The 71,937-nt window shown below is 39.9% G+C and overlaps 4 protein-coding genes, 1 long non-coding RNA gene and 1 pseudogene across 8 annotated transcripts; 3 read left to right on the top strand and 3 right to left on the bottom strand.

Annotated features, from left to right (window-relative positions):
• The first annotated feature begins 5,598 nt into the window (after positions 1 to 5,598).
• On the top strand, positions 5,599 to 8,046 carry LOC125895984 (tripartite motif-containing protein 16-like). Its single transcript, XM_049588255.1, has one exon. It carries the CDS (start codon positions 5,898 to 5,900, stop codon positions 7,605 to 7,607), a length of 1,710 nt encoding a protein of 569 aa, XP_049444212.1. The 5' UTR covers positions 5,599 to 5,897; the 3' UTR covers positions 7,608 to 8,046.
• A 9,482-nt stretch (positions 8,047 to 17,528) lies between these two features.
• LOC125895991 (tripartite motif-containing protein 16-like) lies at positions 17,529 to 20,319 on the top strand (annotated as a pseudogene).
• A 4,744-nt stretch (positions 20,320 to 25,063) lies between these two features.
• On the bottom strand, positions 25,064 to 41,659 carry LOC125895974 (sterile alpha motif domain-containing protein 9-like). 3 transcript variants are annotated; one of them, XM_049588243.1, is made up of 4 exons: positions 41,431 to 41,659; positions 32,162 to 32,900; positions 31,731 to 32,013; positions 25,064 to 26,169 (listed from the first exon to the last, which is right to left on the bottom strand). In XM_049588243.1, exons 2-4 carry the CDS (start codon positions 32,888 to 32,890, stop codon positions 26,117 to 26,119), a joined length of 1,065 nt encoding a protein of 354 aa, XP_049444200.1. In that variant the 5' UTR covers positions 32,891 to 32,900; positions 41,431 to 41,659; the 3' UTR covers positions 25,064 to 26,116. The 3 variants fall into 3 exon arrangements, with proteins under 3 accessions (XP_049444200.1, XP_049444198.1, XP_049444199.1); XM_049588241.1 differs by lacking the exon at positions 25,064 to 26,169 and adding an exon at positions 26,665 to 31,074; XM_049588242.1 differs by lacking the exon at positions 25,064 to 26,169 and adding an exon at positions 26,665 to 31,074 and having other exon boundaries at positions 32,171 to 32,900.
• Positions 41,660 to 44,240: 2,581 nt separating this feature from the next.
• On the bottom strand, positions 44,241 to 54,181 carry LOC125896001 (uncharacterized). Of its 2 annotated transcripts, none has more exons than XM_049588274.1 (4): positions 53,941 to 54,181; positions 47,808 to 48,408; positions 47,418 to 47,676; positions 44,241 to 47,205 (listed from the first exon to the last, which is right to left on the bottom strand). In XM_049588274.1, exons 2-4 carry the CDS (start codon positions 48,396 to 48,398, stop codon positions 47,039 to 47,041), a joined length of 1,017 nt encoding a protein of 338 aa, XP_049444231.1. In that variant the 5' UTR covers positions 48,399 to 48,408; positions 53,941 to 54,181; the 3' UTR covers positions 44,241 to 47,038. The 2 variants fall into 2 exon arrangements, with proteins under 2 accessions (XP_049444231.1, XP_049444232.1); XM_049588275.1 differs by lacking the exon at positions 53,941 to 54,181 and adding an exon at positions 48,669 to 48,755.
• LOC125896015 (uncharacterized) lies at positions 52,259 to 54,052 on the top strand. Its single transcript, XR_007450234.1, has 3 exons — positions 52,259 to 53,364; positions 53,552 to 53,585; positions 53,930 to 54,052. It is a non-coding gene; the product is annotated as an uncharacterized LOC125896015 (long non-coding RNA).
• A 7,169-nt stretch (positions 54,182 to 61,350) lies between the features above and the next one.
• Positions 61,351 to 71,539, bottom strand: LOC125896009 (ras-related protein Rab-11B). The gene is made up of 5 exons (XM_049588297.1): positions 71,380 to 71,539; positions 69,043 to 69,238; positions 68,758 to 68,951; positions 68,572 to 68,652; positions 61,351 to 62,097 (listed from the first exon to the last, which is right to left on the bottom strand). The coding sequence occupies exons 1-5, from the start codon at positions 71,417 to 71,419 to the stop codon at positions 61,952 to 61,954; spliced, it is 657 nt and encodes a 218-aa protein (XP_049444254.1). The 5' UTR covers positions 71,420 to 71,539; the 3' UTR covers positions 61,351 to 61,951.
• Positions 71,540 to 71,937: the final 398 nt, after the last annotated feature.

Below are 71,937 nucleotides of genomic sequence, written 5' to 3'. Positions count from 1 at the left end.
TCTGGTGCACTGCTTTCTTGAGTCTAAATAAGACTCCATCCATGTCAGAGCTTTAGAGGAAAAGTTAAAGTTTGACAACTTGGACAACAGAACATTATGAAAACAGCACCAACAACACCTCCATTATCAAGGCTGGATTTAATTTGCACAATAAAATAGCAGTTTGCTGTCTCTGTTGAGTGATGTTTCCTAAACCCAAATTGCATAGAATGCAATGGAAAATGGCCTTGATTTAAATGGGCTATCAACTGGTCGCACACTATCCTTTCAGTTACTTTGGAGATAACAGGAAGTATATTTATAGGTCTGTAGTTGGTAACATCAGTTACATCACCAGCCTTAAACACAGGAGTTATCACTGCTGACTTCCAGGCCATGGGGGAAAAAAACATGTTTAACAGACAGATTGACCAGATGTGTAATTGGCGTGGAGGGGATGTTTTTATACTTCCTCACAAATGCACAGTCACAATCAAAAACATCTTTAGCCTTAGAGTTCTTAAACTGGCTTATGGTTTTAACTACAGATGGTTCTGTCACTTCAGATATGTTAAAAAGTGGGAGATTATCATTTGGTGGTGTAGTGTTCTTCTCTCTGGGGCCAAAGTTTTTCGCTAAGTCTCGAACAGAATCAATAAAATAAGTATTAAACACAGAAGAGATTTTGGCTTTATCTTGAGTTAAGGTGCTCTGCACTTGTAGTTCAAACCCTTTGTCTCTATTGTTATTATCCTTTTTTAAGACCATGTTAATGTTTTTCCAAGTTTGTCTGCTGTTTCCTTTGGAATCATAAGTGATAAAGAAATTTGCTTTAGACTTTCTCAATTCCTTTACAACTTTATTACGTAACTGTTGAAAAGTTCTCCTATCGTGGGCTAACCCAGACTTAACTGCAGTTTTTAATGCATAATCCATTTGCTTCATTAAAGCCCACACTTGTTCATTTAGCCAGGGCAAGTTTTGCTTTTTTCTGGAGTAAGTAATATTTTTACTGAATTCACTTTTAACTTTGTCAATCATGGTCATTAAGCTCTTAGAAGCATCATCAAGGTTATCTGTGGAAAGGAACTCACTCCAGGAGAGTTGTTGGAGTTGGCTTTCAAATCATTGATAAGCCTCTTTGGTATGATGTTAAAAACATTTTTACTTTCCTGTCGATACATAAACCTTTGTTTTGTTAGCTTCCTTGATATCAGTGTCAGATTGTGATCTGATAGCCCGGTCAGAAAATTAAATGTTTTAGTTATTCTCTCTGGCTTGTTACTAAATATTAGATCGAGCTGTGTTTGAGATGATGGGGTGATTCTGGTGGAGCCTTGGATTAATTGTGTAAGATCAAATTGGTTTGTAATGTCTTTGAATTTTTTCCTTTTCAATTTCTCAGTCCAGTTTATATTGAAATCTCCAAGCAGAATTAGTTATTTTTTCTTGTCAAATTCTTTCAAAGTGTTGCTCAAGTATTCATAAAACATACTATTTGATGAAGGTGGTCTGTATATACAAATAACAGTATATGACATGTTGGTAGATAAGATCATTTGTACTGCCATACATTCCATATCCATACAGTTCAGTTCAATTTCCTTACAATTAATGTAGTTTTTGATATACATCGATAGCCCACCTCCTTTGCCAGACTTTCTATCTTTTCTAAAAATATTATACCCTGGTACAATATATGCTGTGTCAGGTGATGAGTCCGTCAGCCATGATTCTGATAAACAAAGGAAATCTAGATTTGAGTCCATGAGCTGTTTTTCGAGTTGATCCATTTTTGAAGCGACACTTCGTATGTTTAAATGTCCCCCGAGTAGCCCCTTAGGCTTTGCGTGTGGGTCCCATAGAACTTTCGCATGGTTGGTTGTTTGAAAAAGCACAAAGTTACGCTGTTTGTGAACGGGGAATTTACTACACACGTTGGAGATAGCCGGGAGCACTCCAGTCACATTTGTCAGTGTGACAGACAGTTTAGAAGACGGTGGATTATTGTCACTTCGCTGGGGCAACTCAGAGTTACCTGTAGGATCAACAGTACCTTGTCTGATGGACGCAATAGCGCACCGTGGGTCACCATTGCAGCTGAAGTTAGGTCCAGGGTTTTGGTGGACATCGCCAGCAAGCAGGAGTGTGATAACAAGGTAGCTGACTGATCTCCTTAGCTGTTTAGATGGCTTTTCTCTCTCCATGGATCGTAGCCGCTTTATAGGAGCAGTCGCTTTTCCATCGTTCAGTATCGTGGAGTAGGAGATGAACTGACTCCATGGATCATTCCGTGATGCAGAGGAAGTCTAGGTTGTTGTCAGTAATGAATTCATTTAAGATGAGTGCTTTGTTGTTGAGTGAACGGATGTTTAGCAGTGCCAGTTTGAGGAAATGCTGCTGTGCGATTGGCTGTGAGGAATGGGCGAGTTGGCGGAGGTTGGGGTTGGACCGTTTGACGTGTTTGAGGTTACATTTGTTCACAGAGTTGGACCTGTTATAGGGACGGAGTGGTCTGACTGAGATGATAGACTGAATGAGGAGAGCAGCAGCAGGAGGGGACAGTGACAGCTCGGGCCTGTAGGAGGAGCTGTAGCAGGAGGAGGTTCCCAGAGATGACACCAGAGAGCAAGACGGTGTGTGGGTAAACATCAGTCAGTCACGTGGGTAGCTTTGCACAGCGTGCTGTAAATTGGCAGCTAACATTTGGCTGCCCAGCCTATTGGGATGAAAACCGTCACTTTTTAGAAAGGACTGTCGACCCCAGAATAAATTAAAATTGTCAATGAAGCCCACACTGCATGTCCTGCAGGCAGATAGGAGCCATGTGTGGAGGGAAAGGATTCTGCTGAAGATTTCCACACTGCAGCCGAGAAGAGAGAGCGGCCCGCTGATGAATACTGATTTTCCACAGGTGTTGAGATACTGAAAAAGTTCGCTGAACTCAGCCTTGGTGATTTCTGACTGTCGGCGGGATGCATTCATGCAACCAACATGGATCATAATTCTGTGGACAGACGGTGGTAGTGAGTGTAGCAGGTCGGGGAGTTTTGCCAAGATAACAGAGACCATGGCTCCAGGGAAACAGTGTGTTACCGCGTTGAAGAATCGGATGTTTCTGGTGATGGAGTCACCAACTATCAGGGTGGTCGGAGGAAAAAGGGGGCGCGGAGATGCTGACAGTGGACTCACTGGGCTGGGTGATGGGAGAGTGGATTTTGAGGAAGACTTAACGGTCGATGGTGAGGTGGAAAGTAATGGACGGGCAGAGAGGCGGACAGGAGCACAATGCGGTGCCGGTGTAAACTGTGGTAAGGAGAGACGGTGAGACCCGCGGGAAGAGGAGCGCTCAGGGTTTACTGGAGGGGGGATCCGAGTTGGCGATTTGTTTTTGTTTTTGGACTGCTGGGTGGATGGTGGTGAAGTTGGGGCTTCTCCAGCTAAGAGAGGGAAGCCATGCAGATTGAGGATATTATATCTGTTCTCCAGCTGGATGCTATGATGAGATGCTCACATGGAGTGGAGCTGGGCAGGAACTTGGGTTTGGCCCCCTGCTGTATCCAGGTGTCGTCCGGGTTGGTGTTCGGAGAAGGCACAGCAGCAGCCGGACCAGGAGCGGTGACGTCAAACGTTGGGGGAGAGGCAGCATCAGCGACAGGACAGGTGGCAGATGGAGACTCAGATTGTGCAGGACCGAAGATGATGGTATCCATTTGCAGCTCAGCTTCACAGATTTGATGTAGCGAGGATATACGTTGTTCCAGCTCAGTGATCCTGTTGGCGAGGCGGGTGCAGCTGACACAGCCGGGTGGAGAGGTGAGTGGAGCCATAGGTTGAATGTAGTAACTGAGGATAGAGAGAAAAGGGGAGGCCAGTACAAGTGCTAAAAGTACTTAGTTCAGGCTTGGTGATGTGGGTAGCAGGTAAGGGGTAGAGAAGCAGGGAGGGCACGGGGACTTACACGCAGGGGCTCCAACTGGAGCCCACAGTGACGAAGCTGCTTAGCAGAAGTGACTCACAGAAAGCACAGCACAGGGCAGGATATCAGAGGCGGGACTTACCAGCAGGGGCCCTACACTTGGGCCCGGTGCAGAGATCAGGCTTCAGGCTGTGGAACAGGTGTTAAGAAGCATCTTGACACCCGGAGAGTCCTCGGCTGGGTATGCTCCAGCTGGTGGTGGCTAGCAGCCTGGCTAAAAACAAGGCTAGCACTTGTTGGTGCGGCTATGTTGCACAGCTCAGGCGGTCTGGTTAAAATCTTACGTTTTGTCAGGCCGATGTTTAAAATCCACGGACCGGATAAAACATACACTATTTAAAAAGTAATGTCTAAAACAAGAGCCGTAAGAGGATTGTAGAAATTGTTAAAAAATCAGTTTTTAAGAGTCATACAGATGGAGGACTGAGAAACGCATGCATTATCCTTGACCTCCTCTGTTCAGGGATGTAGCACCACATATTGGATCCTTTGCATCAGCAGTCTGTGTGGGCCCCGCACCTTTCCCCTCTTGATCCATCTCTCTCTCACACACCTTTTGAATACTTTTCTTATGAAGTCAGTTTGCTTTCTTTCCCTTTCCTTTCTTCCTTTCTTCCTCACTTCCTTTCTCTTGCTTGGGGAAAGACCATAGACTGTCTATAATAATGGATGGAGCTACTGTGATGTCACCTTTGGGTTTTGTGGACTCAAGTTGGGCATTTCAGCCGTGGCCATCTTGGTTTTTGGAGCCAGAAGTGACCATATTTGGAGGAGAGGGTGGAGCTGTGGACTGTAGCGATGCCTTGCAGACAATCTGTCACTCAAAGCGGCCCCGCCCATAACCCTCTGAAACCTGAGCAAACTGGCTTTATTTCTTTTAACAACGCGTGAAAAAGGCGACTAAAGAAGAAATGACCCAAAAATTTATTGAACGTTAAAAACAAGAAAATATGAAAAATACAACAACCTGGAAAGAGCGCTTAAAAAGTATAATAATTCTGTAACATCATTTTAAAATGTAATAATCATAACAATAATTATAACTGTAGATTTTCTGGAGCTTTAAAAAAAAAAACTAAATATTTTTTACTTTTTTTTGTCATTGAAAAATCTTCTCACCAAGTTTCTCATTGTCTTTTTTTCATGTTTCCTCACCACTGAGCTCAGGGTTCAGAGGGTTAAATATGTGTAACTTTGGGCCTTAAAAAATGTTACGTTCAAATTCACCCCGTGTACAGTTGTCACAAGTGTAGAAATTAGCTATAGAGACCAAAACTGTTTTTGTAGCAGGCTGTAAACATGTTTACTAAACATTATTACTTGGGGCAAATTAAAAAACAAAAAACAACTATATCATTACGTCTAAACATATACATGAATGAAAATATCCATTATAAAAATAATGATAAATGTTGCAATTAGCCTGTAGATGTTTTTCCAATTGTACATATTTAAATGTTGTTGCTCATCGTCCTCCTTTTTATTTTGAAATCCCTGACCGGAACCTGTATTGTTTCCTGTTTTCAGTTTAACAGCTGATGGTGAAGATGAAAAAGAAACCTTTTTATATTTACCTGTACAAACATGTCACAAACTAAAAGATGAAGTGATCAGTGTTTTTAAATGAGAAATGAGCTCTGTTGTAAACAAGTGTTAAACACACAGTATCTCTGTCAAACTGCTCCTCTTCCTGGAATGACTCAGCGCTTGATGAGCCCTCCCTCCTCTTCCTGCTCTCACACACACAGCCAGCTCCACTCTGTCCACACATTTCCTTGTTCCCTCCCCTTCAGATCTACAGTGTGGAACCAACACGGTGGTGACGTGAGAGAGCTGACAGGCTCCATTCACTGCAGGAACACATGATGTTTAGATCAGAGCTCAAACTACTTTCACTTCTCAGAGAGTGAAACTCACACAGTCACTGCCACGAGGTGAAATGGCGCAGCGAGGAGTTGAGCTGGACCGAGAAACCTTGTCTTGTTCCATCTGTCTGGATCTACTGAAGGATCCGGGGACTCTTCCCTGTGGACACAGCTACTGCATCAACTGTATTCAAAGCTTCTGGGATGGAGAGGATGAGAAGAGAATCTACAGCTGCCCTCAGTGTAGGCAGAGCTTCACACCGAGGCCTGTCCTGATGAAAAGCACCATGTTAGCAGATTTAGTGGAGAAACTGAAGAAGACTGGACTCCAAGCTGCTCCTGCTGATCACTGCTATGCTGGAGCTGAAGATGTGGCCTGTGATGTCTGCACTGGGAGGAAACTGAAAGCCTTCAAGTCCTGTCTGCAGTGTGTGGCCTCTTACTGTGAGAAACACCTCCAGCCTCATCGTGACTCGGCTCCATTACAGAAACACAAGCTGGTGGAGCCCTCCAAGAAGCTGCAGGAGAACATCTGCTCTCGTCATGATGAGGTGATGAAGATGTTCTGCCGCACTGATCAGCAGTGTATCTGTTATCTCTGCTCTGTGGATGAACATAAAGGCCACGACACAGTGTCAGCTGCAGCAGAAAGGACTGAGAGGCAGAGAGAGCTGGAGGTGAGTCGACAAAACATCCAGCAGAGAATCCAGGACACAGAGAAAGATGTGAAGCTGCTCCAACAGGAGGTGGAGGCTATCAGTCGCTCTGCTGATAAAGCAGTGGAGCACAGTGAGAAGATCTTCACTGAGCTGATCCGTCTCATGGAGAAAAGACGCTCTGATGTGAAGCAGCAGCTCAGATGGCAGCAGGAAACTGAAGTGAGTCGAGTCAAAGAGCTTCAGGAGAAGCTGGAGCAGGAGATCACTGAGCTGAAGAGGAAAGACGCTGAGCTGGAGCAGCTCTCACACACACAGGATCACACCCAGTTTCTACACAACTACCCCTCACTGTCAGCACTCAGTGAAGCCACACACTCATCCAGCATCAACATCCGTCCTCGCCGCTACTTTGAGGACGTGACAGCGGCTGTGTCAGGAGTCAGAGATAAACTACAGGACGCTCTGAGGGACACATGGACAAACGTCTCACTGACAGTGGCTGAAGTGGATGTTTTACTGCCACAACCAGAGCCCAAGACCAGAGCTGAGTTCTTCAGATATTCACGTCACATCACACTGGATCCAAACACAGCACACACACTGCTGTTATTATCTGAGGGGAACAGGAAAGTGACATTAATGAGTGAACACCAGTCTTATTCTAAACACCCAGACAGATTCACTGACTATTATCAGGTCCTGAGTAGAGAGAGTCTGACTGGACGTTGTTACTGGGAGGTGGAGTGGAGAGGATTAGGAGGAGTTGATGTAGCAGTCGTATACAAGAATATCAGCAGAGCAGGGAGGGGTGAATGTAGATTTGGACGAAATGACAAATCTTGGTCGTTACATTGTGACAATAACAGTTATAACTTTTATCACAACAAAGTCCAAACTCCCGTCTCAGGTCCTCGGTCCTCCAGAGTAGGAGTGTACCTGGATCACAGAGCAGGTATTCTGTCCTTCTACAGCGTCTCTGAAACCATGACTCTCCTCCACAGAGTCCAGACCACATTCACTCAGCCTCTCTACGCTGGACTACGTCTTTATTTTTCTCAATTATTCCTTTTTTTTCATGTAGCCACTGCAGAGTTGTGTGAACTGAAACAGTCTGAAGTCATTTAAGGGTTAAACTCTGTCTTTAGTCTCCATGTTTGTTGCTGACAGCTGATTGTTGTGGTGTTTCTTCACTGCACTGAGATCAGCTGTCAGTCAAACATTGTGGGCGGGACTTTGACATCTTCTCCTGAGTTGTTGTGTAAATGTTTGAGTGTGTGTAGGTGGCGCTCCTTCCTGTCTGTGTCATTTCCTTTATCCTCCACACTTTGTTCTCTTTGTGTTCATCTGTAAAGAAATCTATAATCACATTTAATTGTTTGGCAGACCAAATGTTGTTGTTGTTATGAGGTTTAATAGAAGTGTAATGATCCTGATCATAATCAATAAGGACATCATTCATTATTGTCTTGTACACAGCTGAGATTCTTGTGCGGATGAAGTGAATCTGAACATGAAATCACTGAACAAGAGTCATTTAATAGTGTTTGCTTTCTGTTTTTGTGTCCGTGAGCATCAAATAAATTTGGATGCAGATCATAATTTGTGTCGTCACAAGTCATTCAAGTGAAATTTGTTGTTTAAATCTTTGTTTTGATCAGATGTGGCCAGCACAAACATGATTTGTTCCTGAGCTTGTAGAATACAGACCAAAGACTGTTGTGGTTGGAGAACTGTGTCACAAAGTCCTCCTCAGTCCTGCTTCTCCCATTCTGCCTCTCTGTCCCTCCCTCCAGCCCCCTGCATCACCTCCATCCATCCACCAGATGTCCTCACACTTTCCCTCCTGTCCCAGTCCCCTGACTCTCTCATTCACCTGCTCACCTGTTTCCACTTTCCCTCATCAGCCCTGCAGTATAGAAGCTCCACGTTTCCACTCATTCCCTGACAGATTGTCAGTGTTGCTTTCTGCCTGAAGCTGCTGTCTTCAGACCTGCTCCTGTGTCTGCACCTGTTTCCTCTTCCTGCTCTCTTCTTCTCTTCTTGGATTTCTTTGACTGTTGGGACTGCCACCCTGTTTCCAACCTGTCAGCCTGTTCCTGACTGTTGTCTTCACAGTTTGAGTCGTCCTCTCTGTGTTGTCTCAATTCATGATTGTGACAAATGTCCTCAAAGACCATAAGGACTCCATTTAATCCATATGTTCTCCTATAAAGTCACATGTTTTCAGGAACATTGACACCATTGTGTCAAACAGATGAGTTGGCAATACGTCACCTGTCAGCAGGAGCACTGATTGGTCCGGTGCGACGCTGTACATTCAGGTCGTTACAAGTTTTCTACCTCGTGGAGAAAAGTGAATCCCACAGTCCTATTTTCTGTTTCCTCTGCTCATGTAGCACCAATTTCAAAAGTATTTCACCACCTTAGAATTATAAGGTTCTGTATTCAAACTAATGCAGCGTCTCTTCTCAACTTGTCTGGAGATCATTTTCTTCTGAGGCCTCCAAAAGCGGTGCGTTATCTTTCATTTATTTCCACATTTCTAAGACCCATCACTCACATATCTGAGGTCTATTTGGGAGATCAAATTTTGGGGGTGGCTGTGACAGTTGAGCAGTGGGGGAAGAGCCCTCCAGGGGGTCGGCATGGCCTCATTCAATTTAAGGTGCTGCATCGCCTTCATTTCTCAAAAGTCCAACTCTCTCAAATGTTCCCAGATGTTAATTCCACATGTGACCGGTGACTTTCTCCTGCATCCTTAGCACACTCTCATTCTCGCTGTGTCCTCATGTGTCCACTTATTGAAGTCCAATCTTCAAAGCACTGTAAGATATATTTACAATCAACATTCACCCAGATCCCTTGACAGCTATTTTTGGCACAGCAGGAGAGGAAAACAAGAATCTTTCAGTATCTAAACTTGAAATAACAAAATTTGTAGTTTGAGATACAACATCTCAAACTTGAGAAAATAAGATTCACTTTGCTCGTCTGATCAATTTATGAGAATTTGGAGTCAATTTATGGAATATATAAAAGCTAGACTCCAAACCCCCACGCTATTGATAACTGCACGTGAAGTAGAGTAGCTGATCGTAATAGGTTAGACCCTGATTGGACCTTTATCCCGTGCAACTGTCTGTCCCTTTAAAGTTTCTGTATGTTTGTAGGTATCTGTCTGTGTGTGTGTGTGTACCTGTGCCTGTACATACATGTGTGTGTGTGTGTGTGTGTGTGTGTGTGTGTGTGTGTGTGTGTGTGTGTGTGTGTTTTCACTGTTTTTCTTTTGCAAAGCTGTATAGCAGTTTGTATGTTGTTAAAGAAACATTAAAAATGTCTGAAAACAAAACCCAACAAACAAAGAATTACAAGGTTCTATCTGTGGTCTGAGCGGTTTTGAGACATTGAGCTTCAAAGTTTAGCACTCCAAATAACATCAATGATATGAACCTTTTTGTTTTCAAACTAAAAAGTCCACATTTTGACAGAAAGGTCAGATAGAAGCGTATAATTCCAAGGTGACGATCAGCATCTTTCGTCTGCACTGACAGCCCAGTGTTATGAAAAGACCACATTTCCATTGATGAAACGTTTCTTTAAATGTGGAGACAGAATGAAACTGGAAGATGGCACCACAAGAAAGGAACTTGCTTTAATTCCCGGCTTATGCCATGGAGCTAACTTCCTTTTTGTTGTCTGTCTTCTTCAGAGAGTTGAGTGTCTCATGCAGTGAGCCTGCAGCACTATCAGCAAGATCATTTTGGGAGGAATTAAAGTTGGCATGGGGCTCTTCTGTTATATCCTCCTGAGACCCAAGCTTTTGTTTGCTGTGCATTTTCAACTTCTCCTGGCTTTTTGGGATCAGTTGCACCTGATAAGTATAAAAAACTAAACACTGTCAACTATAATAAGTCTCAGTGTCCTCAAACGAGTACTTCCTAATTAACAGCATCTTGTTACTGCTGTCAAATTTGTTGCCATATCAAACTACAAACATTATTAATCATAAATAAACAAGTTTCAACCATAACATGTGATCAGGTTTTAGACCTTGTTGACCTTTGTGTCGGGATCAGCTGCAGACTGACTTGGCAGAGATGGCTGCCATCTTGTTTTTACATGGATCAGTGTATTGTGCTCTTACTGCCACTAGATGGCACAAACAGTGTCCACGTATAAGGACAGCAGGTCTGAGTTAAGGAGAATGAAAAATAAGGTCAAGCAAAGCCAAAATGTGACGTCCTCATGTGAGGACACTGGGTCTCGGGAAGATATTGAGAACTGGTATTGAATAAATAAAGTGACTGTGTGGATAAATGAAGTCCCAAATCACTGAACAGACTTTACTGATGGGGTGTGTGAACAAACTGAAGGTTGACATATAAATACACACGTTTGAAAAAAGTCTTTTCTTCTCGTCCTCGTTCCAGGGGATCAGACAAACCTGATGGAGAAAACGTGACACTGATTTGAGATTATAACTGAGGCACTTTTCCTCCTGTAACTTTCCTCACTGAAACAGCGGCACCACAGTCCTGGATGCCACTCATTTATTTCTCAGCTTCATTTCCTATCTATAGTATTTAGTATCATTTTTTGTTTATGCTCATTTTGATGCAGATAATAATTTGTGCCCTCAGAATTCCCTCAAGTTTAATTTGTTGTTGAATCATTTAGTAGTTTTGAGCAAAAATGGCCACTAGATGTCGCCAGCAGACGCATGATTTATTACTGAATTTGAGCTCTTACTTTAAAGTTCTAACTTTAATTGTAAACATTTATAATGTGTATACATGACAGTATTAATAAGAGGAAAATGTCCCCAGCAGACAGCACTTTGCAGAGACACGAGAAATCCAAAACATTAAACCACCACTGGGATATTTGAAATGTGTTACTGGGGATTTTGGGGGAAGTGTCATTTCAGCAGTTGCACAAAGTTCCATCAATCAGAGCAACCTCAAACCAGAAGTTGTGGCATTTCCCTTTCGAAGTAGAACAGGGTGATGAGTGGTAGAAAAATGAATCAAGTCACTTGATAATCAGCTCTTTTTTTCATTTTACATCCACTTGAACCCCTCTATTTTTCACTTCTCACACATTTCATCACTCCCATTACGAATATTTCATAACTTCCAGTTTGTTGAATCACGTTTTGCTCCTTCACACACTTTCCTTAAATGACACTTTTGTGTTGTGAGTGATGATTGATGAATGTAAAAAGAAACTCAAGGTTAAAGGTCAAGAACAAAATAAAAGCAGGTGAAAGTATTTTTTAAATGTTATCCTTGACCTCCTCTGTTCAGGGATGTAGCACCACATATTGGATCCTTTGCATCAGCAGTCTGTGTGGGCCCCGCACCTTTCCCCTCTTGATCCATCTCTCTCTCACACACCTTTTGAATACTTTTCTTATGAAGTCAGTTTGCTTTCTTTCCCTTTCCTTTCTTCCTTTCTTCCTCACTTCCTTTCTCTTGCTTGGGGAAAGACCATAGACTGTCTATAATAATGGATGGAGCTACTGTGATGTCACCTTTGGGTTTTGGACATTTCAGCCGTGGCCATCTTGGTTCTTGGAGCCAGAAGTGACCATATTTGGAGGAGAGGGTGGAGCTGTATGGAGTTAGATTGGTGTCTTTATTACATGCGAGAAAATAAATGATATGAAAGAAGAAAAAAAATGTTTGAGAGAAAAAAAATTTGAGAGAAAAGGTTTTCACACTGATAGCAAAAAATAATAATATTTGAGACTAAAAAAAAGTTTTGAGATTTAAAAAATGATTTCCGAGAAAAAAAAACTTTCTCTCAAAAAACTTTTCTTTACTCTCAAATATCTTTTTTTTTTTTGCTATCAGTGTGAAAACATTTTCTCTCAAAACATTTATCTTTTCTCTCACGTTCCTATTGGCCAGTCTCAGTCAAATTGACAGCTGGGTGAGGATCGTCTTGGGAGACGAATTCAACTGAATCATTCATCCATCATGGTCGATTCACCGGCATAGATGTGTTGCGTTGTTTGGGAGCGGATATGCAAACATTAAGGTTAAGGTTATGCATGGAATGTTGGAAGACAGGTGTGGCATATCAAGATGCTGATTAGACAGCATGATTATTGCACAGGTGTGCCTAAGGCTGGCCACAATAAAAGGCCACTCTGAAATGTTCAGTTTTATCACACCGCACAATGCCACAGATGTCGCAAGTTTAGAGGGAGCGTGCAATTGGCATGCTGACTGCAGGAATGTCCACCAGAGCTGTTGCCCGTGAATTGAATGTTCATTTCTCTACCATAAGCTGTCTCCAAAGGCATTTCAGACAATTTGGCAGTACATCCAACCGGCCTCACAACCACAGACCACGTGTAACCACACCAGCCCAGGACCTCCACATCCAGCATGTTCACCTCCAAGATCGTCTGAGACCAGCCACCCATCGGTTTGCATAACCAAAGAATTTCTGCACAAACTGTCAGAAACCGTCTCAGGGAAGCTCATCTGCATGCTCGTCATCCTCATCGGGGTCTCGACCTGACTGCATTTTGTCGTCGTAACCGACTTGAGTGGGCAAATGCTCACATTCGGTGGCGTCTGGCACGTTGGAGAGGTGTTCTCTTCACGGATGAATCCCGGTTTTCACTGTTCAGGGCAGATGGCAGACAGCGTGTGTGGCGTCGTGTGGGGGGGCGGTTTGCTGATGTCAACGCTGTGGATCGAGTAGCCCATGGTGGCGGTGGGGTTATGGTATGGGCAGGCGTATGTTATGGACAACGAACACAGGTGCATTTTATTGATGGCATTTTGAATGCACAGAGATACCGTGACGAGATCCTGAGGCCCATTGTTGTGCCATTCATCCACGACCATCACCTCATGTTGCAGCATGATAATGCACGGCCCCATGTTGCAAGGATCTGTACACAATTCCTGGAAGCTGAAAATATCCCAGTTCTTGCATGGCCAGCATACTCACCGGACATGTCACCCATTGAGCATGTTTGGGATGCTCTGGATCGGCGTATGTGACAGCGTGTTCCAGTTCCTGCCAATATCCAGCAACTTCGCGCAGCCATTGAAGAGGAGTGGACCAACATTCCACAGGCCACAATCAACAACCTGATCAACTCTATGCGAAGGAGATGTGTTGCACTGCGTGAGGCAAATGGTGGTCACACCAGGTACTGACTGGTTTTCTGACCCCCCCAGAGCCCCCCAATAAAGCAAAACTGCACATTTCAGAGTGGCCTTTTATTATGGCCAGCCTAAGGCACACCTGTGCAATATTCATGCTGTCTAATCAGCATCTTGATATGCCACACCTGTGAGGTGGGATGGATTATCTCGGCAAAGGAGAAGTGCTCACTAACACAGATTTAGACAGATTTGTGAACAATATTTGTGAGAAATGGTCTTTAGTGTATATAGAAAATGTTTTAGATCTTTGAGTTCAGCTCATGAAAAATGTGAGCAAAAACAAAAGTGCTGCGTTTATATTTTTGTTCAGTATAGATGTAAAGTTAACACTAGCTGGCTAGTGCAGTTAATAACCCAATCTCAGTAAAATAACGTTAGGTGAGAAAAGCGATTCATTATAGGAATGATTTTGATAACCAACTTGCTCAGCTAGCTACCCATCGAGCTCTGTGTGCCATCATCTCCATAATAATAATTTATTTGAGGAATTTCAGTCAGGATTTAGAGTGCATCATAGCACTGAGACAGCACTAGTTAAAATTACAAATGACCTTCTGATTGCTTCAGACAAAGGACTTGTCTCTGTACTTGTTTTATTAGATCTTAGTGCAGCGTTTGACACAATTGACCATCAAATTCTACTGCAGAGACTGGATCACTTAATTGGCTTAAAAGGTTCAGCACTAAGCTGGTTTAAATCTTATTTATATGATCGTTTTCAATTTGTTGATGTTCGCAATGAACCATCCTTACGTACTAAAGTTTGTTTTGGAGTTCCGCAAGGTTCTGTGCTCGGACCAATCCTGTTTACTCTATATATGCTTCCTTTAGGTAACATCATTAGAAATCACTCTATAAATTTCCATTGTTATGCGGATGATACTCAGTTGTATTTATCAATGAAGCCAGAAGAAAGTAATCAATTAACTAAACTCCATAACTGCCTTAAAGACATAAAAACTTGGATGAGCACCAATTTCCTGATGTTAAATTCAGACAAAACTGAAGTTATTTTTCTTGGCCCCAAACAACTCAGAGACTCTTTATCTGATGACATAGTTTCTCTAGATGGCATTGCTCTGGCCTCTAGCACTACCGTAAGAAACCTCGGAGTAACATTTGATCAAGATTTGTCTTTTAATTCTCATTTAAAACAAACCTCACGGACTGCATTTTTTCATCTGCGTAATATTGTGAAAATTAGGCCTATCCTGACCCGAGAAGATGCATAAAAATTGGTCCACGCTTTTGTTACCTCAAGGCTGGATTACTGTAACTCTCTATTATCAGGTAGCTCTAGTAAGTCCTTAAAAACTCTCCAGCTAATTCAGAATGCAGCAGCACGTGTACTAACAGGAACTAAGAAACGAGATCATATTTCTCCTGTTTTAGCTTCTCTGCACTGGCTCCCTGTAAAATCCAGAATTGAATTTAAAATCCTACTGTTAACTTATAAAGCTCTAAATGGTCAAGCTCCGTCATATCTTAGAGAGCTCATAGTGCCATATTATCCCACCAGAACACTGCGCTCTGAGAACGCAGGGTTACTCGTGGTCCCTAAAGTCTCCAAAAGTAGATCAGGAGCCAGAGCCTTCAGCTATCAGGCTCCTCTCCTGTGGAATCATCTTCCTGTTACGGTCCGGGAGGCAGACACCGTCTCCACATTTAAGACTAGACTTAAGACTTTCCTCTTTGATAAAGCTTATAGTTAGGGCTGGCTCAGGCTTGTCCTGTACCAGCCCCTAGTTAGGCTGACCTAGGCCTAGTCTGCCGGAGGACCCCTCTATAATACACCGGGCACCTTCTCTCCTTCTCTCTCTCTCTCTCTCTCTCTCTCTCTCTCTCTGTCTCATTGTGTCATACGGATTACTGTTAATTTATCATGCTGATCTGTTCTGTACGACATCTATTGCACGTCTGTCCGTCCTGGAAGAGGGATCCCTCCTCAGTTGCTCTTCCTGAGGTTTCTACTGTTTTTTTTCCCCGTTAAAGGGTTTTTTTGGGGAGTTTTTCCTGATCAGCTGTGAGGGTCATAAGGACAGAGGGATGTTGTATGCTGTAAAGCCCTGTGAGGCAAATTGTGATTTGTGATATTGGGCTTTATAAATAAAACTGAATTGAATTCAACTGAATCATTCATCATCTGTGTCGTCATCTTACCCAAACATTGGAGTCTCCGCTCCCAAATAACGCAGTGCATCTATGACAGTGAATTGACCATGGTGGATGAATGATTCAGTTGAATTCGACTCCCAAGACGATCCTCATCCAGCTGTCAATTCGATCGAGACTGGCCAATAGGAACGTGGCCCTGCCCATGACATTATTTTCACAGAGAAAGCAAAATCCTGACACGAGAGCAAAGACTTTTGAGAGAACAAAGGTTTTGAGAGAGAGACGATAAATGTTTTGAGAGAAACTTTTTTTGAGAGAGAGAAAATGTTTTCACACTGATAGCAAAAAAATAATATTTGAGAGAAAAAAAAGTTTTTTGAGAGTTTTTTTTCTCGGAAATCATTTTTTAAATCTCAAATTATTATTTTTTTTATTCTATTACAAATTACTTTCTCTCAAAACTTTTTTTAGTCTCAAATATTATTACTTTTTGCTATCAGTGTGAAAACTTTTTCTCTCAAATATTATTTTTTCTCTCAAACATTTTTGTTCTCTCATATTTATTTTCTCGCATGTAATAAAGACACAAATCTAACTCCATAGAGCTGTGGACTGTAGCGACGCCTCGCAGACAATCTGTCACTCAAAGCGGCCCCGCCCACAACCCTCTGAAACCTGAGCAAACTGGCTTTATTTCTTTTAACAACGCGTGAAAAAGGCGACTAAAGAAGAAATGACCCAAAAATTTATTGAACGTTAAAAACAAGAAAATATGAAAAATGAAACAACCTGGAAAGAGCGCTTAAAAATGATAATAATTCTGTAACATCATTTTAAAATGTAATAATCATAACAATAATTATAAGTTTAGATTTTCCCGAGCTTTGAAAATAAACCTAAATGTTTTTTATTTTTTTTGTCATTGAAAAATCTTCTCACCAAGTTTCTCATTGTCTTTTTTTCATGTTTCCTCACCACTGAGCTCAGGGTTCAGAGGGTTAAATATGTGTAACTTTGGGCCTTAAAAAATGTTACGTTCAAATTCACCCCGTGTACAGTTGTCACAAGTGTAGAAATTAGCTATAGAGACCAAAACTGTTTTTGTAGCAGGCTGTAAACATGTTTACTAAACATTATTACTTTATTACTTATAACGATAAATCTTGCAATTAGCTTGTAGATGTTTTTCCAATTGTGCTTTTTTAAATGTTGCTGCTCATCGGCCTCCTTTTATTTTGAAATCCCTGACAGGAACCTGTATTGTTTCCTGTTTTCAGTTTAACGGCTGATGGTGAAGATAAAAAAGAAACCTTTTTATATTCACCTGTACAAACATGTCACAAACTAAACTGCAGAACCAAATAATCTGGTGCATTCAGGTCCTGTGGGGATTCAGATCTGCACCAAGTGACTAATTTGAATCAGCTGTTTAAATGTATTTGTCATCAAAATACATCTTTTACTCAAAATGACTTTCTGAATTGAATCTGTTTTCTCTCAAACATAACTTAAAGACTTTCATCTGCTAATAGTTTAATTGTTGGAGTTTCATTACCTTTACAGCAGTGATTAAATTCTGTGTCTCATATTTACTGTTTTAGAATTATTGTAAACAATCATGACTTTGATGAAACTTCATTACGGGACAGTTTAGAAAACTGTGGAGCCGTCTCCAAACCCTCTGATTCTTAGAAGAGTTTACCTCCTAAAAGATGAAGTGATCAGTGTTTTTAAATGAGAAATGAGCTCTGTTGTAAACAAGTGTTAAACACACAGTATCTCTGTCAAACTGCTCCTCTTCCTGGAATGACTCAGCGCTTGATGAGCCCTCCCTCCTCTTCCTGCTCTCACACACACAGCCAGCTCCACTCTGTCCACACATTTCCTTGTTCCCTCCCCTTCAGATCTACAGTGTGGAACCAACACGGTGGTGACGTAAGAGAGCTGACAGGTTCCATTCACTGCAGGAACACATGATGTTTAGATCAGAGCTCAAACTACTTTCACTTCTCAGAGAGTGAAACTCACACAGTCACTGCCACGAGGTGAAATGGCGCAGCGAGGAGTTGAGCTGGACCGAGAAACCTTGTCTTGTTCCATCTGTCTGGATCTACTGAAGGATCCGGGGACTCTTCCCTGTGGACACAGCTACTGCATCAACTGTATTCAAAGCTTCTGGGATGGAGAGGATGAGAAGAGAATCTACAGCTGCCCTCAGTGTAGGCAGAGCTTCACACCGAGGCCTGTCCTGAGGAAAAACATCAAGTTAGCAGATTTAGTGGAGGAACTGAAGAAGACTGGACTCCAAGCTGCTCCTGCTGATCACTGCTATGCTGGAGCTGAAGATGTGGCCTGTGATGTCTGCACTGGGAGGAAACGGAAAGCCTTCAAGTCCTGTCTGCAGTGTGTGGCCTCTTACTGTGAGAAACACCTCCAGCCTCATCGTGACTCGGCTCCATTCAAGAAACACAAGCTGGTGGAGCCCTCCAAGAAGCTGCAGGAGAACATCTGCTCTCGTCATGATGAGGTGATGAAGATGTTCTGCCGCACTGATCAGCAGTGTATCTGTTATCTCTGCTCTGTGGATGAACATAAAGGCCACGACACAGTGTCAGCTGCAGCAGAAAGGACTGAGAGGCAGAGAGAGCTGGAGAGTCGACAAAACATCCAGCAGAGAATCCAGGACACAGAGAAAGATGTGAAGCTGCTCCAACAGGAGGTGGAGGCTATCAGTCGCTCTGCTGATAAAGCAGTGGAGCACAGTGAGAAGATCTTCACTGAGCTGATCTGTCTCATGGAGAAAAGATGCTCTGATGTGAAGCAGCAGCTCAGATGGCAGCAGGAAACTGAAGTGAGTCGAGTCAAAGAGCTTCAGGAGAAGCTGGAGCAGGAGATCACTGAGCTGAAGAGGAAAGACGCTGAGCTGGAGCAGCTCTCACACAGAGGATCACAACCAGTTTCTACACAACTACCCCTCACTGTCAGCACTCAGTGAAGCCACACACTCATCCAGCATCAACATCCGTCCTCGCCGCTACTTTGAGGACGTGACAGCGGCTGTGTCAGGAGTCAGAGATAAACTACAGGACGCTCTGAGGGACACATGGACAAACGTCTCACTGACAGGGACTGAAGTGGATGTTTTACTGCCAGAGCCCAAGACCAGAGCTGAGTTCTTCAGATATTCACGTCACATCACACTGGATCCAAACACAGCACACACACTGCTGTTATTATCTGAGGGGAACAGGAAAGTGACAGTAATGAGTCAACAACAGTCTTATTCTAAACACCCAGACAGATTCACTCGCTATTATCAGGTCCTGAGTAGAGAGAGTCTGACTGGACGTTGTTACTGGGAGGTGGAGTGGAGAGGGAAAGGAGTTTATGTAGCAGTCGCATACAAGAATATCAGCAGAGCAGGGGGGGGTGAATGTGGATTTGGATTCAATGACAAATCTTGGTCGTTAGATTGTTACAATTACAGTTATTACTTTTATCACAACAAAGTCCAAACTCCCGTCTCAGGTCCTCGGTCCTCCAGAGTAGGAGTGTACCTGGATCACAGTGCAGGTATTCTGTCCTTCTACAGCGTCTCTGAAACCATGACTCTCCTCCACAGAGTCCAGACCACATTCACTCAGCCTCTCTATGCTGGACTTTGGCTTTATCTTCCTGGAGACACTGCAGAGTTGTGTGAACTGAAATAGTCAGAAGTCATTTAAGGGTTAAACTCTGTCTTTAGTCTCCATGTTTGTTGCTGACAGCTGATTGTTGTGGCGTTTCTTCACTGCACTGAGATCAGCTGTCAGTCAAACATTGTGGGCGGGACTTTGACATCTTCTCCTGAGTTGTTGTGTAAATGTTTGAGTTTCTTCAGGTGCACTCTAAAATATGATTCATGGGGTCAGTGGGTAACGCTTCAAATACACAAGTTTGTCAGCAGAAACAAATGAAGTTTGTTTCATTAACGTGTTTTAGTCAGCTGACAACTTATTTTAACAAGTTCAAAAATGGTTTTGACATTTTTGAGTAGGATGGAATTAAAATAAATCACTTAGAACTTAGAACACTTCGTATGTTTTCTGTCTTTGTCTCAATATCACATGTTGTAAGTGCTGATTTCTCATTTGTCAAATAATATAATAAATAAGGTAAAGGCAGACATATTAATAACTGCAGCAACAAATGATGATTTAAGAAGTATTTTTATTTTATCTTCAATTTTAAAGGAAAATTTGATATTCAACTGATGACTTTAACAATAATTTAATTACATTTTTGAGCTTGACAGTTTTTTTTTACCAACAATTTAAAATCAATAAATGCACAAGGGGGGAAACTGAACTGAGGCTTCATTTGAAAGCAGGAAACAAAGTTCAAAGTGCTGCTGGTCGTCCTGGAATCAGCGCTCCCTCCTCTTCCTGCTCTCACACAACTAAATACATTGTTATACGAGTGTTTTGATTTATTTTAATCACATTTATGAGTTATTGGCTTTATCTGTATTTTCTGTGGCTAATAAAGAAGTTCCTGGGAATTTTTCATTGATGTATTGCTTCTTTTCTGCCGTTATGTTTCTTTTGCGATGCTTTATTTTATCCCACAGACTTAAGTTTAGTAAATCTCTTTTTGTTGTTTTGTAAAATAGGATTTGTGCTGATTTAGTGAAACTGAAATGTTTTCCCAGTGAACACCAACCAGGATTTCAACATTGTTTTCTGGTTGAAAATCGTTTGATATTCGGTCTGAATGTCTCAGACCTCTTTTCAACCAGCTAAAATGTGGTTACAGCATCAACATGTCAAATTACAAACTTGTTTAATTACTTTGATCATTTGTTCAGTTTAAAGTCAAAGGGAGACGATACTGATGAGTGTGTAGGGTATTTCTCCAAAGCCACATTGCACTGGTGGGTGAAATGTGGCTTACAAGATGTGATTTCAATGTATTTAATGTTTAATATAAAATGTCATAAATATGGAACTGTATGATCTGTGAGCTGCTAGCAAGAAGCTTTCAGGACATTTTCAGTTTCAGATCTGTCCATTTACATCACTGTGCTTACTGCTGCAATGCACATGTGCAAATGTGACACCCATGAATGTGTGGTCACATTATGTCATTTAATTGTTTCAGTTTTTATGTGTTTATTGTTGAAGAGCCTTTTTCCAGTTCATTGTATGTGTTTTTATATTTGGAGTCAGTTCCTGATTTTCGCCACAAGAGGGCATCGCCTCTTTAGTGAGACGCTTGGTGAGGCTCCAACTCTCGTCTTCAGTGCAACAGCAGCGAGCGAAGGAAACACACTAACCTTTCAACCTGTTGCCCGTCTCATCATTACATTGTTCTTTCCAGGTTAGTAGCTGGTAAAATAACACATGTGACGTTTAGGTATGATGTATATGTAAAGCCCTGCTTGTGTTTTATCCATCAGGAGGTTGATTTTTACGGTGGCCGACAAGGACAAACGCACTGCAAATACATAGATATATATACATAGATGCCGCACCCTGCCTTGTGGGCTGCGTCAATACCGCCGCCATCTTGCCTAGGTGCTCTGACCGGTTCAGACCCGTGTCAGACTCGGCAAAAATGCCACATTTTTGCTCTGCATTTGGGTGTACGAATGACAGAAGTGTTAAAACCAAGCAGAAGGGAATAACATTCCACAGGTAAGAAGTTGTTTTACAATATTTTACTGTTACGAACATGTTTAATGAGATATATATCTCAAAAAGTGATCCTTCTTTTAAGCTAATCAAGTAAAGTAACCTAATGCCAAATTAAGCTAATGCTATGTCACACAACTTAATGAAAAAAGGTTAACATTTATATAATATTACTTATAAAATTATGATGCTTTGTCAAACAGCTATGTCGGTGTATGTGTTATTCCAAATTGTCAACTATCTGTTTCATGGCACCAACGTGACATAACACAATATAACGATAGTAGTTAACGTGTGGCCTGAATTGTAACTACAAATTATGTGGAACTGCGTTTTTCTGACACACTTATTTTGTGTGTAGTTTCCCAAAAAACACAGATAGGAGACGGGCATGGGTAGCAGCAGTGAGGAGAAAGGACTTTGTCCCGAGTGACTCCTCAGTCATCTGCAGCTGTCACTTCAGACCTGAGGACTTCGACAGGACTGGGCAGACTCCTAAAAATAATACTAGCTACTGTACACTGTATTTTTTGTAAATATGACCTAATAATGTAAACAGTTCTGTGTCCAGGCTCCCATGAGCACTGTGGTGTTATACATATGAGATTAAAGCAAAATGTTGTGTAAACATGCAGCTCTAAGTCATTTATTTTCACTTGTACAAAACCAACATTTGTTAATCAGAATGTGTAACTACACTGCAGCTCGGCACAACCCTGCTGATACACTATTTTTTGCACATTGTGTGACTTAAAATGTGAATAAACATTTACAGTCAAAATTAATAATTAAATGACATCATGGTGGGCATTGTACATCTAGTAAGAAAAAAGAATATTTATTACATGGGGAAAGTTTAGTTTAAATGTGTTGTAGAACTATTACTGTTACTTTATCTACATAAGATCAAATATTTTGGTATGAAAAGCTGCATTTTTTATTTAACCAAGTATCCTGTATCATAACTACATGTCTGACGATTGTAACGAAGCAAAGCGTATGAAAATTGGTTGAGAATTCAGCGAGTAATGATGATTTTAATCATAAATAGTCTCCCGCCTCAATAGACATACATGCATGAGGCAGCGCGGCTCCACCTGGGCAAGATGGCGGCCGCGTTGACGTATCGCTCCAATGAGGAGCACCGTTGAATGCGGCATCTACGTATATATATCTATGCTGCAAATAGAGAAACGCGCTGCAAATAAGAAAACAACTGCAAAAAGAAAACGCTGCATATTCACTCATACAACAGAAGTGCTCCAGGCCTCTAGGGGCAGTGCTGAGCTTCCACCTGTGAGACAGATGAGTGAGCGAGAAGAAGAAAGTTATGTTTGGAGGAAAGTTGGAGCCGGGACAGGCAACACAGAAAGGTACGTATTCTTTTTTATTTTTCTTTGTTTCTTGTTTTTCACATGTGGCCCTCATCTTTTACTGTATCATGAACGTGAAGCTGATTTACACAGCTGACGTTAGCGTGCTAGAGACTTTGAGTTCTACACGAGTAGCGTATCCGTAGTAATGTTAGCTAACGTTACTGTAACTAACGTTACTTTCCAGGACACCCCAGGAGTTTGATTGCATTTAACGTTAGTTTATTTTCGACCTCGTCTCCACATGTGATTAGGGTTATAAGAGCAATGTATTCAGACAGAGTGTTTGTGAATATGATAGTATGATTGCTTTATTGAAAGTACAGCAGTACCATTGCCAATAGTGGGATAGTTAGTGGGCTAAAACTGTACATTAGTAGTTGAGGTAGCACGTTGAAAGGCAGATAGTTAAAGTGTTTATATGTTGTATTGGCTTAAAAGTGGGGCGCACTGGTAGTTCACATGGGAAAGGTGCAGCTAGCCCTTGTTGCAGCAGCATACCATACCATGACTTAGTCATACCAAACACCAACATTGGTCCACAGGGGGAGCCACAGCGATCGGTCGCATTTTAGCCATTTTGAAGCATTTTTCTGTTGTTATAGCGCCACCCAGTTGCCAATTAGAGTTAAATTTCTCCAGTCACCTTGAGGCGTCCTGTTCTACATATCTACCAAGTTTAGTAAGTTTAGTTTTCATGTCTCTACGACATACGGGGCATGAGATATGCCCATTCAAAGTTTGACATTTCAGTGGGTTGCTATAGCGCCCCCCTGTGGCCAATTGATGTAATATTGCTTCATTGGCATCCTCCCATGACCCTCTACCACTGTGCCAAATTTCACATGGATTGACCAAGTCAGTGAGGAGAAAAACGTGGAACACACACACACACACACACACAGAGTTTTCATCATCATATAGTAAGATACTGTAACCAAACACTGGACAAACCAGATAAGGTCACTCAGTGATGTTTCAGGGAGTGGTTGTGTTTCTGTGTAACTCTTGTTTTTGAATTTGCCTGCGTTTGAATAAATACAACAGAGTTGTCAGTTCCCAGCAATGTGAGTGTCTTCCTACATTTCAGGCTTGAAGAGAAAATTGTACATTTGTGGGCTCTATTTATGTGGCAGCACAACGACTAGTGCTCTGACAATCCGCATGACCGCGAGGATCCGTGAAGCTATGTGTGATGTAAAGTTCATATGACTGCACGTGCGTAAGATATAAAATGGATTGCTTTGAATAAAACTTGTGTGTGCATGTGTAGGACTGTAAGTGCACAACACATTTTTGGCTTTTTTTTATTTTTATTAATCTTAGATCCAGTTATAGGCAGGGATTTGATTGGCTATTGGTGCTAAAGATGATGTTTTTTAAAATCTGCTGCTAAAACTGACACATTATGAGGGGGAAAGGTAAAAACAGAATAAAAAATAGATTTGAGACAATTTCATGATTTTCATGAAGGCCTGAAATTTGTAAAATAGATTATAGGACTTGTTAAAGAGCTGCAGACAGTCCACAGAACAACACACGTTGACACACTGCTGCTGTAAAACTTTTTGACTGTGGTTGCCCAAGTTGGGCAGTGACTTAAGACATGAAGCAAGTGTGCATGCACAAACACACATTGGTCAAATATCCTTTATTTACCATTTCTGTCTCCACTACTCATATTTACTTTAAATACATTACAGTATCTTGCAGTTTCTTACATTGCTGAATCAGAGACATCTTTTAAATCGCTTTCTAAAACGTATCTGTTCAAAAAAGCCTTTTATTAGTTTTAGCAAACTGCTTATTTTATATACGTCTCATTGTATTATTTTTATTGTTTTTATCTCGTGTTCTCAACAGTTTTGTATTCTTTTATTTTGTATTACTTTAACTGTTTGATTTGCTGTACCACAGTGCAATCTACAGGGCAATTAGTTGCCAACTTTGCTTATCTGCTTCAGTGACGGTATTCTATCTTTATTTTTTGTTCTGTGTATTTTTCTTAAAATTGCCTCATTTTATTTGCTTGAATTCTGTATTGTTTTAAATCTGGGATCAACCGTGTAAAGCACATTGTAATTTAGTTTTAAAAAAGGGCTTTAAATAAAATGTATTATTTATTATTGATATTTCTGGTTTTAAAATTCAAACTTTCAAACATACATTGACCAATAACAACACAACAGAGTGGCACCACACAAAGATAATATGAAGCTTTCATCCTTTATTCCTTAAGTCCTCAAAAAGAGCTCGTATCTCCAAAAGTCAGCTACATAAAAAAACAAATGCAAATAAAAAAAGCAAAATATCAAGTACTAAAAAAATGACAATAATAATGAAGGAAAATGCCTGTATGAACAAAATATTGACAAAATTGTGCCAAACTTAAAATTTCCATACAAAAATACAAACTGAGGTCTGTGACCTCTGACCAGGCAGCAGATAGCACATCATAGTTTATGATAATGGGGGGGGCACCAGGAATGGTCAAACAGATTTTACATGTGGCCACTTGAGCATTAAGAGCTGAAAAACCTTTGTACAACAAAATCCCGTCCCTTTAGAAAACTTGCTGTCCACAACAATCAGCCACACTATTGAAAATGATTTGTTCAAAAATGTTTATAATGACATATATGTTTAATAAGGTTAATATAAAGTCTAACACGGTTCTCAACAGATTACGTCTTTAAAAAGTTGTTGCTCCAGAAGAAGGCTACATACAAAGGAAAACAATGCATATTAGAAATACAGTCACAGTATGGAATATCTAAAACAAAAAAAAAAAAACTTGTGTGGACAAAATATTGTGAAAATGGTGTAAACTTCAAATCTACATTTAATACAACAACAAATACAAAGTAGGACCAGGCACACAGCCAATCATAGTTTAGGATAACGGGGTGGTACCCGGGGTGGCCATGGTTTCAGATACTGCCCTTCATGGATGCACCCCTGTTACATTTACAGCAAATTATGTTGTTTCAATCAATCACATTTTCACACAAGAACAGGAGATAATGATCCCGTTGTTTCATTTTTTACCCTCATCTGTTCAATAACAATGAACAATGTGTAATAACAGAAAAATACAGAATTATTGAGAGATAGATCAGTGTTTCTCAGCTGGGATTTAGGTAATTCTGCAACAAACAAAAAGTAAACAAAAAGTGGATAAAATGGTTAAAAAATAAAATGACACAGAAAGAATCTAAAAACATATTCATATATGCATCAAGAGCTGCAGGCTATCTATTTAAGTCTGCAATCTGTCTTCTACATTAATGGCTCTCAACTGGAATTTTGGAGCTCTGGGGATCCTTGATCTCTTCGTCTTCAAAAAACAAACAAACAAACAAACAAAAAGAGCAATAGGTTCACTGTTAACCACTGTATTACATTAATTGTGCTTGCAGATAAATCAGTAGGAGACAGTTTGATGAATTTGCAGCAAAACAACTAAAATAGATTAAAAAAAAATGTAAATGACATTAAAAGATCTAAAAACATAAATACAGCTAGAGCTGCAGGATTGGAATTTAACCCTGCAGTCTGTCTTGCATATCATTTGCCTGTGCTTTTATGAGGTGTACTTAAAATTCCCTCACAATGAGTCACTAGATGCCACACCTGTTTTTCCTTTCTGTCCAATTCATGGGTCAGCACTTATGTTGTATTTGTTTGTCCTACAAAATAACAATGCTCAACTACAGTATTATAATGTTTGCACTTACAGATAAATCAATAGGTGTATATGCTATGCTATATGCTATCTGCAGGAGATAACAAAAAATCCTTAGAAAAATGATAAAAAATGTTTTTAAAAGAATAAATGAGATAAAAGGAATATAAAAACATATATACATATATAGCTTGAGCCGCAGGATTAATTTAACCCCACAATCTGTTTTACCTATAATTTGCTTGTGTGTTTTTATGAGGTGTGGTTGAAATTCCATTACAGTGAGTCACTAGATGCCACACCACTTTTTTCCACTGTACAGCTCGTTTCTCAATACTTGTTTCACATGTCTGTAAAAATCACCTACCCATGGTTTTATACTGGATGTCATAAGCAAGGGGTCCATCCATAGTAAAATCAAGGTAGAAAGAAACCTTGTCTGTGCTGAAACCACTTCTTATACCAGCAGTGAGAGCTGGACAAACAGGGATTTTCAGTTTTCCATCCAGTTTGGGTTTAGAAACAAGCCTTGAGTCTCAGTTGGGCAACAGTGCTCCTTTTCGAGTTTCGAAATGCTCTTAACGTCTTCGACAGGTTTGTCCAAATGCAGAAGAATCCTTGTGAATGTATCTGCATGTTTCTCTTCAAGAAATAATTTTCTTTCTTCAATATCCATTTTCAAATTGAGATTAGGATTGTTTTGTCATTCTCTTATGTCCTCTGGTGTGTTGCAAAAACGAACTGCATACTGTTTAAAATGACCACAGACAGTCAGTTCCTTCAGTTTTCAAACTGTGGAGAACCTGCTTGTGTTCTTTGATTATCTCCGCATATCTGTTATTGATCCCATTGTCCTCATACACACTGGTGATTGTTTTGTTTTTTCTCAGTGCTTGTGTTGCATGTGTTTGTACAGTCAACTACCCTAGTTTTCATACTGGATGTCATAAGCAAGGGGTCCATTAACAGCAAAACCAAGGTAGAAAGAAACCTTTTCTGTGCTGAAACCACTTCTTATACCAGCAATAAGAGCTGGACGAACAGGGATCTTCAGTTTTCCATAATTAGCAAACACCTCTCCTTGCTCAGTGGTTCCACTGACTCGTTGAAGGCGGTCAATTATTGCTTTTTCTTTAAATATATCTCCGTTCCGCCAGTGTTGTGCCAAGATATCACGGCGCATCTCTTTAAAGTTCTCATCCAGTTGGGGTTTAGAAACAAGCCTCTTGAGTCCCTCTTCTTTCCCCAAAAAGAAGTGGGCAACAGTGCTCCTGTTTCGAAACCATAAAGTCAGGCGCTTGTGATATGAGTTTCGAATTGCTCTCACATATACCCCGATTTCAGTGTTTTCCTGAGTAGGACTTGGCCAGAATAAGAGCAAAGCCAGGTAGTATGGGTCGGGGAAGGGAAACCCAAGTCCTACATCTTGCAGAGTTTTCGAAAGTAGAGCAGAGAGGTGGTTACTACTCTTGACGTGTTTAGATTTTGGTTTCAGAATGTAAAGAACTATGTTTGACAAAATGTAATTGATTGTTTCCTTTGTGTTTTGTTTTTTGTTGATAAAGTTTTTTTGTAAGAATGCATAGCATTCTGTGATGCTCTCAATCTCTTCAGCGGGTTTGTACAAATGCTGAATAATTCCTGCAAATGTATCTGCATTTTTCTCTTCAAGAAACATTTTTCGTTCTTCAATATCGATTTTCAAATCAAGATTAGGATTGTTTTGTCGTTCTTTTTTTTTTTCTTCTGGCGCAGTGCAAAAAAGATTTACGTAGTCTTTGAAATGACTACAGACGGTCTGATGATTCTTTGAATCAAAATCTGAATTGTTCCCTTTTATATATGTGAAGTAACAGTCAAAAAGTTCAAACATTTCCTTTACTTCAGTTTTCAGACTGAGGAGAAACTGCTTGTGTTCTTTGATGATCTCCACGTATCTATTGTTGATCTCATTGTCCTCCTTATACACGCTGGTGATTGGGATTGTTTTTTCCAGAAAACTCTGCAAGTACTTCTTCTTCATTGGATCACTTTGCTCAAAGAACGGCAATCTGCTCAAAATCTCAAGGACAAGGAAGGCAATTTCCAGCACACCTACATAGCCAAAAACATTATATGACTTTCTGGGATAGTCATCTGACTCATCATCAGCAGCCTCCATCTCAGGTTCATCCTCTGCATTTGCCAGCTCTTGAGCTCTTCTAAATGCTGTGATGGCATTTACTGCTATTTTAATGTTTGTGTTTAGGTCTTCTGGATTGCATGATGTCTCCTGCTTTTCTTTGTGGTTGTTAGATTTTAAATTGCTTTTGTGAATCTGCCCAATTGTGTCAAATGTGTATGGGTTTTCCTTAATGTTCTTGGCCTTTTCTGCCCATTTCAGAGCTTCTGGGAAGTCACGCTCATTGATGCACAAATATCTTGCCAGTGCCTGTGGAATAGATGCACTTGTCACAAACCTGGATGATGCTTTCACAAAGATTTCTTGGACAGTTTGTCTCCCTTGCTGGTTGTGGATTTTGCCTATGAGAGGAGAAAATGGCTCTCTCTCATCTCTCTCACCTTTTTTGCGCTGCCTTTCAATCAACATTCGTTGAATTGATAGCATGAATCTGTGTTTGACAACTCCAACACTGAAGAACAGATCACAGTGAAGAATCTCTACAGTGATATCGCTTACTTTCAAATAGCAGCTTCTCTCAAACTCATCAAGACATGCAGATGCTATGGAGTGATGAAGGATTCGGATTCCTTTGTATCCTCCCCAGTCTTCAACTGTGTCTATGATGAGAAAGTTTGAATATGGCTTCATTCTGTCCAGTATACTGTCCTCTTGCCAGCGAATCATTTTCATCCCCAAAAAATCTTCACAGAGAGAGAGAGAAATTTCAGATCCTGCCACGTAGGTGTTCAGTAATGCCAGGAAGGCAAACAGTCGGGCCTCCTTTTTGCTGATATCAAAGTTCACCAGTGTGTTACGAGCAAGATCATTGATGTATTTTTCTTCAAAATTGCGCTTCATGATCATGAAGCTGTAAAAGTTTTTAGGGTTTTCATGGGTTTCTTCAAGCTCTTTGAGTTTCTTTTCAAAGTCCTTCTGTTCTTCTTGTGTCAATGAAGCAGTTATGTATTGAGCTTGTGATGGATTGTGCTGTCTGTACTGGTCCTTTGGACTATGGGAACGAACACAGTTAAGGATGATCACTTTGCAGTTTGGTGCATCATCTATATTTATATTTAAGCTGTCCTCTAATGCAGCTTTATGTATGCAGTTCACAAGATCATGAGGATTCCCAGTTTCCTTTGAGTCATCGATTAACAGCAAAACTGGAGATGGTCTCTCACTTTCAAGTTTCATGAGCCTTTGAACTTGAATGGCAACTTCTGTCTTTGGCAGTGTGTTGTCTTTCAGCACAGCGCATCTGAACTCATGACGGAGATCCCACATCACGTGCATTGCTAAGGTGGTGCCACCACAGCCTGGATGGTGAAACAGATTGATCAGAGCACATATGTTTTTTGAGTCTCTCAACTGAGACCTGATCATCTTCTTCACATTTTCATACTTGTCCCGCTTGACAAATGGCTTGTCTTTGTCTTTGTCACAGAAGTAGAAGTTCCACCATTTGACTTTGCCTCCTCTGTAGAACTCCTCCTCAACTTTGATCCTGAAATCATGAAACTCTTGACTGTTTTCATCATAAATGTTTTCACACTGATTCAGGCACAAAATGTCCAGAGCGGGCATGAAATCTTCATCCTTCTGTTTCAGGACAACAGCACTGGAACCAGAGGAGGGAAGCAGCCTTCCAGTGGACTGATTGAGTGGTCCCAGTGCCATTATGGTTCCATTGACTTCGCTAAGGGTCAGAGCGTATATGGATCGTGGGTCGATGTCAGACTCACACTTTTCTTGTATCAGTTCCCTCCATTTCTCATATGAGTGCTGAGATTCACAAATTGTGACGATGCCTTCCTCTTCAGTGTATTTTATGAAAGACTTGTAGGTGTCAAAGATTGGGTCTTTCTCAGTATCCACAGGTGAAAGCAGGAGGAATATGATGAGACTTCTTCCATGAAGAAGAACTTCAGGGTTGCAAATGAATGAAACCAATTGGTCTACAACTCCACAAGATTTCCTCAGCCAGTTCCTATAGTCTAACTCCTTGTTTGAGTCACTGTCAAGATCATGTCTGCCATTGCAGAAGACCCAGCTGGTCTGTTTGCAGAGGTTCAGGTTCTTGATTACTGACTCAGTTTGTCCTTGATATTGTGATGGAGTGTGAAGATTGGCTACCCTTGACTCTCTGTAGGAATGACACAGTCCACCTGGAGCAATGGAGTTGGGGTCAAAATCTAACACACAGAACAGTTTTAGCTTATTCAAGAACTGTAGATACTGCACTTGTTCTGGACTGCTCTTGTTTACTACAACAACAAATCTGTTATAATTATCCAGTGAGTTCCCACCACAAGTTAATAAATTCTTTAGTTTGTCACCCTGGTTAGCTTCTTTCTTCAAAACATGTTCTGACAGAGTCCGCTGCTCCAGTTGGCCTGTATGAACAGTAAAATAAATGCATTATTAAGTTTAAAAACACACAGGAAGGTGAACTATGGTGATCTCTGCCAGGCAGCCACTCCAGTTTACTGCAGCCACTCTATTGCGCCTTGTCTATTTTTGACAGAGCCGCGACACATTGCACAATGCAGATTGAGTTGTCCTGCTATCAGGTATGTATTACATTTGAAACATAGGTAGGATGTAATTGTGAGGCCAAAATGTATCCAGAAACAAAGAGTACGGCTTGTTGTTGTTAGCTGAACCAGTTTGCAGAAAACTTGCGGAGTGAGGAATCAGAAGTCAATAACAGTATAAAACAGTCATTAAAACAGGTGATGGGGCGCCCAGTAGCTCAATAGATCCCATGTACAAAAGGCAGTGTCCCTGCAGTAGCGGCTGTGGGTTTGATTCCAGCCTGCAGCATTTGCTGTGTGTCACCCCCTCTCCCTCTAACTCTTTCACACTTAATACTGTCCTATCAATTAAAGGCAAAAAGCCCCCCCCCCCAAAAGAAAAAAATCTTAAAAAATAAATAAAACAGGTGACGAGATTGTAACACAAATAATCAGCAAAACACAAACTACAAATAAACAAACAATTTGTTTCATGCAACTTCACAATTTGAATAGTATTATAATGGTTGTCTTACCCATGTTCTTTTCCAGGTCACAGATGAGTTGAAGCTGATTGATTTCTTTTAGAACATCTTTTGTGACTTGTAAAGCATCTTTGCTACTGAAGTGCTCAATTATTAATGTAGCTGTGTCCATGATGTCAATCTTTTCCAGTTTACACCGAGGAATAGGTGTATGTTTGGATTTTGAGTATTCTTGTAAGCAGAAATGGAAATCTTTCAGGTCATGTGGTGAAAGGTTGGCTAGGGTCTTCTTTATCTCCAGTTTAATCTTGGATGCGTCTTGTAGGACTGTAGTCTGCAGGAAGAAACAGAAGTAAACTTTACTAATCACACTCTATAATAAGTAAAAATCCTGAAAGCTTTTTGTTGCATATCAAAATGCTCCATTAACAAGCTGGATACAATAATGTATACTATGAAAAATAGAACATTGGAAATTTTACTTTAGAAACCTCTTTTCTCCTGGCCCCCAAGTCTCGTGGCCTTGGCTGCTGAATTTCCTCCTTCTCTGAAGCTTTCTTGGATGGTCGCTGAGTCTTTTCTTGTTCATTTTCCACCGTATTGTCTGTTTTTGATTCAATATTGTCACGTGATTCTGGTTGTTCGGATGCCGTGGCCTGCGCCAGACTCAGCTTAGGTTGAGTGGGATTTGGAGCTTCTGTTTGGTCTGTGCTGGTGTGAAGGATGGGTTCCAGTGTCGGCTCTGGTTTGTTTTTCAGCTGACGGAGTTCTGACAGAATTCTTACAGCAGGACCGCTTTTCACTTCCAGGTCCAGTAAATCTTGCTTCGTGAAGCAAACAAGGCAATCTCCAGACACATCTTCCTCTTGGAATCGTACTGCATATTTGTTGTATATCCTAACATGCTGCAGTAACCACTGGGCCACTTGCTCCTTTGTCCACTTTTCCACATATGCTGGGAACTGCGGCTCATGTTGTGATCCTTTTTTCAGATTTCTTAGATAGGATGTGATTTTTACAGCAGGACCGTGTTTTATTCCCAAGTCCAAGATGTCTTCCTTTTTAAACTCATCTAAACTTGATCCTGACACTTCTTCTTCAACGAATCTGTCTGCATCTGTCTGATGAACTTTGACCTCTGTGATCAGCCAGTGGTGGACATCTTCCTCAGTCCAGTTTTCAATGGAACAAGGAGGCTTTGCCGTAGTCATTTTGGATCAACTGAAAATGAAACAGTCAAAGATTAAAAAAATGGAAGGAACAGTAAGAAAACATATTGCCCTCACAAAAGAAGATGTTGGATAGGGATGTCAATGGTTAACCATTAATTGGTTAACCACTGAAAATATTTTTTGACCAGTTACACGTGTTGGTCCACAAGTTAATTTTACTACTCTTCAGTCTACTACACTGCACAGCCGGCTGCGGTGGGTGCTAGCTAGCGTAAGCGCTGTTGCTCATTCTGCCATTATTACTAATAACGCTATTTGTGTAAACCTGTAGACCAGACATCACCAACCACCGGGCCGGGGCCCAGTACTGGTCCGTGAGGCATTTGTTACCGGGCCGCACAGAAAGAACAAATAATTTATAAAATTTGCATTGTATTGATTATCAGAGTCTGAAAGACGTTTTATTTTGAAAAACGACCAGATTCTCTCCGATTTAACTTTCACCTGTGCCTTTTGACACGTCAATACGCTTGTCTCGGTCATGTGATACGACGTATCACGTATAATGTATCAGATACATTACCCAAAAAAATATGCCCAGAAATTAGCGAAAATGAGTAAAAAACAAACATCTTTGGAGAGCTTCTTTGCAACGGGGAAAAGGCCAACTGAGGAGCCAGAAGAGGAGCCTACGACCTCCAAGAAAAAGAAAGCTTCTTTTAACAGACAATACCAGGAGTGCTACTTAAAATACGGGTCTATCGCAACAGGTGACTCTCACGCGCCAAGTCCGCTCTGCATAGTATGTGGCGACAAGCTGGCAAACGAGGCAATGAAGCCTTCAAAACTGCTTCGGCACATGGAGACTAAGCACCCTGGATTAAAAGATAAGCCTTTGGAGTTTTTTGAAAGAAAAAAACGTGAGCAAGAAGGACAGAAGCAATTACTGAGGGCCACCACATCAACAAATGTGAGTGCACTGAGAGCATCATACTTAGTGGCTAACCGTATTGCTAAGGCTAAGAAACCTTTCACGATTGGAGAAGAACTGATCATGCCTGCCGCCGAGGACATTTGCTGTGAACTTTTAGGAGAGGCTGCAGTTAAAAAGGTAGCACGGGTGCCTCTTTTGGCTAGCACCATCACCAGGCGCATTGGGGACATAGCGGAGGAGATTGAGGCATAATTGTTGGAGAGGATTAAAAAGTCACCGTGGTACGCAATCCAGGTTGATGAGTCTACTGATATTGACAACAAGGCAATACTACTTGTTTATGTGCGATATCTTTATCAGGAGGATGTGCATGAGGATATGTTATGTGCACTGTAGCTGCCAACCAACACCACAGCCGCAGAACTATTCAAGTCTCTGAATGATTATTTATCAGGAAAACTGAATTGGTCCTTTTGTGTCGGCGTGTGCACGGACGGAGCTGCTGCTATGACTGGACGGCTGTCTGGTTTAACTACTCGGATTAAGGAGGTTGCACCTGAATGTGAGTCCACGCACTGTTTCATTCACAGAGAAATGCTGGCTAGCCGAAAAATGTCACCTGAACTTCACAGTGTATTGAATGATGTCGTTAAAGTTATTAACCTCATCAAAGCACATGCGCTCAACTCCTGTCTGTTTGAGCAGCTTTGTGAGGAGATGGATGCAGAGCACAAACGCCTTCTCTTACACACAGAAATAAGATGGCTATCCAGAGGAAGATCACTGGCCAGAGTGTTTGAGTTACGAGAGCCGCTGCAGAAATTTCTCTCAGAAAAAACTTGCCACTGGCAGCTCATTTCAGTGACAAGGAATGGGTCACCAAATTCGCTTACTTGTGCGACATATTCAATCTGCTCAACAAACTCAATCTGTCACTTCAGGGGAAAATGACAACTGTGTTCAAGTTGGCAGATAAAGTAGCTGCATTCAAAGCCAACTGGAATTGTGGGGGCGGCGAGTGGACAGAGGGATATTTGACATGTTTCAAACATTAGCAGGGATTTTGGAGGACACCTCACCTGGGCCAGCATTCTCCCAGCTGGTGCACGACCACCTGTCTTTGCTTTTACAAGAGTTTGAGCGCTACTTCCCAACCACAAAAGACCCACGAATTGCAAAGGAATGGATCCACGACCCGTTTGTGAACAAACCGGGCGAATCGAGCATGTCTGTGCAACAAGAGGATCAGCTGCTGGAGATCGCAAATGACGGTGACCTTAAACGTACGTTTGAGACAACAACTCTGCTGATGTTCTGGATGAAAATCAAGCCAGAATATCCTGACATCGCCACAAGAGCACTGAAAACCCTGCTACCATTTCCAACATCCTATCTGTGTGAAGCGGGCTTTTCTGCAGTGACAGCAACCAAGACAAAATTACAGCGCAGACTGGACATAAGGAGCACACTGCGGGTGCCATTGTCTCCCATCACCCCTAGATGGGACCATCTCGTTGCAGAGGAACAAGCCCAGGGCTCCCACTGATTCAGCGTTATGAGAGTTGTATTGTTCATGCACGTAACATTCATTTTTATGCCGGTCGTGTTGGTTTCCATTATTCCATATTTTTGCTGTATTTATCTGCCACACCTTGAAGGCCGGTCCGTGAAAATAATGCCAACATTAAACCGGTCTGTGGTGCAAAAAAGGTTGGGGTCCCCTGCTGTAGCCTGTATATAAAGATGGATGACATGACAGCTCCCCAGACTTGAAGCTGAAACATCTTGATCACCCCCTGGTGCGTGGCTGCAGTATAGGTTATAAAGCCCCCCCCCCCCCCCCCCATGTTAGTGTGTGGGACATGGTCCAAACTTAAAACTCAAAGTACATGTCAAATTAATCTTTCCCAAAGATGATTTCTGTCATTTAAAGTAGTTTTTAATCACGCTGCTGTTTCAAGTGTTCATTTTTCTGATACGTTTGGTTTCAGTTGGTTATTTAATGCTATGAAACGGGAACATTACAACATGATTGACAACCGTATTAGCCAGTCGGTGAGCTCGCATTCAGTGATGCTGCTCATGGTTGGTCAGAGTGGTGTATGGGTGGGAAACTTGAGACTACGGGGATCACTGCTGAACAGATTCTGGCTCCAAATGATATCACAGAGCAAGATGGCAGCGACTGTATCCGTGATACTTTAGCTTCACTTCTGTACAGTGGGGGTAAGTGGAAACATGTCATCTATTTTTATATACAGTCTATGGTGGAAACACTGTGCCCACCGTCCGGTCACCCCACAACTTGCCCTGGTGAGTAAGTGGCTCAATTTTGAGTCGTAAAACCCCTTCAGCATTGTTAACTGTGTTGTTAGCTATGTCAGCACAACTAGTGGTGCTAACAAAGTAAACAAAGCTAAAATGGTTTTGTGGTGCAAAATGGAGCCACTTACTCACCAGGGCAGCCTAGAGGGAGTCCGAATGGTGGGCACATTGTTTCCACAGCGACAAGGTCTGCCACTGAGATGGAGTTAACCACTGTTGTCACCATATGAGCAGCTAGCTAGCTAATGTTAGCTCCCCTCTGACCCAGGGTGACAGTGCATAATGGCAGGGTTGCCAACTCTCATGCATCTGGCTTGACTGTAACTCTTTCACCATCAATGTCACACTCTCATGCCCATTTAAGAAATCTCACTCCACCGTTGCGGAGTCCTTTTTTTTTTCTCTTTTTTTTTCATCCAGCCCATTGTGTGGCTTGACCGGACCGCATATAGAAAGCAAATTTAGGTCTCGTGGGGCTACGCTGAACTTCATGCTACTTCATCCTTCCCCTAGTCTCCTACAAATTTTCTTGTTTTTTCTATAGCCAGCATTCCATGACCCAAGACAACAGAGCTATCGACTGAATAAAGCTGCAGTATCGCTTTAAGTTCACTCATTGCCTTCTACAGCCATCTAGTGGACAAACGTGGGAACAGCATATAATTTTACATGAATTGGTTAATGCTGAGTTATAGCATGACCTTATTATGTAGAATTGCACACAATGCATACACTGGGTTGTTTCAAATGAAAACTCCAGGTAATTAACTGCTCATGTTTCTCCCGGGGCTCACAGATGCTAAACCCATGTTTTATGACTGAGTGTCAAAAGGCCACATAAAACATGATAAATCAACAGGGTTCCCACGGGTCCTTGAGATCCTTGAAAGTTTGTGAATTAAAAAAATTACAGTCCTGGAAAGGTTTTGAAATTATGCATAAATGTACACAGGTCATTGAAAGTCCTTGAATTTATCTATTTCTGTATGAAATTACATGAAAATAGGATTTCGCCGTGTGAACTTTCAAAATGTTCTCGGGGAAGAGCCACGCCACATGTGCATAACTCTTTTAAGGTTAAAAAAAAACCAAACAAAAAATGTGCCGCCGTGTCCACGTATGTTCATGACCACGCACACACAAGCAGATATTACGTCACCAGTCAAAATCTCACACCTAACAGCATTTTCAGTGTCTGTTAAAGATCCCAGACTTAACTCTAGTAATATTTTTAGTGGAGCAGTGAAAAAACTTTGTTGAGAAGTACATTACAAAACATCTCACCACTGAGCACTAACATTGTCACACTTTTCAGCTAGTCAAGCACTCTCAGGCATTGTATGCAAATGCATGATCTGGCATTGATTCAGGTCAAATTTAGATACAGTATGTGAGGAGAAGCACTCTTTCTCAGAGCTAGTCGTCTCAATGTCAGGAAATTAGTGCTTGAGGGACAGGAAACAGCTTTTCATGTGTATTTGAAAGCTGTAAGTGTGTCAACTGGTACTGCTTGTTTGTCAGACAGTATAAATTGTCATGATGACTAATTCTTTGGCTTTCTCGTGAGTAAACCCTCGAATGTGTCACTCCATGTCTGAGCCTCTCTAACTGTCTTGTTTGTAAGAAGACAATTTATGCCATTCCTGTAGTTAAAAAAAGTCAATTATTTTAAATTCCCTCTCTTGTGGGCAGGGACGAAACTTTGATTTCAGAGGTGGGGGGGGGGCACAACTGTCTTGAGTCCTGGGGGGGAGGGTTAGTCACCTATTGCTTGAACAGTGCCCTGATATTACTTGACGATACTGGAAATAAGGGGTGTCCCTCAGTGTAATTTCGAGTTAAAATAAAGCTTGAATTAATGAATATCTGCCTATAGACAGAAATTTCACAGACACCTTTTTAAAGTTACTTTTACTGTAATTAAAGGTTCAGTTCAGGCCATCAAATTAATTGAGAAATTTTGCATCGAAACAATAAAGATTGTGAAATAAAGCAGAATGTGTGAAGTGAACAGTAAATTTCCTTCTGTTAACATATAACAAAGAATGCAAAAAATTAAAATTAAAATAAAAATAAAACTCTTTTGTCCCAGTACAGCATCCCCTTTAGTTAATATATAACAAAGCATGAGAAAAAATAAACTTTTAAAATAAAAATAAAACTCTTTTGTCCCAGTACAGCACCCCCTTTAGTTCCCTGTGCTTTCTAGTAGTTCAAGTAGTTTTCTATAATGGTATTACTTATAGTTCATTGTGCTCTTGTTTGCTATTGGGGTTCTCATCATGCTCTCTAAAGCAGAGGTCTTCAACGTTTTTCAGGCCAAGGACCCCCGAACTGATGGAGAGATGGAGCAGGGACCCCTTACTATATATACTGTATATTAAATTGTGTTTTATATTACACTGGGCCTAGTACCATGTATAAACGTACCTTGTTATTGTGCATTCAGTACTAAGCTATTCAAATAATACACAGGTTCATATATTCATGTTTTTATTTTAAACATGTGCAAGGTCCAGTGAGTAGGGGGGCCTTGCCACTGCCATTTATAAACATATCTTGTCAACAATATCAACACTCTGTCAATCGCATGATAATCAAGCATGCAAGCTATTCAGATTGACTTTTCTATTTTAAACATAAATGTGGAAACAACAGTGAGTGATGGCCTCTAAGTGCTAGTGTTGTCACGATACTAAAATATCAAACTCGCTATCGATACTAAGGATGGTACTCGATACTATTTTTGAGAAAGAGAGAAAAAGAAAAAACAAAATTACAGGCATATATTGCTTCTTTTTAAAAAAGAAAATAAAAGTCAGAACATCACAAAAATAACAGCAACAACACAATCTTTAGGTCAGGGCTATTCAATTACAATTTCAACTGGGCCTGATTTTAAGACCAGATAATGTCGATGGGCCACATTTTTAGCAGCGACCGATCCACTTTTTTTTTAGCATATAGACAGACAGACAGACAGACAGATAAATATTCATGCATGGCCCTCCTCAACATAGTGCAGAAACAGAATAAAAAAGAGTTATCAATGCACAGAAGCATAATAAGTGACATTAACAGTATCTATCACACACTCTCTCTCTACCAGCATCTTTCATTTTAGTTTGTCTTTAACAGTGTGCTGTTAGGCCCACAAGCGCGATCATAAATCATAATAGTGGTGAATGAGAGACTGTGGACAGAGCAGATTGAAATATGTCTTTCTACATGCTGATCACATGTATTGATAATCTTTCTGACTGAAAGATAACATCTTCTGCCTCCATTTATCCATTTGCTGCAATATATTGGATTAATGTAAATGTGTATTTAAAGACATTATAATTTGTGGAAAAAATTGGGGGGGGAAAATATAAAAAAAAATTGTCTAATCAACCAAAAATGTCACGACCCCTCTGCAGACCTCTGCTCTAAAGGGAAACAGGCTTCAGTTTGAGCGACCGTTTTCCGTGTGGTCCTAGTGCTCGATGCGTCTCAGTTTATTAGCGTGTAACATTGTTTTAGGACTAGACTCACAAGTCAGCCTTTAGACGCTTTGCTTAACTAAAGACTCATGTCTTTCTCCCTGATTTTGTGTTTAGATGGGCGGTAGGGTTGGGTCGGTATGAAAAAAAAAAAACAGTCCGGTTTTTGTAAAAAAAAACGCATCAAGTCGGTAATACCGGATTTTCACCACTTGGGGGCGCAGTTGACACATTTAAAATAAAAAACGACCTTAGGACAACAGAGTGACAGTAACAAGTTGTTTCTTTTATTCCTTACAAATAAATTTTGCAGCTTACTCAATCAGTGCAAACAAGGGTTGCCTCCTTCGTCTGGCTCAAAGCCAAAGTGTTGCCATAGTGACGCATTCTTTGATTTCGTCGAGACAAAATTGTCCCCGTCACTATTAAACAAACTCCAGGCTACAGTAGAGGCGCATGCGCACTCGCACCTCCTAGCTCAGTCCCCGCCCCACCCCCCTCTCTCTCCTGCTTACTGTGCGCTTGGTGAAGAGGCAGACACAGGTGCTCACAGACTCGGGCTTACTATAAGCGGAGCTGACGCCGTGTAAAAATGTGTGAAAAATCCTTGCGATGTGAAAAATACATGCCGAACAGTCTTTTGTGTGACACTGGTGCGCGGAGCGAAGTCCGCACGGTCATGCTTTGCGTGCACAGGGCTTGCGGACGTCCACTTTCACCGGGCGGACCTCTGCGGCGTCCGCTCCGCGTACGTTCTGCCCGAGTATGCGGTCTGGTCGGTCTAAAAAAATAAAACCCGGTCCAAGACGGAGTATCAGACCGAATTGGTATTACCGAGAACCGACCCAACCCTAATGGGCGGATACAATTTGAGAGTTTTAAAAAACTTCCTACGTTGCAGAACCAATTGTAAATCCGCAGGGCGGTCCTTCTGTGGCTCGCTGAACTCTTGTGCTCATAAACATAGTCTGACTGCGTTAGAAGTTTTAAAAAAAGTCGCTGTAAGTCCTTCATTTCCACAATCTTGTGGACTGAGCACACATTTGATAAAACGGAGTTAAATCTCTCGGCATCCATTTTCAAGCTCTCTGTGTGTTTGTTTCCTTGTGGACGAGAAAAGGGGGAGCGCACATTTCCAGAAGGGAGTGTCGTTTTCAAAAATGCAAGAGGCGTTGCTTTGTTGCCGGCCGTTTTCTCCGGTGTGTTAAACACACTTTAGAAAGGAGTGTCCCCAGACTATCAGAAGGCGGAGATCTCTGATTGTCTGGTGGCGAGACTTAGGACGGTAAAAAGTGCAGGGGACAAAACTGCCTCCTGGAAAATTGCAGGGGACATCTCTCAAATAACGTCCATGCTTGTCGGCGATTTTAATGTATTTGTTAAATTCTTATAAGATATCTTTACAAAGTAGGTCTTGTAGTATCTTCTAATGACACAGGCCAACATATTTGCATTCTTTTTTTCTTTCTGCAGTGTGAGTTTGTCAGCCAACACCCATTCTGACAGTCAGGGTGAGGTAAGGACACTGCTCTTGCGTTTTTATAATCATGTATAGACTTGCCTACATCTAAACAGCTTTAAAACACTGTTGTTTTACTCTGCAGCAGCCTGTGTGATTCACTCTACCTAAATCTCTCCGACAAATACAAGTAGCCATTTCCTGCCAAAAGCTTTTGGCATAGAACCAACCAACAGGGCAGTGCTGAAACTTTGTACAAATGCTTACCACAACATCTGACACATCTTGTTATAAATCAGAATTTGAGATTAAGAGGACGTCATTATTTAGCTTTTGCAAAAGTCTTTTAAAGCATGAGCAGCCAGTGATTTCTCACCTTCTGAAGTCTGTGTACGCCTCATCAGATTGGATATCAGCTGCTGGCCATCTGTCTTGAAACATGGTGTGGTGTTAGTCTGAACAAAAATTTAACGGCACAGTCATCTACATACTGGAAATTTTGCTGAGATGAATACTGCACTGCGCACCAGAAGTTTTATCTTCTGTGCCATTATACCCGAGTGATCGCCAACACGTCTTCCTGAAAGTTCAGCCCATCCCTGTTGCATCACTTCCTGTTACAGCCATTTGAAAGCAAGGTCAAGCTTTGTTTACACTCACAAGCAAGAACACGAGGGACCAAACATGCCTGCGTCCTCTTTCTTTTTTTTTTTTTTTTTTAACTTGACTGAATACAAGGATTCAAACAGGCATCTGTATAACTTTATTTCATAACAGTACACATACAATAATACAGTGTCTGATAAAATTGAAAGAGAAGAGATAACTAAAAACACAGTTCTAGGGAGTCAAGTAGCAAATAATTTTTACAATTAATGTCTTAAAAGATTTTAACATTTTGTTTTAAATGCTTAAACAACAAAGACAGATTTCAGATTCAGATTTGGCCCACAGGCTGTACGTTGAGTATCACTGATGTAGGGCATCGAGTGCTGGAGGGGGCACCAAAACAGCTTATGATCATCAGTCATAATCCTGAGGATGAACTTTTAAAATTTAAGATGAAGCACAACTAACTACAAAAGACACCATTAGACCATTTAAGGAAATATGATCTATCTTTACTTTCCTGTCATTATTCTGTGGATTGCTACAACACTGAAATGACATAATGTCTATCTCTCCTCCATTCAGTACAGGGGACAGTGGTTCAGGCGGGACGGTCAAAGAGTGACAAAGCAGCGTTCCAAATAAGCTATTAACAAGTAACTTACAAAAGCATTGTGTGCAATAGATAAGATAAGATAAGATAAACTTTATTGTCCCGAAGGAAATTTGTCTTGGATACATGCAGTATCTGCTGTTAAAAGACACAAAAAGTTGACACATACAGTTCCTACATATATACAATCCACAAACAGAGCTGTCACTATTCACAGTCTCACACACTCAGTATCTACAGTACATGTACAGACTACCATCAGCCAACAAATTGCACACTGCCCATTGCACACACACATCTGTTTTACAAAGTCATCATAAAAAAAAAAAGTTACATAGTTACGTTAAAATGTATATATATATACAGTACAGGCCAAAAGTTTGGACACACCTTCTCATTCAATGCGTTTTCTTTATTTTCATGACTATTTACATTGTAGATTCTCACTGAAGGCATCAAAACTATGAATGAACACATGTGGAGTTATGTACCTAACAAAAAAAGGTGAAATAACTGAAAACATGTTTTATATTCTAGTTTCTTCAAAATAGCCACCCTTTGCTCTGATTACTGCTTTGCACACTCTTGGCATTCTCTCCATGAGCTTCAAGAGGTAGTCACCTGAAATGGTTTTCCAACAGTCTTGAAGGAGTTCCCAGAGGTGTTTAGCACTTGTTGGCCCCTTTGCCTTCACTCTGCGGTCCAGCTCACCCCAAACCATCTCGACTGGGTTCAGGTCCGGTGACTGTGGAGGCCAGGTCATCTGCCGCAGCACTCCATCACTCTCCTTCTTGGTCAAATAGCCCTTACACAGCCTGGAGGTGTGTTTGGGGTCATTGTCCTGTTGAAAATAAATGATCGTCCAACTAAGCATAACGCAAACCGGATGGGATGGCATGTCGCTGCAGGATGCTGTGGTAGCCATGCTGGTTCAGTGTGCCTTCAATTTTGAATAAATCCCCAACAGCGTCACCAGCAAAACACCCCCACACCATCACACCTCCTCCTCCATGCTTCACAGTGGGAACCAGGCATGTGGAATCCATCCGTTCACCTTTTCTGCGTCTCACAAAGACACGGCGGTTGGAACCAAAGATCTCAAATTTGGACTCATCAGACCAAAGCACAGATTTCCACTGGTCTAATGTCCATTCCTTGTGTTTCTTGGCCCAAACAAATCTCTTCTGCTTGTTGCCTCTCCTTAGCAGTGGTTTCCTAGCAGCTATTTGACCATGAAGGCCTGATTCGCGCAGTCTCCTCTTAACAGTTGTTCTAGAGATGGGTCTGCTGCTAGAACTCTGTGTGGCATTCATCTGGTCTCTGATCTGAGCTGCTGTGAACTTATCCTCAGAAGCAGAGGTGACTCTTGGTCTTCCTTTCCTGGGTCAGTGCTCATGTGTGCCAGTTTCGTTGTAGCGCTTGATGGTTTTTGCGACTCCACTTGGGGACGCATTTAAAGTTTTTGCAATTTTCCGGACTGACTGACCTTCATTTCTTAAAGTAATGATGGCCACTCGTTTTTCTTTAGTTAGCTGATTGGTTCTTGCCATAATATGAATTTTAACAGTTGTCCAATAGGGCTGTCGGCTGTGTATTAACCTGACTTCTGCACAACACAACTGATGGTCCCAACCCCATTGATAAAGCAAGAAATTCCACTAATTAACCCTGATAAGGCACACCTGTGAAGTGGAAACCATTTCAGGTGACTACCTCTTGAAGCTCATGGAGAGAATGCCAAGAGTGTGCAAAGCAGTAATCAGAGCAAAGGGTGGCTATTTTGAAGAAACTAGAATATAAAACATATTTTCAGTTATTTCACCTTTTTTTGTTAAGTACATAACTCCACATGTGTTCATTCATAGTTTTGATGCCTTCAGTGAGAATCTACAATGTAAATAGTCATAAAAATAAAGAAAACGCATTGAATGAGAAGGTGTGTCCAAACTTTTGGCCTGTACTGTATATACATGTATACCAATACATACACGTATAGTTAAGCTACAGTTAGCTTCCCATTTAAGGCTTTAATGGACAGGGGGACAAAAGAGTTCTTAAAGCGGTTTAGCCTGCACTGGGGAACTCTAAAGCATCTGCCTGGGGGGAGAAGTTGGTACTCATGATGGAGGACATGGGTGGGGTCTGAAATAATTTTCTGCGCCTGCCTGATTATGGTCTGCTGAAAGATAGACTGGAGCATGGCATGCTGCCTGACTCCCATGATCTTCATGGTTCTCTGGATAAGCCTGGTAATTTGGGCCTTCAGTTGTACGCTGAGTGAGGTTGCCAAACCAGGCTGATATGTCTGTCCATGTTCAACCTTATTTTCCTTTCAGTCTGTTTCTCTCTCTTTCTTAAACACATTAAGGAGAGCGCTCAATCCTGGTCTCTGTCTATGTCACTGTGTCAGTTACATGCCATTACATGACATTAGTTTAATAATTACATTCTACCACTGCTACTACTATTAGGCCTACTTCTTGTGATGATAATACATTAATAGCCTACCTTGATGGCAAAAAATGACCCAATAATCATCTTGAATATGCCAAAGGCATCGACTATATAAATGATTGACATAACTCTTTGGTCTGACTTTGAAGAGAGCATGGATAAGTTTCACTTTTAGTTTTGAAAAATAGGGTTCTAGTTAATCTTCACGTGTTTGGGAAGTACAGAGCACATGACATGATATACAAGACCTGGGTTATATTGCATGAGTTTGTTTCACAAGATTCTGGAAACAGATATTTTTATATAGTTTTGCTGTTGTTAAACGGGGACCCCCAATCAATCAATAAATCAATATGTTTGCCATTTTCTGTGGAGGCATGCAAGAAAAACAAAGGTATCCACGGGACGCCCTTTACACGCAATAGCCTGTCAAAAAATGCCTCCATCTTAGATAACCCTTCAGGAAAGTTTTAAATCATTTAGATCTCAAATTGATCAACTTTGTTCAAAAAGTTTTGTTTACACCTCTTAATTTGGTCATTAATTTGATTTCACCCGTTAGCTAAAATAGTGCATTTTAGTAATAATTATAATTCTATCTTATTCGCTCCTAGCCTACAGAACATAACAGCTATAAAGGTCCACCTATCTCTTCTCCTGGAAGGCCCGGGGAAGGGTCCCTATGCACTATGAGGTGTGCTGGTCTACATCTGTGTGCTGGCGTGGTGTGAGATGCACTGCAGCTTATCCCTTGGGGGCCCTACAGTGAGCTTATGAAGACAAAACCCCTTTCTCTGGTGTTTGTGGTCTTCTCACCAGAAATAAAGGTTCAGAGAAAAATGTCTCAAGTTGTTACTCCTAATTCCCTCAGTACAGGCTTTTCTTTCAGATTCAAATAATGTGGGAAAAGGTAAAACTATTTAAAACAAAGAAAAATCATTAAAATCCAAGATTGTAAAAATGACAGAAACAGTATAAAAACGGATGAACTGGTCTGGATAGCTTTTATAAGCCCTTGAATTAGGCAGAGCTGATTTTAAATTTGGATTTGTTAAAATGTATCACCTTAATTTGGATCTCTTTATTTTTCAAAGGAGAGCAGTCTATAAACCAGCTGACATGAATCTCTTTGGCTCCCTGTTCACGGCCCTGCAATAGAGTCGGGGACCTTGGGAGTGCAAATGTCTCTGGGTCTTCCGCTATTCATGCTTAGGCCTGCTTTACAGAAACCACTCACAGTTAACTTTCAGTGGCTATGAGTTTCACAGAGGAAGCTAAAAGTTTCTATATGATAATCCGTTTCCTGACTGAGACAAAGCAGGAAAATATGGTTCAGAGAGACAAGGGACCCTGCAGGCCTCTGAAAGAAAAATTGTCTCTTTTTATATCCTTTTAAGCCCAGTTCATGATGAGACGACGGACAATTTTTTAATATATTTAAAACGCAGTTTGCTGTTTGACAGTATCTGACCATGTAGGGGTTTGGCTCATGTCACCATAAGTGAGTATAACCACAGTACATCACACACACATGCAGACACACATACTGCTTTACATGCTATGACATATGAGTCCAACCTAAATCCCACAAAGCAACCATTAAACTAAAACATGGTGATATGAAGATCATACAGTATCAGCTTTATGATATAGGGAAGATGTGGCTCTATGTAACATAAAATACGAACATTTTAAAAGCCACTTCCTTTGTCCATGTTTCCTCCTGATGCCGTAACAGCCTAACTTCCTCTGATACACAGTGCAACTATGAGTGCAGTGTAAGCACCCTGTTAATGCTTGAGACGTTGTGGCTTTTTGTTTTTGGTATTTTTTGGTTTTGTTGAGATGTTAACTGCATCTATACACAATTAGATAACACAGAAACTGAAAAGATAAAAACAGAAAGAAAGAGAAGAAGACAGTACAGCGTGCGTTATGTAATAAGTGCCTCAAATGTAATTAAAAGGATTTAAACAAAAGTAGTCAGACTTTAATCAGGCGACCTGACAGCATTTACTTACATTAGTTTAGTTCACATTACATCAGCATTTTCAAGACTATTTGGAAAGATCCCAAACCATCTGGAAAAAACCTACTGTCATCTTCTTCTTTCTTTTCATTTAGGAAACAACAAAATGGTGAAATCCAGCCACCATGTGGACAGCAGTGGGAGAGACTCCTGAGAGCTTTTGGTGCTCAAGAACATCACAAGTCTGACGACAAGTTCAAATCAATGTCCTTTGTCATTGTCATCCACTAAGAAGAAATTTGAGCCTCTTTTAATGTCCAGCTGCCACTTTAAATACGGTCATTTACAGCATGGCATGTCTATTTTCATATTCATCTGGAAACGGAAACGATTTTGTTCTTTTCCTTTCTTGGGTTTACGTCTGGAACGAGACGATGAGTCTGACTTCTCTGAGTCCTCTGTGTCCTCCTCATCATCACAAGATGTGCAACGGAGCTTCTCTTGATCTGTATAAATAATTAAATGAGGTCACAGATGAAGCGATTAATGATTAGAATTCTATAAAGTCCAACAGTAAAGTTACACCGAGCGAAACAGAATCAGACTGGATCAATCTGAAGGCTTCACTGCAGTGAATGCATGCTGCACTTCTGACACACACGTGTAAACATACAGCATGTGTGTATGTAGAGAGTCGGAGGTACCTCAGTTTTCTTACCTGTGTATCTGACCAGTTTAGAAGCGAGTTCACACTGATGTATGGTTTGAAGAATATCTCGTGTGATACGTAAAGCCTCCTCATGTCCGTAGTGGTTGGTCACTAATGTGGCGATGTCCATGCTGTCCTTACCTTCCAGTTTGCCCTTAGGAATGGGTTTACACTTCGAGGCAGTGTAAAGCTGTAGCGTGAAATTAAAAGACTTGCGATCCTCTGTAGAAAGTTCATCCAGGGTGTTTCTGATCAGCGGGGCAGGATTCTGCATGAGAAATTAGAAATTAGAAAATGAAACATCAAATCTTAACCTGGATTGAACAGAGTGCTGCAGTGGGACCTCTCATCTATCTGTATTTAATTTGACCTGCAGTGCAGATGATTCTGAAGTTTTACCTCCGTAGTTTCTTTACTCTTTGTCGCCCGTGACGACGGCTTTGGCTTCGTGCTTTCTTGCTTATTTTTGTCCCTAAGGGACCATCTGAAGGGGCGACTGACGGGCTGCAGCGCCGACTCCTCATTTTTTAGTCGAAGTAGCTGTTTCATGATCTTGCCAGCGGGACCCTTTTTCAGCTCCATATCCACAAAATCCTGCTCGCTGAAACAAACAAGGCAATCTCCGGACACATCCTCCTCTTGGAACCTCTCTGCCTTTTTGTCATCGACCTTCACGTGCTGCAGTAACCACTGGGTCACTTGCTCCTTTGTCCAGTTTTCCACATCAGCTGGGAACTGTGACTTATGTTGTGTTCCTTCTTTAAGACTTTTTAGATAGGATGTGATTTTGACAGCAGGGCCATGTTTTATTCCTAAGTCTAAAATATTTTGCTTCTCATAGTCAACGAGTTCTTCTCCAGACACTTCCTCCTTAATGAATATGTCTGCGCAACTCTGAGGAACTTTGACCTCTGTCATTAGCCAGTGGTGGATGTCCTCTTTGGACCACGTTTCAATCTCAGGTGCTGACTCATTCGTGGACTGGCTCATTTTGGATCAGCTAAAAATGAAACAAAGAAACAGAAGAAGAGCATGAACACACACATCGCACAACATGGCAAATATATGCAAGATGTCCCAAGGATCAGATGTGGCTATCCAGATAACATGTCAAGATACTGATCAAGTTAACACCAGGTGGAGATCATTGCCTTGTATTTGAATGTGCACTGTGCACCAATTATTAGCACAAGTTCAGTGAAGTACAACAAATCAGTCAAATCACAACTGTTGTTTTGCAAGGAGCCAAACTGTTCTCACCCCAACTTATCACATATCGCCGTTTGGTCAGTGGCACTCACGTCTACATATTTCATGCTCGGTATCCTCCTGCGCTTATTGTTGATGTTCCAGGATGTCAATTTTCGCCGTGTAACAAAACATGGTGAGTTTTAGAAAAAAAACATCATGGTTTGGCTCTACATTCATACGGGAAGCGAACAGCAGCCTCGCATGTTAAAGTCCAGGGTTTGTTGGACCCATCCACTTCCCTTCCCACCCCATCCGCCCCCCCATACGGTGTTTGCAGCTTCTTATATTATGTCATTAGCGGCAGTGTTTCAAACTGACAAACAACCAGTGGCGTATCATATCGTCTAGCTACTTAATTTTTATTTATTTATTTATTTGTTTATTTGAAGGGACAGAGCATATTAGACATTTCTGTAAATATGCCAGATTTAGCCAAAGGCTAATTTTCATCCGTTGTCCCTGGCCAGGTGTTACAAAGGCTCCCTGAAATAAAACAAAGTAGAACTATGTCGAGGGAACAAACCTCGGTCTTATCTTAAAGCACTGATCAATAAACTACAGCTAATTAAAATTGATTAGTGTGTGAACAACAAGTAATAATGACATTGCTAAAATTAATATACAATTGACAACAAGACAACATAAGACAGCCTTACAATTAATACAGAACACAAGGGACAATACGACCTTCACAGCAAGCAAATAAACATGCAAGAAAGAAAGCAGTTAAAAACATGTATGCAAGACAATACGTAGTTAAGACATAAGCAAGCCAACCCTCCACGCAGCATGCTGGTTAGACATCAGTCAGAACCGGAGTGACTAGCCCAGAGTGCATACAAAACAACACTTATGCACGAACAGGGTACAACATGAAAGATATTTCACATTGGACAAGCCATACATAGAACATGACATAGGGACCAAATAACCATCTGATATTAACAAGGTGGCAGCAGCTGACAGAATTTTCAATGCTGACAAATTTGGTTACTAATTAGCCACTGTTTTATATGGGGTGCCGTTTGTAAAGTGTCTCACGCTGAAAATAACATCAACATTTTGCCACATTTAGCTTCAAACAATGTTTAAAAAAGTATTGTGATTTTTTTAACGTCACCTTTTACCACATTTACAGCAATATTTGTTAACTTAGAAATATATTAAATAGTTAAATCTAAATATTAAATGTGGCACCTAAATGTTAAATGTTAAATCTAAATATTAAATCTAAATCTAAATGCTAAATCTAAATCTAAATATTAAATCTAAATCTAAATCTAAATGTTCAATCTAAATGTTTTGGGTGAAACTAAATATTTAGCTAATATGCAAATTCACACTGCCGGTCACCGGAAGTACCAAAATAAAAGCTCGAGATGGTCAGACTGTTTATAGAATCAAATAACGAATTAAAACCAACTTATCGGGGGAAATGGACACTTGAACATACATTAGCGTGATAATAACTACCTAAAATAACAAGAAACGTGTTTGGAGAAATTTTATTTGATGTGTACTTTGAGCTGTTAGTGTCCCTTCTGAGGGAATCACCTTGTTGTTTACAAATACTTCCGGGTAGAAAACCAGCGGAGTTTAGCAACATATATATATGCACATCTCACGTTTTTCACGTCACTGTATCACCGTTTAGACTACTCTGGTGTTTGTAAAGCCTATAAACACTATGACTGAACAAACATTACTATCACGGGCTGAAATTAATAACATGGTTATCGTAGATTAGCGGGGCTAACTGTTAGCTGTTAGCCCCGTTAGCGTCTGTAATGACTCACTAACTCTAAACGGTCCGTGAAGAAAATATTTTTTCCAGCGGATGTCTTAGTTACAACATGATTGAGCTAACTGGAGAATTTAATGTCGTATCCGACAATGGGAGACATTTAACAGATGACGTCCTGATAGCTTTGCTGCTGCTGCGGCCACTGGTGCTTTCTAGACATCGTGATTTCCCAAAACTGAATAAATACCACACATAGCAACACAAAACTGCTTTGCTAGCTCAATCATGTTGTAACTAAGACATCCGCTGGAAAAATATATTTTTGTCACGGACCGTTTAAGAGTTAATGAGGCATTACAGACCCTGCTAACGGGCTAAGAACTGACGGTTGTTAGCTTAGCTTAGGTTGTTAATCCCTCCGAAGGGACACTAACAACTCAAAGTACACGTCAAATAAAATTTCTCCAAACACGTTTCTTGTTATTTTAGGTAGTTATTATCACGCTAATGTGTGTTCAAGTGTCCATTTCCACCGATAAGTTGGTTTTAATTCGTTATTTGTTTCTATAAACACAGTCTGACCATCTCGAGCTTTTATTTTGGTACTTCCGGTGACCGGCAGTGTGAATTTGCATATTAGCTAAATATTTAGTTTCACCCAAAACATTTAGATTTAACATTTAGATTTAGATTTAATATTTAGATTTAACATTTATATTTATATTTATATTTAGCATTTAGATTTAACATTTAGATTTAGATTTAGATTTAATATTTAGATTTAGGATTTAGCATTTAGATTTAGATTTAATATTTAGATTTAGATTTAGATTTAGCATTTAGATTTAGATTTAATATTTAGATTTAACATTTAACATTTAGGTGCCACATTTAATATTTAGATTTAACTATTTAATATATTTCTAAGTTAACAAATATTGCTGTAAATGTGGTAAAAGGTGACGTTAAAAAAATCACAATACTTTTTTAAACATTGTTTGAAGCTAAATGTGGCAAAATGTTGATGTTATTTTCAGCGTGAGACACTTTACAAACGGCACCCCATAGTTTTAAATGAGATTTAAATATCACATATGTCCCGATATCCATAATATGTGTTGGGATGTTGTTCCACTCTTGGGAGGCTTTAACAGAAAACGCTGACTGACTAAAGGAGCTTTTCTTTAGTGGAACAACACAGTCCCCTCTTGAGACCCCCCTTGTGATTTGATTTGTACTTGTTCTAATCTTAACAAAAGATCAGAGAGGAGGAGGATCTAAGCCATGTATAATTTTGAACAGAAGACATATATTTACATACTTAATCATGTTTTCCTAATTCAGAAGGCCGCCTCCTCCTGACGCCTCCTTTCTACGTGTCATGCTGCGGCAACAGGTGCTGTCTGGCTGTGTTACAAAATGTCACACTGACATGAAAGGTGGCTTTTGGAATCGATGGTCTTGAGCGAACTATGTTGCATTCATGTGGTCTTGAATTAATTGGAAAAATTAGTTCTCTACTTGGGAAATTTGCATGAAAGCCCCACGTCAGAACAACAACTCGGAAAGTCAGCGAAAATTCTGGTACATGAGCTAACAGTTTTGACGTCATATACACAGAAACATACAGAAACTTTTATTAAGTCACATATGTCAATTTTTGGTCACATATAATTTGCAATACGGTATGAGGTTTCAAAACAGTTTGTTGCTGTCCATAGAGTGGCCTAGATTAGTTAATACATTTATTAACATTAACCCTCATAACAAGACAGGTGCATAAATATTTTAGTGATTTTGCAACAGGTAGCAACATCGTGTAAAACTAAAAATAATCAGTGACTCCTGTTTTAAAGCCTGGCACTTAAGCTGTTGCCATCTTGGTTTTTTGGAGCTAGCCGTGACCATATTTGTGCGGCTGCTAACTACAGTGGCCGACGTGACAATGTGAATGTCCCTATAGTCAGTGTTTGGTTTGTCTGTTCTGGGCTACTGTAGCAACATGGTGGTGCAACGTGGCGTTCTCAGACAAGGGCTGACTCTCTATGTAGATATAAACAGCTCATCTTAAAGGCCCAGACACAATAAACCGACGTCAAAGAGCTAGCAGTAACGGAAGCCAACCGTTCTGTTGCCTCACGTCACCTGTATCCTGGCTAGAAAGTTGCACGTGAACGTCAGCACGTATGTTCTGCACCTGCATGAGAGGAAATAAATCTCACCATTAGCAGACGGCAGTCGTCTTTAACCGTTGTTCAAAAAGGGAAACAGGAAGACTGTCTTAACGGGTCCATGTCATTGGTTCGACATCCCATTAGTCCGACTGTCCGCGGTGCTGAACGGCTCGCAGCGGGCGTATGGTGCGCCGCGACCGGCTTGAGGCGGAGCAGGCTCACAGCTTATGTGTTTGTCACTTTCTTTTTCATTTTAACCCACACCATGATCTTTTCCTGACCCTAACCAAGTGGTTTTTGTGCCTAAACCTAACCAGACCTTAACCACAGGGCATCATGATGATTTCAGAACGGACTTCGGAACAATGGGTTTAATATGGTCGGACCAATGGGATGTCGAACCAATGGGCTGTCGAACCAATGGGCTGTTCCCGTCTTAACACTAGTTAGCCAGTTAGCACATTAACAACACAGTCCATTGTTGAATTTGCTGTGCGCCAGTGAACAATGACACAAACCATCAGGAAATGCTTCTGCTAAAGAGAAAAACCTTATGGAACAAGTTTCTTTCAGTCTCACTTCCTCTTGATTTTTGTTTACTTTCCTCTCTTCTCATGTGCTGAGCAGAAATGACACTCAGAGCGATTTAATTCACCCACAGGCTCCACACTGCACACCGCAAAAACTTGGGTCATGGATTGTCACCAATGGCCCGACAATGATGGACAGCCACCTGTTGGCTTGGTGTGTCAGAGCCAAACAAAAACACAACAATTCTTATTTTCAGGTGATTATACACTAAAGAAAACACACTTATTATATTATATTCCATTTCTGCAGATATATCCCCCTGAATCCTACAGACTGACCTTTTAATGCAGCATTAGTTCACCTTTTAGTCATCCTCCTTGGTGGACTTATCAAGTTTTTTCTTACATCACTAACTCTGTATTTTCAATTCGCCCTACCAACAGGTACTCTGCATCTATGACAGCCAATGAGAATGAGGTATTGTCATGACAGTACAGTAAGTAAGTTTGTACAGACATTCATGTTCCCCAGAGGATAAATCCTGCTGATCTTCGATTACTTTTCCTCTGCCGTCACCAGCTGGCTGACATTTTTGTTTTTGAGTAAAATGTCTCAGCAGTTATTGTGTAACTAAGCATTAGTTAGCAAATGTTAGCATGCTTAAAGGCTACGCTACGAGGATGAACATTGTCAATCAGTATGTTAGCAGTCTCACTGTGAGAGTGTTAGCATGATGACAGTAGCATTTAGCTCAAAGCTCTGTTAGTCTGTTGTTCATTCTTCACACAGCTACTGTCACTTTGACGTGTGTGTGTGTGCAGTTTCATCCTACCTTGCAGTGTGGCCGTCAGTGCAGATAAAAACACTGTGAACAGACTTGCTCAGCTGAAGACACACTCCTGCCTGACGACGCCTCCAGATCCTCAGGAGGCAGAATCACTTCCCTTTACTGGAAATTCCTTTTCTTCACAAAACAGGAAATGTTGTTAGAAGGAACAGAAAATGTTACTCAGTGATAAACGAAAGCTTGATTACAACATTGAATCACAGCATAGTACAGCTACGCAACTTCAAGAGGGAACTCGGCGTAGAGCTGCTCCTAAAGGGGCCAGTTGAGGCGCCCAATGGCTCAGTGAGTAGAGTGGGCATCCCATGTACAAGGGCGATGTCCTTTCCGCAGCACCCACAAGTTCGGGTCCAACCTGGGGCCCTTTGCTGCATGTCACCATCCCCTCTCTCTCCCCCTTTCACACCGTCCTGTCAAACAAAAGCAAAAGCTGAAAAAATAATCTTACAGGCATCTGATCAGGATCCTGCTCAACACCTCCCATCAGAGGTGTTTGGGGTACGTCCCACTGGTAGGAGGCCCCGGGGCAGACCCAGAACAAGTTGGAGGAATTATATATCTCATCTGGCCTGGGAACACCTCCAGGAGGGGTGGAAAGCGTCGCTGAGGAGAGGGACGTCTGGAAGACTTTCCTCAGCCTGCTGCCCCCGTGACCCGGCCCCGGATAAGAGGATGAAAATGGATGGATGCAGGGGCGTAAATATTGATAGTGCAGGCTGTGCAGTTGCGCTGGGGCCTGTGAGTTAGGGGGCCCATAGAGAGAGTGGGCCCTCCAACAATGTTTTGGGCGGAGAATGGGTCATTTTGTGTGACTGCTACCTTAGAAATATGCCTTTGTTCAAAGAAGAACCCTCATTAGATTCAAAAAGGTGCCATTTGCTATATATGCCCTTAAAGAAGGCAAATCCATCTGTGTCATGTTTATTGTTTATAATAAAATTGTGCTTCGTCCATATAAACTGTAAAAAAAAAAAAAAAACCTATTAAGGATTAAATGAAATGAATAATTTTGTATTTTCTTTGGTGTTTTTGTCATATATAGATGCAGTGATGATTGCTGGGTAATATATAGGTACAGTAGTCTCTGTTTAATCATGTGAAAAGACGATATGTGCACAACAGCGTGCACTAGAGCCTGTTGTAACCATCTTACACCACTGGATGAGTGAGTGAGGACAAAAGCAGTAAGGCAAGTTCATTTATTCAGCAATTTTACAAGAAATTAAAATGCAAATTAGAATTAAATTAAATTAGGTTGAATCTACATACTTATAATATAATATAATAATATATAATATACACTTACAGTGTGAATAATGTCATACACTCGTCAGATTAAATTAAAAGTTATGGAGAATCAATTTCAATCTGGTTTTAAAGCTGGTGAGACTTTAACCTTTCACAGTTAACGCACTGATGACCTCACAGCCTTCACTACCAGTAGTTTAGTTTACATGACATCAGTGTCACAGAGATCTTAGTCGTCACCGAAACCCCAAACAAACAAGAAAAATATCTTGTTGTTTTCTTCCTCCTCTTTTAGTCAGCTAACAACAAAATGGTGAAATACTGCCCCCATGTGGACAGCAGTGAGACACACTCCTGAGAGATTTTGATGCATGAGAACATCACAAGTCTGAGGACAAGTTTAAATCAATGCTCTTCAGCATTTTCATTGAAAATCAGTTAATATGAATCTTAAGGCACTTGTCCAGCTGTCATGCATGAAGGCAAGTTTATTTAGACATTCATCTTGAAACCATTTTTTCTTCCTTTTTCTTGTGTTCACATCTGGAGCAGGACGATGAGTCTGACTTCACTGTGTCTTCCTCACCATCACAAGATGTTTATGTATTATATGATGTTTGTTTAGAACATAATCGGCTTTTGTGTTCAAGAAATTAGCATCATTTATTTAAACGTAGCATCAATAAATCAGGTCAGGGTCAGGTGTGGTGACTGTTACATGTGTTACATTTGTTAATAGCAGCCATGGAGGGAGGAGTTGGCACAATTACATCACAGCAGCAACCAGTGAGGTGGGACAGTGTGGACCAGATCACTGTAGTGAAGAAAAGACAAAACGTGACATGCTATACCATGACTTCTTTTCAACATGCTATACTATTACATTTTTTAACAATTTTTGTTGACGTACTATCCAATGACTTTTTGAACATTTCTTTATGACTTCATCTACAATGACTTTTGTTTCGACATACTCTACTATAAATGTTATACTGCTTGAATTATACTATAAATATTTTTTAGACAAACTATACAATGACTTTGTTTCCGACACACTATTCTATGACCTATTTTAACTTTTTTTTAACTTTTTTTTTTTTACATAGTATAGAATGACTTGTCTACATTTTTTTCGACATACTATACTATCACATTTTTCACCATACCACATTATGGCGCTGGGACGAATTTTGTCGACATTCTAGAACTTTTTGAGATACGAAACCATTTTCTTTTTTAAGAGACTACACTATATGCTCTGATGAAGGTCTTCTAGACCGAAAGCTCACATTAAAGTGTATAGCACAGATGTAAGTGTGCGGAAATCCTTTCTTTGCTTAACAGAATACACTATGACTCTTTTTGACATACGATACTATGACTTTTTTTTGATAGATTATACTATCACTTTTTTCCACATACTACACTATGACTTTTTTTGACATATTACACTGTGACTTTTGACGACATACTATACTATGAGTTTTTTTTCATGATTTTGGACGATATACTATACTATGACTTTTTTTGGTGACTTTTGACGAAATACTATACTTTGACTTTTTTTTCATGATTTTGGACGACATACTATGCTTTGACTTTTTTTGGTGACTTGACGACATACTATACTATGACTTTTTCGTGACTTTTGACGAAATACTATACTATGACTTTTTTTTCATGATTTTTGACAATATACTATACTATGACCTTTTTTTCAGGATTTTTGATGAAATACTATACTTTGACTTTTTTTCATGATTTTTGACGACATACTATACTATGACTTTTTTTCATGATTTTGGACGATATACTATACTATGACTTTTTTTGGTGACTTTTGACGAAATACTATACTTTGACTTTTTTTCATGATTTTGGACGAAATACTATACTATGACTTTTTTTGGTGACTTGACGACATACTATACTATGACTTTTTCGTGACTTTTGACGATATACTATACTATGACTTTTTTTGGTGACTTTTGATGACATACTATACTATGACTTTTTTTCATGATTTTTTGACAACATGCTTTACTATGACGTTTTTTCATGATTTTTGACGACATACTATACTATGACTTTTTTTCATGACTTTTGACGAAATACTATACTATGACTTTTTTTCATGATTTTTGACAAAATACTATACTTTGACTTTTTTTTCATGATTTTGGACGAAATACTATACTATGACTTTTTTTCATGATTTTTGACAAAATACTATACTATGACTTTTTTTCATGATTTTTGACGACATACTATACTATGACTTTTTTTCATGATTTTTGACGACATACTATACTATGACTTTTTTTCATGATTTTTGACAACATACTATACTATGACTTTTTTTCATGATTTTTGACGACATACTATACTATGACTTTTTTTCATGATTTTTTGACAACATGCTTTACTATGACTTTTTTTCATGATTTTTGACGAAATACTATACTATGACTTTTTTTCACGATTTTTTGACAACATACTATACTATGACTTTTTTTCACGATTTTTTGACAACATACTATACTATGACTTTTTTTCATGATTTTTTGACAACATGCTTTACTATGACTTTTTTTCATGATTTTTGACGAAATACTATACTATGACTTTTTTTCATGATTTTGGACGATATACTATGACTTTTTTTGGTGACTTTTGACGACATACTATACTATGACTTTTTGTTCATGATTTTGGACGATATACTATACTATGACTTTTTTTCATGATTTTTTGACAACATGCTATACTATGACTTTTTTTCATGATTTTTGACGACATACTATACTATGACTTTTTTTCATGATTTTGGACGACATGCTATACTATGACTTTTTTTCATGATTTTGGACGACATGCTATACTATGACTTTTTTTCATGATTTTGGACGAAATACTATACTATGACTTTTTTTGTGACTTTTGACGAAATACTATACTATGACTTTTTTTCATGATTTTTGACAAAATACTATACTATGACTTTTTTTCATGACTTTTGACGAAATACTATACTATGACTTTTTGTTCATGATTTTGGACGACATGCTATACTATGACTTTTTTTCATGTTTTTTGACGACATACTATACTATGACTTTTTTTCATGTTTTTTGACGACATACTATGCTATGACTTGTTTTCATAATTTTTGACAACATACTATACTATGACTTTTTTCATGATTTTTGATGACATACTATACTATGACTTTTTTTCATGTTTTTTGACGACATACTATACTATGACTTTTTTCATAATTTTTGACAACATACTATACTATGACTTTTTTCATGATTTTGGACGACATGCTATACTATGACTTCTTTGTTAATGATATTTTGATGACATACTATACTATGACTTCTTTGTTAATGATATTTTGATGACATACTATACTATGACTTTTTTTCATGATTTTGGACCACATACTATACTATGACTTCTTTGTTAATGATATTTTGATGACATACTATACTATGACTTTTTTTCATGATTTTGGACGACATACTATACTATGACTTTTTCTTCGTGACTTTTGACGAAATACTATACTATGACTTTTTTTCATGATTTTTTGACAACATGCTATACTATGACTTTTTTTCATGATTTTTTGACAACATACTATACTATGACTTTTTTTCATGATTTTTGACGACATACTATACTATGACTTTTTTTCATGATTTTTTGACAACATGCTTTACTATGACTTTTTTTCATGATTTTTGACGAAATACTATACTATGACTTTTTGTTCATGATTTTGGACGACATACTATACTATGACTTTTTTTCATGACTTTTGACGAAATACTATACTATGACTTTTTTTCATGATTTTTGACGAAATACTATACTTTGACTTTTTGTTCATGATTTTGGACGACATGCTATACTATGACTTTTTTTCATGATTTTTGACGAAATACTATACTATGACTTTTTTTTCATGATTTTGGACGACATACTATATACTATGACTTTTTTTCGTGACTTTTGACGAAATACTATACTATGACTTTTTGTTCATGATTTTGGACCACATACTATACTATGACTTTTTTTCATGACTTTTGACAACATGCTATACTATGACTTTTTCAATGATTTTGGACGACATGCTATACTATAACTTCTTTGTTAATGATATTTTGATGACATATTATACTATGACTTTTTTCATGATTTTGGACGACATGCTATACTATGACTTTTTTTCATGATTTTTGACGACATGCTATGCTATGACGTTTTTTTCATGATCTTGGATGACATGCTATACTATGACTTCTTTGTTAATGATATTTTGATGACATACTATACTATGACTTTTTTTCATGACTTTTGACAACATGCTATACTATGACTTTTTCAATGATTTTGGACGACATGCTATACTATAACTTCTTTGTTAATGATATTTTGATGACATATTATACTATGACTTTTTTCATGATTTTGGATGACATGCTATACTATGACTTTTTTCATGATTTTGGATGACATGCTATACTATGATTTTTTTTTTTCATGATTTTGGACCACATGCTATACTATGACTTTTTTCATGATTTTTGACGACATGCTATACTATGACGTTTTTTTATGATTTTTGGTGACATACTATACTGACATTTTTTTGTAACTGTTAAACTTTCAATCCTATTTTTATGACAACCTGTACTATGACTTTATCATATTTGTCTAACATTATACTATGAAATGTTTAATGATAATTTCTATTAAATTTATATGACAAACTATACTATGACATTTTTTTATCATATTTTCAAATAATACTATACAACAGATTTTTCAATGATATTTTTAAGACTTACTATACTATGACATTTTCAGTTATATAATTATTACATACTGTACTATCATGTTATTTAGACATTTTACTATGAGATGTTTCATGATCATTTTTATGACATACTATACTGTGACATTTTTATTACATTTATATGATGACATTTCTTACTCATGTTTCATTGACATGCTATACTATGATATTTTCTGATGTTTTCATGACATACTACATTCAATACATCATTTTGACATTTTTATCACTTTCTATTTTTGACATGCTGTACTTTGACTTTTCTTTATATGTTTAAAGCAAACTTTACTATGACACATTATTATATTTTTGTGACATTCTATAACATATTTCATGATATTTTTTTATGGCACATTTGTAATATTTTTATGGCATACTATACTATGTGTTTTTTAAATTAAAATGTGTAGGTGTGTTATACCATGACCTTTTTAGTTTTATGATGTACTGCAGTATGACTTTATTGATCAGGTTCTTTTTTTGGCATCCTATGATTTGTTTTATGAAAGTTGTATGAAATATTATACTATGAATTTTTTTTACAACAGTTTTGTGACATACTGTACTGTGACTTTCTTGCTGAGGTTTATATGACATACAATACTATCATTGTTTTTATTTTTATTTTTTTGCAAAATATACTACAACTTTTTTTCTAAAACATTTTTGGTATATTATACTATGATTTTTAATAATAATTTGATGACATACTTGATGATATACTTGACATACTTTAGGTTAAATTTTCACAGCTTAATACACTATGACTTTCACAGATGATTTTTTATGACATACAAAACCATGAATGAAATGTTAACGGGATAATATGACAACTTTTTCAAATTTTTATTGCATACTATGCTATGATTTATTTCAAAATAAAACTTTTATGGCGGACTATACAGTAACTTTTTTGAATAACTTAATTTACGTTATTTTGTTTTTGGTTGCTTTGGTTGTTGTTGTTTTTTTAATGCAAACAAAGCTGAGTTTGTTTGTTTTTTGACATTTTACAGGTTATACAAGTACATGTAGTGAAATTCATTGACACATTGGTCCATGGAGTTATCACAAGCTGATACTGTTCAGCTGTGCCATCTTACAGCACAAACAATATATATAGTCGATGTAAGTTCAAGTGAGTCACTGATGTGACTGGTTAAAGCTCCAAGTGGCAACAATAAGATCTGTATGTATGGGAAGGGTCTTAAACAAGCTCTTTGAAACGGTGTTAAATGTACCCCAGGATTCCTGCAGATACTTTGACATAAACTCAACACTTCTCTTTTGTCAAGAATTTTATTGTAAATTTATACAGTTCTTGAATTTAAAGTAAAACAATGACAACTTAAGCCAAATATTCTTCAATAAATACATAATGAGGACATTTTTGGCATGATAACTTATCTGATGTCAGAAGAAAGTTTGAGGAACCAAGCTGTCAAATGCATAATACTGCTTCACCATGTTGGAGTAACTGCCTGTAGTTTATTTACACAGCACCATCTAGTGGTAACCATTGAAATGTATTTCACAACCTCCCTGTTCACGACAGAGTTTCAGTTCAGTTCACACAACTTACAACTTCACAGGCTTCATTAAGACAGCACAACTGCCTTGTTCCTGCATTGCAGGAACCTTCACATTAACTCCACGAACAACTCAACTGACCAATGACATAAAGGCTTCTTGAAGTTTTCTTTCATGGCAGAAGAGAAGAGCACGAGTGAGTTCAAAAGTCCTATATAAAACAGAATTAAAGGTAGAAAGAAAAATAAAGGATAGAGTGACGAGGGAGTTGGCCATGAGCAGAGCGATGGGAACAGAAAGTGCACAGGTGATGTGATGTCGAGGTGGATGTGGAGAGGCGGAGGATGAGTGTCACAGGCTCTGGCAGCACTGCAGTTTATTGCCCTTCTGCCCGTCAGTGGTTGGGGGGACACTTATGTCGACTACGTTGTTGCCCGGAGACTCATCGTGTGCAGATCTGTCCGCTATCTGCTTCTGTGACACGATGCGGTAGATTTCTGCAGAGAGAAATGCAAGAAAGAAAAACAGAGTGATGCTCGTGATGTTTAGACTTCAGTTCTCTGTAAATGAGCTGTGGCACTGATAAAACTGCAGCCTCACATCAAAATGGTAAAACATCAAGCTAACTGAACAGCTTACATATTTCATTTCCCTGACAGTGACAGATGTTTTGTCATTTAATTCAATGCCAAATGAATTATTGTGGTAAAGGAAGACTCAGGGTTTCAACAGGTAAGAGACATTTAATGTTTTCAAGACCTTTTCAAGACGATTTTTAACCAAATTTAAGACAGATTTTTTGCTGAAGCTTCGATGCCTGTGTGTGTCACGTTTTTTCCTAGCAGATAAAAGAGACCTGGAGTCGCTGGATAAAACACACGAGGTAAAATAATTTTCCATTTGCACCAAGGTAATGGCTGTGCTGGTGACGAGTACTGCATGAGATCCAGGCTAATTCACTGAGCAGCAGACAAAACTAAATGGTACTGTCACAAACCTTTTAAACTGACATCATATGTGTAATCACTAGCACAATTCGAACTGGATGAAAAAAGTATCTGTCCCTCGCCACTGACTACCAAACATACTTTTTCCAAAGTAAGTTCCCATAGTGGTCCAAAGGAAGAGGAGGGACTTTGCCTCTGTATAGTACGTTCTGTTTTTTTAATGCTGAGGAAAATGTGTTGTATTATGACAAAGATATCCACAGACAGTGTTGCAAGTTGTACGCGCAAGTTGATATGCTTGCTTGCAAATTCAGTATGTGTTCAGTTAATGTGAAGATCGCTCTTTTCAGAGCATTTTGGACCCTGCTACATACTGCCCCCTTGTGGCGCTCCTACAGGAGGAGCAACGTGTAAATTTAGCAATATATTGATATATGTGCAGCGCTGTGTCTCAGAGAACAGCATCATATTGTCTTTTATATGAACTTGCATAATGCAGTGTTGGGTATTTCTTGTCTGTTTTATATACATATTGTTTTGTTGTACATAGACAATTGTCTGTTTTTATGTGGAACACTATGACCTCTCTCTGAGTCCTTAATAAAGTCATTATTATTATTGTTGTTATCCCTCACTTAAAGAGGCAACAGTTAGCATCTTTTCCTAAACATATCATGATGAAAATAATGTGGGTCACACAGGGCAGTGGCCACAGTAAAATCAGACTATCAGCGTTTACATAGGTTACTTAGTGGCTGTGCAATCTTTGCAATAAGCTTCTGCCACTGGTGCCGAAATTTCGCAGAAAAAACCTGCTTTACAGCAGGGAAACGCGTCATGTATTGTGAAACTGGTCAGTCAGCCAATCAGGGACTGGAGCTGGTCCTTATGAGGAGTTGGGCATGAGATAGTTGAGTCACGAGCACAATGGCAGACGGACAAAGTTTGGAGACAAGTGAAAAACGTCCTAGCAAAAGAAAAGGAGCTCCTCTGTGTGAGGAGGCAAAGAAGAGCAAAAAGGAGAGTGATAAAAGAAGAGGAAAAACAAGAGTAAACCTCAGTCAGGCGTTCAAGAGATGGAGGGAGCTCCGTGACCAAAGAGGCTTCAAAACCCATGTCCAGCTAGCTTTCTTTCTAATGGATCAGTAAGTAACACGGCTAAATGTTAGCTAGACCAGAGAGGACTGGACTGTACTGGCTGCTAGTTCATTCCTAGCTGGCCAGCATCGCAAATCGCCGCAACCCGGGAGCGGGTAGCGAGTGTTGGTCGGCTGACATCCTGGTTGCCATTCTTCGGCAGCCCTCGGACAGTGATACCCCCCTCCCTTCCTTCTGCTCTCTTCTCACGGAGGCAGCTATCCACGGACATCGCCCAGCTAAGTTACGCCCAGCTAAGTGAACACTGGACTTTGTTTCCCATTCAATTTGAGCTCTAACCAGCCGCATGGTTTCCATACGGTAGCGTTTATTCTAGAATGGGGACTGTTTACATGTGCATATTGGTATAATTCCACTGTGTCTACTGTTGTTTGTACTGATACTGTACATATTGGTGTCATTTACTGTGAGCTGTTTGTACTGGTACTGTACATATTGGTATCATTTACTGTGAGCTGTTTGTACTGGTACTGTACATATTGGTGTCATTCACTGTGAGCTGTTTGTACTGGTACTGTACATATTGGTATCATTTACTGTGAGCTGTTTGTACTGGTACTGTACATATTGGTGTCATTCACTGTGAGCTGTTTGTACTGGTACTGTACATATTGGTATCATTTACTGTGAGCTGTTTGTACTGATACTGTACATATTGGTGTCATTCACTGTGAGCTGTTTGTACTGGTACTGTACATATTGGTATCATTTACTGTGAGCTGTTTGTACTGGTACTGTACATATTGGTGTCATTTACTGTGAGCTGTTTGTACTGGTACTGTACATATTGGTATCATTTACTGTGAGCTGTTTGTACTGGTACTGTACATATTGGTGTCATTTACTGTGAGTTGTTTGTACTGGTACTGTACATATTGGTATCATTTACTGTGAGCTGTTTGTACTGGTACTGTACATATTGGTGTCATTCACTGTGAGCTGTTTGTACTGGTACTGTACATATTGGTATCATTTACTGTGAGCTGTTTGTACTGATACTGTACATATTGGTGTCATTCACTGTGAGCTGTTTGTACTGGTACTGTACATATTGGTATCATTTACTGTGAGCTGTTTGTACTGGTACTGTACATATTGGTGTCATTTACTGTGAGCTGTTTGTACTGGTACTGTACATATTGGTATCATTTACTGTGAGCTGTTTGTACTGGTACTGTACATATTGGTGTCATTTACTGTGAGTTGTTTGTACTGGTACTGTACATATTGGTATCATTTACTGTGAGCTGTTTGTACTGGTACTGTACATATTGGTGTCATTCACTGTGAGCTGTTTGTACTGGTACTGTACATATTGGTATCATTTACTGTGAGCTGTTTGTACTGATACTGTACATATTGGTGTCATTCACTGTGAGCTGTTTGTACTGGTACTGTACATATTGGTATCATTTACTGTGAGCTGTTTGTACTGGTACTGTACATATTGGTGTCATTCACTGTGAGCTGTTTGTACTGGTACTGTACATATTGGTATCATTTACTGTGAGCTGTTTGTACTGGTACTGTACATATTGGTGTCATTTACTGTGAGCTGTTTGTACTGGTACTGTACATATTGGTATCATTTACTGTGAGCTGTTTGTACTGGTACTGTACATATTGGTATCATTTACTGTGAGCTGTTTGTACTGGTACTGTACATATTGGTGTCATTTACTGTGAGTTGTTTGTACTGGTACTGTACATATTGGTATCATTTACTGTGAGCTGTTTGTACTGGTACTGTACATATTGGTATCATTTACTGTGAGTTGTTTGTACTGGTACTGTACATATTGGTATCATTTACTGTGAGCTGTTTGTACTGGTACTGTACATATTGGTATCATTTACTGTGAGCTGTTTGTACTGGTACTGTACATATTGGTATCATTTACTGTGAGCTGTTTGTACTGGTACTGTACATATTGGTGTCATTTACTGTGAGCTGTTTGTACTGGTACTGTACATATTGGTGTCATTTACTGTGAGTTGTTTGTACTGGTACTGTACATATTGGTATCATTTACTGTGAGCTGTTTGTACTGGTACTGTACATATTGGTATCATTTACTGTGAGTTGTTTGTACTGGTACTGTACATATTGGTATCATTTACTGTGAGCTGTTTGTACTGGTACTGTACATATTGGTATCATTTACTGTGAGCTGTTTGTACTGGTACTGTACATATTGGTATCATTTACTGTGAGCTGTTTGTACTGGTACTGTACATATTGGTGTCATTTACTGTGAGCTGTTTGTACTGGTACTGTACATATTGGTATCATTTACTGTGAGCTGTTTGTACTGGTACTGTACATATTGGTATCATTTACTGTGAGCTGTTTGTACTGGTACTGTACATATTGGTGTCATTTACTGTGAGCTGTTTGTACTGGTACTGTACATATTGGTATCATTTACTGTGAGCTGTTTGTACTGGTACTGTACATATTGGTATCATTTACTGTGAGCTGTTTGTACTGGTACTGTACATATTGGTATCATTCACTGTGAGCTGTTTGTACTGGTACTGTACATATTGGTGTCATTTACTGTGAGCTGTTTGTACTGGTACTGTACATATTGGTGTCATTCACTGTGAGCTGTTTGTACTGGTACTGTACATATTGGTATCATTCACTGTGAGCTGTTTGTACTGGTACTGTACATATTGGTATCATTTACTGTGAGCTGTTTGTACTGGTACTGTACATATTGGTATCATTTACTGTGAGCTGTTTGTACTGGTACTGTACATATTGGTGTCATTTACTGTGAGCTGTTTGTACTGGTACTGTACATATTGGTGTCATTCACTGTGAGCTGTTTGTACTGGTACTGTACATATTGGTATCATTTACTGTGAGCTGTTTGTACTGGTACTGTACATATTGGTATCATTTACTGTGAGCTGTTTGTACTGGTACTGTACATATTGGTATCATTCACTGTGAGCTGTTTGTACTGGTACTGTACATATTGGTGTCATTTACTGTGAGCTGTTTGTACTGGTACTGTACATATTGGTATCATTCACTGTGAGCTGTTTGTACTGGTACTGTACATATTGGTATCATTCACTGTGAGCTGTTTGTACTGGTACTGTACATATTGGTATCATTTACTGTGAGCTGTTTGTACTGGTACTGTACATATTGGTGTCATTTACTGTGAGCTGTTTGTACTGGTACTGTACATATTGGTGTCATTTACTGTGAGCTGTTTGTACTGGTACTGTACATATTGGTGTCATTTACTGTGAGCTGTTTGTACTGGTACTGTACATATTGGTATCATTTACTGTGAGTTGTTTGTACTGGTACTGTACATATTGGTATCATTTACTGTGAGCTGTTTGTACTGGTACTGTACATATTGGTATCATTTACTGTGAGTTGTTTGTACTGGTACTGTACATATTGGTATCATTTACTGTGAGCTGTTTGTACTGGTACTGTACATATTGGTATCATTCACTGTGAGCTGTTTGTACTGGTACTGTACATATTGGTGTCATTTACTGTGAGCTGTTTGTACTGGTACTGTACATATTGGTGTCATTTACTGTGAGCTGTTTGTACTGGTACTGTACATATTGGTATCATTTACTGTGAGTTGTTTGTACTGGTACTGTACATATTGGTGTCATTTACTGTGAGCTGTTTGTACTGGTACTGTACATATTGGTGTCATTTACTGTGAGCTGTTTGTACTGGTACTGTACATATTGGTATCATTCACTGTGAGCTGTTTGTACTGGTACTGTACATATTGGTGTCATTCACTGTGAGCTGTTTGTACTGGTACTGTACATATTGGTATCATTTACTGTGAGCTGTTTGTCCTGGTACTGTACATATTGGTGTCATTCACTGTGAGCTGTTTGTACTGGTACTGTACATATTGGTATCATTTACTGTGAGCTGTTTGTACTGGTACTGTACATATTGGTATCATTTACTGTGAGCTGTTTGTACTGGTACTGTACATATTGGTATCATTTACTGTGAGCTGTTTGTACTGGTACTGTACATATTGGTGTCATTCACTGTGAGCTGTTTGTACTGGTACTGTACATATTGGTATCATTTACTGTGAGCTGTTTGTACTGGTACTGTACATATTGGTATCATTTACTGTGAGCTGTTTGTACTGGTACTGTACATATTGGTGTCATTTACTGTGAGCTGTTTGTACTGGTACTGTACATATTGGTATCATTTACTGTGAGCTGTTTGTACTGGTACTGTGCATTCTGCTATAATTATTTGCATTACTATTTGTTTTTTCTTCAGATAAATCTGATAATTGTTGCTCGGTCTCTTTACTCATTTATTTAGTAGAGTGTCCACACACCTTCTCATTCTACATATACATAGAGGTATACTGGTGGCTTTACAGCCTATATTTTATTCATTATCTCTGATCCCCACGCTCAGTTTGGTTGTTGCCACAGTGCAGCACCACTGACGCTAGGTGGCGCCAAGCTAAAAGAAAAACTAATCCTATCTGTTGCCTCTTTAATGTGTGGCGTACAAATAAATAAACATTTATGACTGTTAAATTTAATAACAATACCTGAATTAAAAAATAATCAAATAAAAGCAAAACTGCTGATTTTTTTAAAAACTCACCAGCATCAGTTTAACAGCAAACAGACTTTAGATGATGAAGTTAATTCACAATGATTAAAACCAAGACGTCTTATTTGTTCCTGTGTTGCCAACAGCTCTGAGAACAACACCACTCTGCTCTCATTGTGCCAAATATTTTGCCCTGTATCACGTAATGATGTTATACTGCAAATGACCGATGTGCAACACTGAGACCTTCATCACGAGAGCGTTGCTCTTCCTACCTGTTAAAATGTTCTTGAATGCTTCTTCTACATTTGTGGAGTCCAACGCTGACGTCTCAATAAATGAGAGAGTGTTCTTTTCTATCATGGGAAGAAACGAAAGATTCATTTTTAAACATGTACAAAATATTCTACAGACTGTAAGAGCGGCTTGGCTTGCTTTATTACAACAGTTTGGATATTTACCTGCAAAGGCTCGAGCCTCATCAGTGGGCACCGCCCTGAGGTGGCGGAGGTCGCTCTTGTTCCCAACCAGCATGATGACGATGTTGTTGTCAGCGTGGTCCCTCAGCTCCTTCAACCAGCGTTCAACATTCTCATATGTCAGGTGCTTGGCGATGTCGTAAACTAGGAGAGCTCCAACTGCACCCCGGTAATACCTGATGACAGCACAGACCAGGTGAACACAGTAACAATATCTGTACTCAGTGTTTACACACACACACACACACACACAGAGGAAACACTCACGCCGAGGTGATTGCTCTGTAGCGTTCCTGTCCAGCTGTGTCCCAGATCTGAGCCTTTATCGTCTTGCCGTCCACCTGGATGCTGCGGGTGGCGAACTCCACCCCGATGGTGCTCTTGCTCTCCAGGTTGAACTCATTTCTTGTGAAGCGGGAGAGCAGGTTACTCTTCCCCACTCCAGAGTCTCCGATCAGCACGACTGTGAACAAACAAATACACACATTTCATTCAACACTTATAGTGTAATAATGTTCAAGGAAAATGTGTCTCTCAGACTTCGGATCATTCCAGCAGTTATTCGGTGATCAGGTTTAACCTCAAACTGCCTCATCTACTGCTGCTGCAGCGTGTTTCTACCTTTAACCTTAATCAATACATGACGAGGCACATTTATCCAAATGACTGATGTTCGACTGCAGAATTACAAATATCGACGTTACCGAACATCTGCCATTTTCAGGCAAAGTGAAAGTGCTGACTTGTTGTGCTGCTTTCTTTCTGAACCGAGCAATCCTTATCAGACTTTGCCCTGCTGGGAGTCATGCAGGAGGAAGCGGACAAAAACCTGCTCTTTGGGAAATCTGACTCGACAGTTTCTCAAGGCCTCTGTTCCTGTGTAACGAGTCATCAGGATATCTAATCGGTGGTGGTTTACAGCTGCCACACTGGCCTCGGCCTCGTTTTCTTCTGTACTCTAAAACTACACAGATAGATGTGATACTGTTTCCTCTGCGGTATTAAAATCCCTGCATCTAAACTTCTGTCAGTGACTTGCAAAGCCTCTCTCTTTCCTGTTAATTACAGCACTTTATGTTACAACAGCGCGCCTGTAAATCAGTCTCAGAGCAGGTCCTTGGCCCCGGGCTATCTAATGGTTATTTACCTCTGCAGCCTGAAAGGGACGGTGAGACTCTGAAAGTGATGCATCAAGACTAATACAAACACTCACATCCAGGACTCACACACCTTACTCTCCTCTACACTGTGTGATCCAGAGCTGCACTACAACTTTACAGGATACTTTGGGTTTTGTTGTTTTCCTGGAGGATCCTGACAATTAGCCACAACTGGATTTGATTTTAAATTTCTATTAATGCACTTATTTAAACTTGATTTTATTTTGTGTCTATTGTAATACCACTGTGTTGTTGTTGATGATGAGGAGGAGGAGAAGTGTGGCTGTTGGTCTTTGTCTTTTATGAGCTGCTGGAGGCTGAATTTCCCTTTGGGGATGAATAAACTTCTTTCTCTTTCTAATTTGTGAAACCACTTCCCAATACTTTTTTCCCAGTAGTATTCATTCTTGCACTGTCATTACTGCATTTGTTCATATGTTTGTCTTCAATTTGTAGTTTACATCATCTTCAGTATTCATTACTCTTCCACAGTTTTACATTTTAATTTAATCATCTTACATTTGCTCTATTGCCAATAACAGTCCTGGTGGCTCAATTATTATTTCACTGCTGTGTGTTTTTATTTCTCATGTTTATATTCTCTATCTTTCTGTAATAGTGTTTGTCATAAAACCCACTGGACGCCTACATTTCTCTCCGGATTAATAAAGCATATATCTCTCTAATTCTGCTGACATTAAGGCTATCAAGACACTTAATATCTGTATGTTTTGTAATATTTTTGTCTGGTGTGAAATGCCCCTAGCTCCTCTGCTATAGTTTTATTAGTGTACTGAATTGGTTTTATATTATTTTGCTTAATAAAGTAATATAATAAACATATTTGGAGTGGAAATATGCCCTCAGACCTCAGACTCAAAGTGGTGGATGGTAAAACAACATTACAGAAGCAGCTACATGACAGTGAACCACAGCTCTTCACACTACACGATGATTTTACGAGGCCTTCTACAGAACATACGCCACTCTTTGTACCTTAAAGGTGTGTTAAAGGTGAGGACAGCTTCTCCTCGATGGCAATAAAGTTTAATTTAATTATTGCACAAGTAACGTTTCAGCTCCACCCGTCTCACAAGCTGTTAGCCTGCAGAGCTAACGTTAACCCCCCAGCCGCCCTGCTCTCTGTCAACCCTGCAGAAGAACACAATTCACACACAGCAAACACTGACACGAGTAAACACACGTTAAGTAAAAGTAAACGTGAAGTTAACGAGAAATAACGAGTGTAGGAACAGCTAACTGCTAACAGCTAGCTCAGGAAACAGTTTAGCTAGCTACAGTTAGCCGCCACCACCAGCTGGTATTAGAACTGACCACTGACGTTAGCACAGCTAGCAGTTAGCATGCTAGCCTCAGCCTGGCTGGTTTCCTTGTCAAACAGCATCCAACAAGTTCACCTGTGAGCAGTTTCTGCTCCGCTCACCTTTGAAGAGGAAATCATACTCGTCGTCTCTGTTCCCCATTGTTTGGCGCGACCACCTTTGTCAGACTGCGGTGATGACAGCAGATATCTCCCTGCCCTCAGACCAGGCTGCCGAGCCAAGATGACACAAGACAATGCGCACATTGCGCAGGAAGGGCAGAGCTGCTGAGAGTTGCGTTAACGCAACACAGTCATGTGATCTACCGGCAAATGGCTCCAGGTACGGTTAGTTATTAAAGAGTCATAAATTAAAGGGGACTGTGGCCCAGGTGTAGTCAGAGTCACTCCTGTTACACAGCAACATCTCTGTCCCCATGGATTACTTCTGTAACATATATATTAAAGTCTTCTTTATCACATAAACTGAAATATATATATATGTACACACGCTCAGCGGCCACTTTATTAGGTACACCTGTTCAACTGTTCATTAACACAAATATCTAATCAGCCAATCAGGTGTCAGCAGCTCATTAACATTTGATGAAGAAAGGTGACTGGAGGTGAGAAGAACTTGGGAAACAAGTTTAGATGAGAGAGACATGGCTGAAAAGAGTT

This window comes from Epinephelus fuscoguttatus, linkage group LG10, assembly GCF_011397635.1.
Source record: "Epinephelus fuscoguttatus linkage group LG10, E.fuscoguttatus.final_Chr_v1".
Classification (NCBI taxonomy): domain Eukaryota; kingdom Metazoa; phylum Chordata; class Actinopteri; order Perciformes; family Serranidae; genus Epinephelus; species Epinephelus fuscoguttatus.
The sequence above is the reverse complement of the archived record's forward strand: the minus strand, read 5'-3'. Positions and strand labels throughout refer to the sequence as shown.

Excerpts from the sequence above, each read along its gene's own strand:
- LOC125895984 (XM_049588255.1), top strand. The coding sequence starts at position 5,898 with ATGGCGCAGCGAGGAGTTGAGCTGGACCGAGAAACCTTGTCTTGTTCC.
- LOC125895974 (XM_049588241.1), bottom strand. The coding sequence starts at position 32,890 with ATGACTACGGCAAAGCCTCCTTGTTCCATTGAAAACTGGACTGAGGAA. Across the intron at positions 32,014-32,161 it reads GGAGAAAAGAGGTTTCTAAA|ACTACAGTCCTACAAGACGC; the intron begins GTAAAATTTCCA and ends TTCTTCCTGCAG. Across the intron at positions 31,075-31,730 it reads TGACCTGGAAAAGAACATGG|GCCAACTGGAGCAGCGGACT; the intron begins GTAAGACAACCA and ends CTGTTCATACAG.
- LOC125896001 (XM_049588274.1), bottom strand. The coding sequence starts at position 48,398 with ATGAGCCAGTCCACGAATGAGTCAGCACCTGAGATTGAAACGTGGTCC. Across the intron at positions 47,677-47,807 it reads AGAGTAAAGAAACTACGGAG|AATCCTGCCCCGCTGATCAG; the intron begins GTAAAACTTCAG and ends TTTCTCATGCAG. Across the intron at positions 47,206-47,417 it reads TAAACTGGTCAGATACACAG|ATCAAGAGAAGCTCCGTTGC; the intron begins GTAAGAAAACTG and ends TTATTTATACAG.
- LOC125896009 (XM_049588297.1), bottom strand. The coding sequence starts at position 71,419 with ATGGGGAACAGAGACGACGAGTATGATTTCCTCTTCAAAG. Across the intron at positions 69,239-71,379 it reads GTATGATTTCCTCTTCAAAG|TCGTGCTGATCGGAGACTCT; the intron begins GTGAGCGGAGCA and ends GTTTGTTCACAG. Across the intron at positions 68,653-68,757 it reads TGAGGCTCGAGCCTTTGCAG|AAAAGAACACTCTCTCATTT; the intron begins GTAAATATCCAA and ends TTCCCATGATAG.